A 72089-nucleotide genomic window follows, 5' to 3' on the forward strand; every position below is an offset into this window, starting at 1 on the left:
AACTCTTCGCATGAGGTGGCCAAAGTACTAGAGTTTCAGCTTTAGCATCAGTCCTTCCAAAGAAATCCCAGGGCTGATCTCCTTCAGAATGGACTGGTTGGATCTCCTTGCAGTCCAAGGGACTCTGAAGAGTCTTCTCCAACACCAAAGTTCAAAAGCATCAATTCTTCAGTGCTCAGCCTTCTTTACAGTCCAACTCTCACATCCATACATGACCACAGAAAAACCATAGCCTTGACTAGAAGGACCTTAGTCGGCAAAGTAATGTCTCTGCTTTTGAATATGCCATCTAGGTTGGTCATAACTTTTATTTCGAAGGAGCAAGCATCTTTTAATTTCATGGCTGCAGTCACCATCTGCAGTGATTTTGGAGCCCCAAAAAGTAAAGTCTGATACTGTTTCCACTGTTTCCCCATCTATTTCCCATGAAGTGATGGGACCAGATGCCATGATCTTGGTTTTCTGAATGTTGAGCTTTAAGCCAACTTTGTCACTCTCCACTTTCACTGTCATCAAGAGGCTTTTTAGCTCCTCTTCACTTTCTGCCATAAGGGTGGTGTCATCTGCATATCTGAGGTTATTGATATTTCTCCTGGCAATCTTGATTCCAGCTTGTGTTTCTTCCAGTCCAGCATTTCTCATGATGTACTCTGCATATAAGTTAAATAAGCAGGGTGACAATATACAGCCTTGACGTACTCCTTTTCCTATTTGGAACCAGTCTGTTGTTCCATGTCCAGTTCTAACTGTTGCTTTCTGACCTGCATACAGATTTCTTAAGAGGCAGGTCAGGTGGTCTGGTATTCCCATCTCTTTCAGAATTTTCCACAAATTTATTGTGATCCACACAGTCAAAGTCTTTGGCATAGTCAATAAAGCAGAAATAGATATTTTTCTGGGACTCTCTTGCTTTTTTGATGATCTAGTGGATGTTGGCAATTTGATCTCTGGTTCCTCTGCCTTTTCTAAAACCAGCCTGAACCTCAGGAAATTCACGGTTCACATATTGCTGAAGCCTGGCTTGGAGAATTTTGAGCATTATTTTACTAGCGTGTGAGATAAGTGCAATTGTGCGGTAGTTGAGCATTTTTTGGCATTGCCTTTCTTTGTGATTGGAATGAAAACTGACCGTTTCCATTGCTGTGGCCACTGCTGAGTTTTCCAAATTTGCTGGCATATTGAGTGGTTAGAAGTCAGTAAACAGGTTTAATTAGTTTGTTATTGCAAAGATATGACATAATTACATTTGGCATCAAAGAGAAAGAGAAAAAGAATGAGACAAACAATACTTAAAAAGATACCGGCCAAGAGTTATGCAATCCTGATGAAAGATATAATCCCACACATTCAAGAAGCTCTGTTGAAACCTAAACAACATTAACACAGTGAAACCATATGAGGAATATTATTGTAAGATTTATGAAAACCGAAGATTAAGAAAAAAATTGTAAACTAGATTGAAGTGAAAACATAAGATACATTATAAGATACTCTTAAAAGCAGCAACACAGGACTCACAACTTCTCAAAGGAATTGAAGAAAGTCAGAATATAAGAGAATAACAATTTAAAAATTATAAAGAAAAAAATAAAAATAAAAATTATAAAGGGAATGTACTATCAATTTTAAATTTTATATCTAGTAAAAAATAATGTTCAATGTGAATAAACTATAGTTGTTTTTGGACATATAAAACTTTTTCAATTCATATGTAGTAATAATGTAGTAATATATGTAATATATGTAGATAATTATATAGTAAAAGAAATATTTAAATGACTATTAAAAGCAGTGAAAGTGACTCTAGAGGAGGAAAATTTAGCAGTGAATCTCAGAAAATGATAAATTACAAATGAAATTCACTATATAATGACTAAGCAAAATTAGTAATGTACTTAAGATGGATACATAATTGAAATACATGGCAACATGAAACGTTGCCATGATACCTTTGCAAATAATAAGGTTGTAAAGATTGAATTAGGGTGATGAGGAGTAAATTAAGTTGATTATGAATTAATGACTCAGTTTAATTCAAATCAAAACCCCAGCAGACTTATTCTGTGTATGTGAAACAGACAAGCTGATTTTAAAATTCATGTGAAAATGAAGCCAAGAAAGAGCCAAGAAAATTTTGAGAAAGACTCAAAATAGGAGGACTTAATTTCAAATAGCATGTCATATTTTGATGCTCTAGTAAGATAGTGTCATATTAGCACCAAGAAACAAAAAGAGCTCAGTGGAATAGGATAATTTTTTAGACAGACATGTGTAAAGTTACTTTATTTATAAGGTGAAACTGCAATACAGAAAAAAGATGCCCATTTCAATAATCACTTTGGGTCAGTTGAATAACATATAGAAAAATAAGAATCTTAAGCAATGCTATTTGAATAGGTATATATGTAGTCACATATATATTTATTTATATAAATATATTTTTCTATATATGGTATATATATAGAATATATTCTTTATGATTATGGATTGAAACTTTCAAAGTAAAGCAACTCCTTTTTTTTTTTAGTAGAAAATAGGGTGCAAGTTTCACAACCATATTATATGCAAAGATTTCTACTTCAGGGTGTAAAAATTGACAATGAAGTGAAAAATATTGAAAATTGGGCTACACAAACATTAACAAATTTTCTTTAAAAGACATGTTTTAGTATCATGAGAATAAATAACTTGGGTATAGAACTTCCTGAACAGCAATAATTAAAACTAACATCATACTCATTCATGAAAACCAAAGTTTTTTCCCCCAAGATAAGGAATAAAGTATGGATGATTGTTTTTTAACCACTACCATATTGGAAGTCCTAGCTGGAGTGATTAGACAAGAAAAAGACATAAAACACATTTGGAAAGGAAGAAGGAAACTATCTCTTATTTGCAAATGATATGATTTGGTACAAGTTTAACATAAAATAAAAATAAGTTTTGATGTTACACAGTTGCAGTGAGAAGTCCAAAAAGAAAAGTAATAAAAATAAATGTAATTACAACACCATTCAAAAAATAAAATATTTTGGAATAAATTTAGCCATGGAAGTGAAAGACTTACAAATGGAAAACTACAAAACATTACTAAGAAAAAATTGCTTAAAAAGTACCAGGTGTCCTAGGATGATGAAAAAATTTTAAACTAGAGAGAAATAGTATTTACAAAACATTTTGAATGCTCTAAATTCCACTTACGTGTATATGTTAAAAGACTTAATTGCTAAATTGTATGTTATGTGAATTCCACCTCAATTATAAAAAAAGGAATAAAATCAGGATAGTATATAATAGGGAGTGGGGAGCCAGATGGCAGGACAATAAATAGTGGTACTTTTTGGATACCATTACTGTTTCCATTTCTTGATTTGTGCACTGATTTCAAACGTGCTTCACTATTTGAAAATCACTGGGCTATATGCTTTTTATTTCAAATATATACCTGTACACACATATATTTTACACTTGAAAACATTTAATAATGCAATTGAATTCTCAAACAACTGAAACAATTTCAAACGTGATTGCATCAAATATCATTCACAATTTCAATAAAAAGAAAAATAAGTTACTTAGGAATAAATAAAACATGCTCAAGACCAGGAGAAAGAAAATATCTGAAAAAATACATAAATGAATCCTAAGATGAGTAGAGTCATATGTCACATTTATAAGTGGGAGTGCTAAGCTACTGCAGTTGTGTCCAACTCTTTGTGACCCAGTGGAATGTAGCCTGCCTAGCTCCTTTGTCCATAATATTTTCCATGCAAGAATACTGGAGTGAATTGCCATTTCCTTCTTCAAGGGATCTTCCTGACCCAGGGATCAAACCTGCATCTCTTATGTCTCCTGCATTAGCAGGTGTGTTCTTTACCATCAACACCACCTTAAAGTGGGGGAATACCATAAATGGTTGATTTGTCCTGTACCGATGCATTAAGTGTAAATCCAGTGAAAATAATAATCTTTTATAAATTTTGTAATACAGTTCCAAAGTTTCTACAAAAAACATAGATGACAAATAGCCAAGGGACACTTTAATTAGAAAAGTGTGGTAGGCAGAATTCTAAAATGGTCCTTAAAGCCTCCTCCTGAGGATGTACATGTACTATATATATGTACATGTACTATATATATAATTTTTTCATCATCCTAGAACACCTGGTACTTTTTAAGCAATTTTTTCTCAGTAATGTTTTGTAGTTTTCCATTTATAAGTCTTTCACTTCCTTGGTTAAATTTATTACAAAATATTTTATTTTTTGAATGCTGTTGTAATTACATTTATTTTTATTACTTTTCTTTTTGGACTTTTCACTGCAACTGTATCACATCAAAAGTTATTTTTTTATGTTAAACTTGTACCAAATCCATGGAATTTGTGACCTGATTATCTAGTCATTTCTGTGTTTAGGCTGTTGTAATGTTATATGGCCCAGTTTCCTCAGAGAAAGGGCAATTATCTGAAGTGGACTGACATAATCAGAAGAAGAGATTTAAAGCATGAGAAGGATTCACTGCAAGGGAGATACATTGCTATTTTTGAAGGTGGAGAGAGTCATGTGACAGAAAAGCAGCTGTCCTCCAGGAGTTGAGAATGAATGGAATATGATGGCTAGCAAGGAATCAGGGGTCTGAGTCCTACAAATTCAAGGAATTGATTCCTGACATGGCATCATGAGTATGGAGGAGGAAACAAGCTCTGAATGGAAAGGCAGTCCAGCCTACATCTGGATTTTAGCTTGGAAGACCTTGAAAGGATAATGAAATGATGCAATGTCCAGACATCTAATCCATCAGACTGTAAGATAATAAATGGGTACTTAAGCTGTGAAAATTGTAGCTTTTTTAAATGCAGAAATAGGAAACCAACAAAAGCAAGATAGGGGAATTTGTTCTAATAGGTACCAAATTATAAACCTACCAAAGTTAAACAAAATGAAATTTGTGTCAGAAAAAAAAAAAAAAAAGGAGTCTACTGGGACAAAATAAAGATCCCTAAGGAAACCTTTGCATACCTGTAAACTTGATGTTTGACTGAAGTAGAAAGCAAGATCACTGGCGAAATAATGAATTATTCAGTAAATGGTTGTGAACTAATCAGTAATCTGAGTAAAAAAGAAAAAGTACTTCATTCCTCTCTCACATCAAACCTATAAATATTCTGGGTTAACAACTTAAATATAAAAAGCAAATCTTAAAATTTTAGTCGTATAGAAAGGATAGTTTTATGTCCTGAGGAATGAATAGATATCTAAAGATAGGAAAAACATAATCAATAAAGAACACAATTATAAAGTGGAAAAACCAGATATTTGAACCAATTATTTTCAAGGCAGCAGATTAAAAACTCCAATTAACATGAATTAGAGATCATTTTGTTGTGGTCTAGAAAAGTAGAAAATATGAGCATATATCATCCAGCAATCTACTCCTAGATATACCTTAAAGAGTACATCTCTGACAGGTACACTTGGATATGCATAAAAATTTATAGCAGCATTGTTTACTATAATAAAAAATTAAAAATAAACTGACCATGACTCAGCAAAAATAAAGGTCAGTTTGTGTATTAAAATACTAATAAACTCTGAAAGTAAGTGAATTTGAATTCTGTATATCAACAGGATGGGGCTCACAGTACAATGTCAAATAATATATCAAGTTATAGAAGAATTCATGTAATATACTTTGTTCTATTTAATAAAATTAAAGACAGGCAAGATAACATTTATGGGAAAATACATATGTGCTTAAAGTATAGAGAAATTCATAAAAACAATGAAAATCAATATAGGCCAGTAGTTATTTGTATAGGGGTGATGGGGGTTTTAGCCATGAAATTAAAAGACACTTACTCCTTGGAAGAAAAGTTATGACCAACCTAGATAGTATATTCAAAAGCAGAGACATTACTTTGCTGACTAAGATCCTTCTAGTCAAGGCTATGGTTTTTCCTGTGGTCATGTATGGATGGGAGAGTTGGACTGTGAAGAAGGCTGAGTGCCAAAGAATTGATGCTTTTGAACTGTGTTGTTGGAGAAAACTCTCGAGAGTCCCTTGGACTGCAAGGAGATCCAATCAGTCCATTCTGAAGGAAATCAGCCCTGGGATTTCTTTGGAAGGAATGATGTTAAAGCTGAAACTCCAGTACTTTGGCCACCTCATGCGAAGAGTTGACTCACTGGAAAAGACTGATGCTGGGAAGGATTGGGGGCAGGAGGAGAAGGGGACAACAGAGGGTGAGATGGCTGGATGACATCACGGACTCAATGGACGTGAGTCTGAGTGAAGTCCGGGAGTTGGTGATGGACAGGGAGGCCTGGTGTGCTGCAATTCATGGGGTCGCAAAGAGTCGGACACGACTGAGCGACTGAACTGAACTGAACTGACGGGGGTTTGTGAGTAATTGGGGTGGGGACAGGAAAGATACCCATGTGGCTAGTTCTCATTACAGTAAATATTGTTTTTAATTTCTGAAAGTGAATTATTGGCACATAGATACTTTACATTGTATAAGACGGTATGCCTTACATATTTCATATCTGCAAAATACCATTATTTTTAATAAAAATTTGCATTGTTTTTATCCTATATATCTTTTGAAAAACTGTACAATTCATTATCTTATTTAACCATCATAAACTTAGCATGATCCAGTCAGATTTTTTATACTTATTTTTAGATAGAGAAAACATACTTTAAAATGGCAGTAACCAGAAAAAATCTTGATATCAAAGTATACATAAAATTCAACATACTTAATTGCTTCTTTTAAAAGGAAGAAAAATGATTATTGAATGTCTTCAAAATGCCAGTATACTTAAATATTATGTCAGTAAATCATGGCAGCAATTCAGTGAACTATTAATAATTATCACTAATCCACTATAAAAGTAAAGAAACTAAGATTTGGAAAAGTTGAATCTCTTGCCCCAGAAGTCTTCCCTAGCAGCAAAGCTGTATTTGTTCTCTACATTTTTTGTATGACTACAAACTTTGCATTCATTTTACATATTACTAACTCTCTAAAGCATTTGGCTTCTTGGTTAGTAACTGAATTATTGTATTTCATATAATAGAAAGTCAATAATTTACTTTTCTGCAAAGAGATAATCTCTGAATCCATTTGTGATTTTTCAAAATTGTCTGTTCTCTATATGAAAACAAAATCATCTGAAATGACCAAATATACTTTTCTATCCTCAAAAATAACACACTTAGTGATTTTTTTTCCTTCCAATTTTGCTATTTCTTATAGTAACAGTACTTTAACTTTGAAAATTTCCACAGTGAAAGTCATTTCCTCACAGACCATAAATCCATAGGGCTAGAGAGTGATTCAATTTTCTGATTTATGCAACATCACACTCCATGCTGAGCGCTGGCTACTCTCTTGGTTCCATAACTGCATACAAGCCCTAAGCTTCAATTCCTTGAAAGTTACACCTTTCATGTCATATTTAGTAATTGACCGAACTATTATAAAAAGAATGTTTTAAATCATTTGCATTCTAGTTAAATTAAGGCCATCCAACACCTCAGTTTGCTGACCTTCATTCTCGCTCACTGAGTACCTCTCTTTGCTTTTGGAAGGAACGGAGCAGAGAAAAATCAGTCATTATTTCGACTTCAGCTATTCAACTCTGTGCCCTAATCCTTCTAAGCCTGCATTCACAGCTCCCTGGAAATTAAAAAAAAAAACAAAAACCAAGTCTTCTGAACTAAAGAATTCAAGTTCTAACATCATAGCCTCCTTGAAATACTGGAGAAACAAGACCTCCCTCAAATTATTGCCTACTGTTCCAGATATTCAAAGATTATAGTGATAAGAAAAATGCTTCTAAATTGTTACCAAGATTTTGAATTGGTGGTATTTTTCACATGATATACATTTTTCCTAGTTCATTATCTATGTTCCTTAATGCATTCTATCATTTTGTTCCTCTATATGGAACATTTATTCAAATTATAAGAGAACATTCTACTAACTTAGCTTTTTGCAATGTATTTTTACAAAGCAACAACAATGAATATGAAGCAACTGTGTGATACTGTAAATCATGATACATCCCCTATCATTTCTATATGTGTGTAAGGGGCAAAATGTGAATATAGTGTTTTCTCTAACCTCTGTGAAAAGTCAAAGGTTAATTTATTACTTGCAAACATTTAACACTATCCTGCAATTAGATACTAAGAATAAACTATATAATTTATAGTTCTGTTCCTCCACACAAAAATGCCCACTTCACACAACTGCTTAATATACACTATTATTGTTTTGTAAAAATACATGACAACCTCTCAGTTTACATTATCATAACCATAACTTTCAGTTCAGAATACACTGGATAAAGAGGGATGGGGCTCAGTATCACAAATAGGCAAATTCCATTCAGTTTTCCTGTTCCTAAAGATAAAAATCCCAACAATTTGAGATTGACCATAAAGTATCCCTCTCTTTTTTTCTTTCTTCTATGTCTTATTTTCTTCTGTTTTGCCTTTTCTTCCAATGGCTCCCTACAATCTCCCAAATTAGCAGCCAACAGTAAGTATAGGCTCATTAACTATATATTTTAAGACATTTGTTCATGTGAGAGTCTAGTAAGATAATGACAAAGAATTAAAAAAAAAAAAACTCTTCTTCTCTCTACTAACTGAGAAAGTTTAAACTGTATAAAATCTAGGGTAACATTAAAAACATCTTACTAAGGATTCAAACAAATTGACTTTTTTCAAAACAATGTGAGCTGTATTCTGAAAGGAAAAACAAACCACTTAAAGTCATTAGTATTATCAAAAATAACTAATGAAACAAGTTTATGGGACAATGGGAAAGCTAATATTCTAAATATTGATATTTTATAACTAAGCTATATATTGATTACTTTCTGCACATTTTTAAAATCATAACTATGACTACTAGGACAGTTCAATTGAAAACATAAGGACAAAGTTCTACCTGCTATGAAAAAAAGTTATGAATATCTATCAAATGCCTATTCAGATTAACCTGGCATTTATAAAGGTGAACTGCAGAGTTTTTACTATGTCTCTAAATGAGGGCCTTGGGCTTAAACTCTCTTTTCAGAATAATCTCCTATTCCTAAATTTGCTGCTGCTGCTGCTGCTAAGTCACTCCAGTTGTGTCCGACTGTGTGCGACCCCAGAGAAGGCAGCCCACCAGGCTCCCCCATCCCTGGGATTCTCCAGGCAAAAACACTGGGGTGGGTTGCCATTTCTTTCTCCGATGTATGAAAGTGAAGTCACTCAGTAGTGTCTGACTCTTAGTGACCCCATGGACTACAGCCCACCAGGCTCCTCCATCCATGGGAGTTTCCAGGCAAGAGTACTGGAGTGGGGGTGCCATTGCCTTCTCTGATTGCCTTCTTTAAGCCACCATGAATGATCCTGTTTCCTTCATGGAAAATAGTGAATGACTGGATTGCATAGACACATAGTGACTAAATAACATTTTGTATAACTCTGTTAATGTTACACAGAGGTGTAGGAAAGGGAGACATATACCATGGAAGGAAAGCCTATTCTTACAACCCATAATAGAAATTAATATGTCTTTATGATAAAAGCAATATTGCTTCTTGACCAGTTGAAAAATTAGAAGAGTAAATTTTCCTTAGTTTAATTATGAAATGAAATATTTGAAATATTTGAAATATTGTCCCTATGTCAAAATACTTTCTAAAATATAAAAGAACATAACTGAAAAAAGCAATCTTGAATTTGTGCATTATCATAGTTTAGTTAAATAACATCAGCCTTCCAACAATACTATTTAAATTTCAGTCACTCAGCTATGTTAATTGTAAGTAATTACACTAAGACAAACTTTTCCACTAGCTTTTTTGGCCACAGATAACTAGGAGTCTAACAGATGTGTGTCATATTCAGTGATCAGTTACAGCTGTTCTTTAGAAGTCTGTCAGTGACTCTTCACTGTTTAGTTATTTGAAGTCTTCTCAGCAAAATACTAAGAGGAAATTTGCTAGAATTTAGAAAGTAATGGTCAGATGATAATGAGGCTACTGAAATGGGTATTTTAATACTTCAATTGTAAGTAATGGCATATTCTAGAGCATGACAAGAGAAGAGGTAGGTGGAGTGGGTGGAAAATAAGTTATTAGACAAAAGTTTAGAGAAGTAAGGGACTTTACTGGGTCTAGATGAGTTATCTCAAGATATTGAATACACTCTGAACAATAACTAGAAATGTGGTGAAGGGAACTGCATTCAGTTGAATGCTAAAATAGAAAAATTAAAAGGCATGATCCAGTAAAGTTAAAAAAAGTATGTGTATTAAATTAATTAATAAGATGATCAGCTACATTGATAATCTAATTTCTACTGTTTTCTTCTTAAACTAATCTTTTTTATCTCCTTGTACAGTAAATTACTGGTTTTTCCAGTAATCATGTATGGATGCGAGAACTGGACCATAAAGAAGGCTGAGCAGCAAAAAATTGATGCCTTTGAACTGTGGTGCTAGAGAAGACTCTAGAGAATCCCTTGGGCAGCAAGGAGACCAAATCAGTCAGTCCTAAAGGAAATCAACTCTGAATTGATTGGAAGGACTGATGATGAAGCTCCAATACTTTGGACACCTGACTCTAAGAGCCAACCCATTGGAAAAGACCCTGATGCTGGTAACAATAGACTGGAGGAGGAGAAGGGGGTGAGAGAGGATGAGATGGTTGGATGGTATCACTGACTCAATGGGCAGGAGTTTGAGCAAACTCCAGGAGATAGCAAAGAATAGTGAAACCTGGTGTACTCGACTGAACAACAACAATAACAATAGTTAATTATCCAAAGTTGTGTCAGGAAGTTGTAGAGTGTTATCTTTGCAGGTATAACTGAGGTCAGTGGACCACCATTACATTTTTTGTTCAGTGTTCAAGTAAGACAAAAACCATGTTGGAAAAAAATGAGAGCTGTTTTACAAGAAAATACTACATGAAACAGAGGTCTATTTCAACTGAAATAAATCCTTCACATTTACTGTTTGGTTTTTAATAAAGCTTAAAAATTTCCCTATGAAATAGGATCATAATAATTTATAAAGAACAAATAACATTGCAATGAATTTTTAGGAGCAATCAGAAAATTCTAGGTTGAAACTATCATGAGTAAGAAGCATTAATTCAAAAGAAGAGAGAAAATGGAAAAAATGTCAAAAAATATAAAATGCAATCTTAATTCACGTAACCTAGTAAAAGGCATTTGAAGAATAAACACAATTTCTCTTGTTGTGAATAACTGATCTCCAGGAAATTCAAAGGAGTTTCATTGCATTTTCACAGTATTATTTTTTTAAACCATTTTCTAAGTAAGAGCAGGGTACCTAATAAACATATGCTTGAAGTCAAAGCTTATTTGAATATAATTTACTCTCTTATGTTCCAGATACATCTGAGGACTTGCATGCTCAGTTGCTCAGTCATGTCCAACTATTTGTGACCCCAATAGCTGTAGCCCACCAGGCTCCTCTGTCCATGGGATTTTCCAGGCAAGACTACTAGAGTCGGTTGCCATATCCTACCCCAGGGGATTTTCCTGACCCAGGGATCAAACCTGAGTCTCCTGAATCTCCTGCATCGACAGTCAGATTCTTCACTACTTGCCACCTGAGGACTTAGACATAACTAAAAACCTTTTTAAATGTATCATTTACCATTGTGTCAGGAATAGGAAGGGCTATGTGGGCTCTGCTCTATCTATTCCCTTTTGTATAGAACCTAGGTTGTAAGATTCTTATAGAAACCTTTATTGTAGGAAACTGGTCAAAGGACTGAGCAGTACCTGCCAGAATCAAATGTCTTATTTGTCCTTTTGATTTTTTTTTCTCTTTTTCAATCAGTTATTTTGTGTCATATACTAACCAATGGAAAATATCAATCTAGTGATTTTAAAGGCTATTTCTTTGTCATTTGTTATATGATGGATTTTATCTGCACACTAGTTAATAAGGTAGAAAGTGTAAAATCTAAATATTAAAATCCTTAGTTCTTAGTTATTAAAATGTACATATGTTTATTTGAACAAAATATCTCAAAGGATGAAACTGGAACAGAATGAAGTTGCAGTTCTGTGAGATTTTACAGAACACACAAGTCCCATTTTATTTTGGATATTTTATTTATATTTCAGTAACATATAGAGTTTAAGAGCTAAAACCCTGGGGATTAAAATACAAAAACCATTGCTTTGAATTTTATTTTGGGAGAAAATTGGTAGTAAGTAAAGTTCCTGAGTGTAGAATAGCAAATTAAACATTCATTCTCTTCATTAGAATAATATCAATAATAAAATAGCACAACTATAGCTTTTTATTATACTTCACATTTTAAAGGATTCCTTATGAAAGAAATTTTATGAAGAAAATATATTTGTTTTGGCATAAGACATAGCCATTGACTTAACTCAGTGGAGTACTTTGTCTAGCTGTTCTTTTAAAATTGTTTTTGTATCAAATCAAAGAATGCAACAACAATCCAATCCAGTACTCTTGCCTGGAAAATCCCATGGATGGAAGAGCCTGGTGGGCTGCAGTCCATGGGGTTGCTAACAGTCGGACACGACTGAATGACTTCCTTCCAATTTTCACTTCATGCATTGGAGAAGGAAATGGCAACCCTCTCCAGTGTTCTTGCCTGGAGAATCCCAGGGATGGGGGAGCCTGGTGGGCTGCTGTCTATGGGGTCGCACAGAATCAGACACGACTGAAGCTACTTAGCAGCAGCAGCATGTAGCAGATGTAACATTTAGTAATACTACAAAATGCATTTGTGTCACATATATGCAAATTTACTGAAATAACAATATTCACTGCCTTTATTGAATATTTATCTATTTTAAATTAGCGCCAAACTTTAAGACTCCAGCGTACTAAAAATACTTTTAATTAACGTGAAAACACCAACATATTAGATCAGGGTTCCCCCTTATCCAATATGACCTCACTCAACTAATTGCATTTACAATGACCCTATTTCCAGATAAGACCATGTTCCATATTCAGTGTTTCTGATATTCATTTCAATATTCTTTCTACTGATGACTATTTTTGCTTTTATCAAGGTAGCTGAGGGTTTCATAAGATGTATGCTATACATATATTAATATATAAGTAGATAAGTGGTTAGAATATATACAGATACATGTTGTGTGTATATATACATATATATATATATAGTCATGTTTATGTACACATAACACAAATGTGCATATGATTTGTTTAGGAATTTTAGGTAGAAGAGAATAAGACAAGCCTGCTCTATTGCCTTACTTTTCTGTCTTGTCGGTATTAGTGCCTCATATATCTTTCATTTTACTTATTTAACAAATAAAATACACTTGGTTGTTCATGTACTTAATAATAGTAACTATAAAACAGAGATTTAATGATCAAAAAATAAATATAAGATCAAAACAGACTTCTCCAAATAAGACATATAGATGAAAAAAAAAAACCAGGAAAAGACACTCAGCATCACTATTTATCAGAGAAATGCAAATCAAAATCAAAACTACAGTTAAGTAACACCTCACACTGGTAAGAATGGCCATCATCAAAATAAATCTACAAACAATAAATGTTTGAGAGACTGTGGAGAAAAAGTAACCCTCCTACACTGTTCATGGGAATGTAAATTGGTACAACCACTATGGAGAACAGTATGGGGTTTCCTTAAAAAACTGGAAACAGAACTAGTATATGATACAGCAATTCCACTCCTTGGCATATATCCAGAGAAAATCATAATTTGAAAAGATATATGTACCCCAAAATTCATTGCAGCACTATTTACAATAGCCAGGACATGGAACCTAAATGTCAATTGGCAGAGGAATGGATAAAGATGTGGTACATATATACAATGGAATATTACTCAGTCATGAAAATTTAGTAATGCCATGTGGCAACATGGATGGACTTAGAGATTATCATACCAAGTGAAATAAGTTGGACAAGACAATACAAATATCATATGGTATCACTCATGTGGAATCTAATTTTTTTAATGATATAAATGAACTTATTTACAAAATAGAAATAGATTGCCAGATTTTGAAAACAAACTTACGGTTACCAAAGGGGACACACGGTGGAGAAGGATAAATAAGGAGTTTGTGATTAGTATGCATACACTACTACATATAAAATAGAGAACCAACAAAGACCGACTGTATAGCACTGGAGACTGACTCTTCTCAATCTTCTATAATAACCTATATGGGTAAAGAATCTGAGAAATAATGAATAAACATATACATATATATATGATATATACATTTTTTTAAAAATGTAAATTTTTTTAAAAAAGAAATTTTAAAACTTTCAAATGATTAATAAATATCCAGCTGTATCAATGTCTACCAAAGTGGAAGACAAGTAGCAGACAATGCAGAGGATTTTTGAAACATATTTAATAACAAAATTAATCAGGTAATTTTGAATTAGTTCAACTATACTTTAATAAGTATTAGTTTGGTATCTACAGTAGAAATCTCAATTTCTTAAAGGGAATTTGATTCATAGCTCAATTCTTATAGTCTATTATAGTTCTACCCAATATATATGTATCAAATCTCAATATTAATGTAAAACAATTCAATAGATGTTAGTTGACCAATCAGTTAAAGCATTTGAAAAAATAATAGCTTATTCCAAATATACACTGAAATAATTACTCCTGTTTGAATTTTATAAGCTGTAATTTCCATGTTAGTTTTTGAATATTACAGAAAGTTTATTTTAATAAACACAAAAAACAAGACTCTTGTATAAGTAATCAATATTAGATTTAAAATACTTCAGCTTTTGCTTGGTTCATATATTTAAGGGTATTTAGAAAAAGGGTAAAGCATCAATTAACAGAGGGCTGCACAGCTCGTAAAATATTTTTTAAAAGCTACTGAGAGTTCCAACCTCCATAAAGAAAGCCAATTCAATGTTAATGAAGCCATTCCTAAGGCAGGCCTAGGGAATACAGCAGAGAAGAAAGCACAGAAAAAAGAATATGACTTGCCAAATTAGTAGCTTAATCACTGGAATAGGTAACTAATCTCTTACTGGACTAGAAATACCACTGGATGGGGACAAGCTCATGAAGAAATAGCTTTCTGCAATCTTTTTTTTTTTTCCTCCTTAAAAGAATAGACAACCAAAATAAAAGCCTAACTGGAATTCACCTAAGATACTTTATCATCCTTCATGCTGCATTTAATAGCAAGCACTGTCTGCAAAATCTCTAGGCTGCATCATCTGTGTATACATCTATGTCAGGCCTTGATGCCAAAGGAAACAGCTGAGGCAATTTTGGAGGCATTTTAGCAAGCATGCAGCTAACCTAGAATTATGCCATAGACTTGAGTCCAAAGAGATAATAACTTGTTACTTTAAAAGCCAGAAGTCATTTTGATCAGACTGTTTAAATCTTGTGTACGATTTTGGAAAGAGGGCAGTGCTAGTCTTCAGACAACAGAGGAAAGAAGTCAATTAAAATAGAAAATCTTGACAATAATTATCTCCATTATAGTTAAAGATTTGAAACACTGATGTAGGCTTGGGCTTTACATTTCTACTGTCATTCTTTAAAAAGATAACTTGCTAATTGTCTGCTTTCTCAGGGCAATGGTCTACTATCTCTGCTCCTTGAAGCACTGTTGGGTCACTTAAGGAAGAAGTAAGATGTGGATATAGTGCCAGGCCCCAAGCAAATCCACTCCCATTCAATAAGAATAACTTCAAGTTTATCACACATTGAGTTACTTCATCTGATAATAGAGTTTATAGGTATAAGGAAATTTGAGGGTTGGCTGCTGCTGCTAAGTCACTTCAGTTGTGTCCTACTCTGTGCAACCCCAGAGATGGCAGCCCGCCAGGATTCCCCGTCCCTGGGATTCTCCAGGCAAGAACACTGGAGTGGGTTACCATTTCCTTCTCCAATGCATAAAAGTGAAAAGTGAAAGTGAAGTCGCTCAGTCATGTCCAACTCTTCATGGACTGCAGCCTACCAGGCTCCCCCATCCATGGGATTTTCCAGGCCAGAGTACTGAAGTGGGGTGCCATTGCCTTCTCCAGGAGGTTGGCTAGTGTATGCTATTATTAATAGTACATACTATTAATAATATTAATTGATAATAGTGTATACTATTATTAATGACTAAGGTTTATATATATTTATAAATCTAGGAAATAGATTTAAGGGACTAGATCTGATAGAGTGCCTGATGGACTATGGACGGAGGTTTGTGACATTGTACGGGAAACAGGGTTCAAGACCATGCCCGTGGAAAAGAAATGCAAAAAAGCAAAATGGCTGTCTGAGGAAGCCTTACAAATAGCTGTGAAAAAAAGAGAAGTGAAAAGCAAAAGAGAAAAGGAAAGATATAAGCATCTGAATGCAGAGTTTCAAAGAATAGCAAGGAGAGATAAGAAAGCCTTCCTTAACAATCAATGCAAAGAAATAGAGGAAATCAATAAAATGGGAAAAACTAGAGATCTCTTCAAGAAAATTAGAGATACCAAGCGAATATTTCATGCAAAGATGGGCTTGATAAAGGACAGAAATGATATGGACCTAACAGAAGCAGATAATATTAAGAAGAGGTGGCAAGGATACACAGATTAACTATACAAAAAAGAGCTTCACGATCCAGATAATCACGATGGTGTGATCGCTCACCTAGAGCCAGGCATCCTGGAATGTGAAATCAAGTGAGCCTTAGAAAGCATCACTATGAACAAAGCTAGTAGAGGTGATGGAATTTCAGAGCTATCTGAAATCCTGAAAGATGATGCTGTGAAAGTGCTGCACTCAATATGCCAGCAGATTTGGAAAACTCAGCAGTGGCCACAACAATGGAAAAGGTCAGTTTTCATTCCAATCCCAAAGAAAGGCAATGCTAAAGAATGCTCAAACTACCGCACAATTGCACTCATCTCACACACTAGCAAAGTAATGCTCAAAATCCTCTAAGCCAGGCTTCAACAGTACGTGAACCGTGAACTTCCAGATGTTCAAGCTGGATTTTAAAAAGGCAGAGGAACCAGAGATCAAATTGCCAACATCTGTTTGATCATCAAAAAAGCAAGAGAGTCCCAGAAAAACATCTATTTCTGCTTTACTATGCCAAAGCCTTTGACAGTGTCATTCACAACAAACTGGAAAATTCTTCAAGAGATGTGAATACCAGAGCACCTGACCTGCCTCTTAAGAAACCTATATGCAAGTCAGGAAGCAACAGTTAGAACTGGACATGGAACAACATACTGGTTCCAAATAGGAAAAGGAGTACATCAAGGCTGTATATTGTCACCATGCTTATTTAACTTATATGCAGAGTACATCATGAGAAACGCTGGACTGGAAGAAACACAAGCTGGAATCAAGATTGCCAGGAGAAATATCAATAACCTTAGATATGCAGATGACACCACCCTTATGGCAGAAAATGAAGAGGAACTAAAAAGCCTCTTGATAAAAGTGAAAGAGGAGAGTGAAAAGTTGGCTTAAAGTTCAACATTCAGAAAACTTAGTTTGTGGTATTTGGTCCCATCACTTCATGGGAAATAAATGGGGAAACAGTGTCAGACTTTATTTTTTTGGGCTCCAAAATCACTGCAGATGGTGACTGCAGCCATGAAATTTAAAGACGCTTACTCCTTGGAAGGAAAGTTATGACCAACCTAGACAGCATATTCAAAAGCAGAGACATTACTTTGCCAACAAAGGTCTGTCTAGTCAAGGTTCTGGCTTTTCCAGTGGTCATGTATGGATGTGAGGGTTGGACTGTGAAGAAAGCTGAGCGCCAAAGAATTGATGCTTTTGAACTGTGGTGTTGGAGAAGACTCTTGAGAGTCCCTTGGATTGCAAGGAGATCCAACCAGTCCATTCTGAAGGAGATCAGCCCTGGCTGTTCACTGGAAGTACTGATGCTGAAGCTGAAACTCCAATACTTTGGCCACCTCATGAGAAGGGTTGACTCATTGGAAAAGATTGTGATGCTGGGAGGGATTGGGGGCAGGAGGAGAAGGGGACAACAGAGGATGAGATGGCTACATGGCATCACCGACTGAATGGACATTAGTTTGAGTGAACTCCAGTAGTTGGTGATAGACAGGAAGGCCCGGCTTGCTGGGATTCATGGGGTCCCAAGGAGTTGGACATGACTGAGCGACTGAACTGAACTGAAGATTTATATACCCATACTGTGTATTAGGTTAAGTGCTTTCTAAACACTGAATGTTTGAATCTTTCTTGCAAATCTTAATATTAATATGCCCAGTTAGCAAATCAGGACACTTTATATAGAAAGTTAAATAACTTGGCCAAAATCATAAAGCTACCAAGTTTAATAGCATGATTATATTTAGATATATATTACTTTAACAAGTTGTCTCATAAAAATGCAGACTTTATGTGAGGCTGCAATAACAAACCATTAGAGACTGAGTGACTTGTGAACAACAGAAATTCACCCTTCACATTTCTGGGAATCTGAGATGAGGTGTCAGTGTGGTTGTGTTCTGATGAGAACCTCTTCTGATTTGCAAGGCGCCAGCCTCTCCTGGTATCCTCACATGACAGAAAGAGGATTAGAGAGCTCTCTGGATTCTCTTTTATAAGGGTACTATAGGGGCTCTGCCTTCATGATCTAATTAATTCCAAAGGTCCCTGCTTCCTGAAACCATTACATGGGAGGTTAGGAAGTCAACATCAGAATTTGGGGAAGGAACTGCACATTCAGTCCAAAAAAATGTAAAATCAACTGTGATATTTGTTCTTCTAGTTTTGTTGTTGTTGTTTATGTATACTACACTTCAATGTCTTTCCCTTAGTAGTTACCTTTCTGTGTTGTAAACATAAAGTCCTGGGTCACTTTTATTTCTCCATTAATGCTCTACCAACCTTCAATGAGATTATTTAACACTTGCTGAGTATTTGGTTATTTCAGACATATCATTAATTACAATGAATAAATCTGTTATAACTCTAGGTCATGTGACATAATTATCCAATAAGCTACTAAATTCAGAACATCTTTCTTGGTAGTTTTCAATTTGAATTTTATATTTAAAGTCAGAGTTCATTTGTTTTTAATTTTTCTTTATGAACTCTTAGTACATTCAGAATCCCTTTTCATGCTTCTGGTAAGCCACAGGTCTTTTGCTACCTCCTTGAAATGTTTCTACATATATACATGGAGGCATGCCTACACACACAGCTCTAAAAATGAAACCTGAAGATAGCATATATGATTCATTATAAGTTAGGCTGTTCTAAACAGGTCATCCAAATTGGGGAAGAGCTACATTGCTTGCTGCTTCCTTGCTGGGTAATAAAAGGGACAATCAGACAAGCAGAGGAAATAATATGAAACTAAGATTAACTGCCTTCAAATGACATTATCAAACTGGTTGTCTGGGTTCAACATCGTTGATCACTTCAGCATTCTTGAAATCATTCTCCCTTGGATTCATGTGTTTTTTCGTCCCCTTCTCTGTCTGCCTTCAATCAGGGTCTTTGCCAATGAATCAGTTCTTTTCATCAGGTGGTCAAAGTATTGGAGCTTCAGTTTCAGCATCAATCACACCAATAAATATTCAGGATTGACTTCCTATGGGTTGACTGGTTGGATCTCTTTGCATCCCAAGGGACTCTGAAAGAGTCTTCTCTAACACCACAATTCAGCACCATCAGTCTTTTGAAGCTCTGCTGTCTTTATGGTCCAACTCTCACATCCATACATGACTACTGGAAAAAACATAGCTTTGGCTACATGGACCTTTGTCAGCAAAGTAAGGTCTCTGTTTTTTAATATGCTATCACGGTGGGTCATAGTTTTTCTCCCAAGGAGCAAGCGTCTTTTAATTTCATGGCTGCAATCACCATCCTCAGTGATTTTGGAGCCAAAGAAAATAAAACCTGTCATTGTTTCTTCCTTCCCCCATCTATTTGCCATGAAATGATGAGGCCAGATGCTAAAATCTACATTTTTGAATGTTGAGTTCTGAGCCAGCTTTTTCACTGTCCTCTTTTATATTCATCAAGAGGCTCTTTAGTTCCTCTTTGCTTTCTGCTGTTAGGGTGGTGTCATCTGGCTATCTGAGGTTATTGATATTTCTCCCAGAAATCTTGATTCCAGCTTGTGCTTCATTCAGCCTGGCATTTCACATGATGCACTCTGCATATAAGTTAAATAAGCAGGGTCACAACTGACAGCCTTTACATACTCCTTTCCCAATTTGGATCCAGTCTGTAGTTCCATGTCCAACTGTCACTGTTGCTTCTTGACCTACATACAGGTTTCTCAGGAGGTAAGTAAGGTGGTCTGGTATTCTCATCTCTTTAAGGATTTTCTACAGTTTGTTTTTATCCACAAAGTCAAAGGCTTTGGCATAGTCAAAGAAATAGAAGTAGATGTTTTTCTGGAATTCTCTTGCTGTGGCTATGATCCAGCGTATGTTGGCAATTTGATTTCTGGTTCCTCTGCCTTCTCAAAATTCAGCTTGTACATCTGGAATTTCTTGGTTAACATACTGCTGAAACCTAGCTCGGAGGATTTTATGCATTACCTTGCCAGCATGTGAAATAAATGCAATGGTGGGGTAGTTTGGACATTCTTTGACATTGCCCTTCTTTGGGATTGGAATGAAAACTAACATTTTCCACTTTTGTGGCCACTGCTGCATTTTCTAAATTTCCTGGCATATTGAGTGCAGCACTTTCACAGTATCATGTTTTAGAATTTGAAGTAGCTCAGTTGGAATTCCATCACTGCCACTAACTTTGTTCCTAGTAATTCTTCCTAAGGACCACTTGACTTCACATTCCAAGATGTCAGGCGCTAGGTGAGTGATCACCTCATCATGGTTTTCCAGGTCATTAAGATCTTTTTGTATAGTTCTGTGTGTTTTTGCCACCTCTTCTTAATCTGTTCTGCTTCTGTTAGGTCCATACCATTTCTGTATTTTATTGTGCCCATATTACCATGAATTGTTCCCTTGGTATCTCTAATTTTTTTCGAGATCTCTAGTCTTTTCTTTTTTACTGTTTGCCTCTATTTCTTTGCATTGTTCATTTAAGAAGGCTTTCTTATCTCTCCTTGTTATTCTTTGGAACTCTGCATTCAGATGGGTATATCTTTCCTTTTCTCCTTTGCCTTTAGCTTCTCTTCTTTTGGTAAGCTATTTTAAGGCCTCCTCAGACAACCTTTTTGCCTTTTTCCATTTCTTTTTCTTGGGGATGATTTTGACCACTGCCTCCTGTACTATCTCTGTCCATAGTTCTTCAGGCACTCTATCAGATCTAATCCCTTGAATCTGTTTGCCACTTCCACTGTATAATTTAAGGGATTTGATTTAGGTCATATCATGACCTAGTGTTTTTCCCTACTTTCTGCAATTTAAGTCTGAATTTTCCAATAAAAAGTTCATGATCTGAGCCCCAGTCAGCTGCAGGTCTTGTTTTGCTTGTTTTTGTTTTTGTTTTTTGCTGACTGTATAGAGTTTCTCCATCACTGACTGCAAAAAACATAATCAGTCTGATTTTGGTATTGACCATCTGGTGATGTCCATGTGTAGAATCTCTTGCATTGTTGGAAGAGGGTGTTTGATATGACCAGCATGTTCTCTTGCAAAACAGTTAGCCTTTGCCCTGCTTCATTTTTTATGCCAAGGCCAAACTTGCCTGTTACTCCAGGTATCTCTTGACTTCCTATTTTTGCATTCCAGCCCCCTTTGATGAAAAGGACATATGAAATGAACAGAGATCATTCTGTAATTTTTGAAATTGTACTCAAGTGCTTCATTTCAGACTCTTTTGACTATGCGGGCAATTCCTTTTCTTCCAAGGGATTGTTGCCTGCAGCAGTAGATATAATAGTCATCTGAATTAAATTCGCCTATTCCAGTCCACTTAAGTTCACTGATTTCTAAAATGTCAATATTCACTCTTGCTATTTCTTGTTTGTCCACTTTCAATTTACCTTGATTCATGGTCTTAACGTTTCAGGTTCCTATGCAGTATTGTTCTTTACAACATCAGACTTTACTTTCATCACCAGAGACATCCACAACTGGTCATTGTTTCTGCTTTGGTTCAGGCTCTTCATTCCTTCTGGAGTTGTTGCTCTGCTCTTCTCCGGTAACATATTGGAAACCTACCAACCTGGGGAGTTCATCTTTCAGTGTCATATCTTTTTGCCTTTTCATACTGTTCATGGGGTTCTTAAGGCAAGAATACTGAAGTGGTTTGCCATTCCCTTCTCCAGAGGCCCATGTTTTATCAGAACTCTCCATCATGACTTGACTGTCTTGGGTGGCCCTACATAGCATGGCTCATAGTTTCATTGAATTAGATAAGGCTGTGATCCATGTGATCAGTTTGGTTAGCTTCTACAGTACAGTAGTCCCTTGGTATCTGGGGTTGATTGCTTCCGGTACCTACTATTGATACCCAAATACCTGGATGCTCAAGTCCTATAGTCAGCTTAATATAGTCAAGATTCTACATCTGTGGATTCATACAGCTGTCATTCATATAGTACTGTATTTAGTGAAAAAATTTTCTGCATGCAAGTGGACCCAAGCAGTTCAAACTTGGGTTGTTCAAGGGCCAAATCAATAGCTTTTATAATTTTACTTTAAAATTTCCTTCTATAGATTAATTTTGCAATAAATACTGTAATATATGATCCATAGTTGTTTGAATCCACAGATGCAGAAACTTGGATACATAGGGTTAACTATGAGACTTGAGCATCCAGGGATTTGAGTATCCAAAGATGCTTACTCCTTGGAAGAAAAGCTATGACCAATCTAGTCAGCATTTTAAAAATCAGACATTACTTTGCCAACAAAAGTCTGTACAGTCAAAGATTTGTTTTTTCTACCGGTCATATATGGATGTGCGAGTTGGACCATAAAGAAGTCTGAGCACCGAAGAATTGATGCTTTTGAACTGTGGTGTCTTGAGAGTCTCCTTGGAATGCAAGGTGACCAAACCAGTCAGTTCTAAAGGAAATCAACCCTGAACAGGCTGAGGTTGAAGTTACAACCCTGAACAGACTGAGGCTGAAGTTACAACAATTGGCCACCTAATGTAAAGAGCTGACTCACTAGAAAAGACTCTGATTATGGGAAAGATTCAAGGCAAGAGGAGAAGGGATAACAGAGGACGAGCTGTTTGTATGGCATCACTGACTCAATGGACATGAGTTTGTGCAAGCTCTGGGAGATGAAGAAAGACAGGGAAGCCTCGTGTGCTGCAGTAGATGGGGTCGCAAAGATTCAGACACGACTGGGCAACTGAACAACTAGTGGGTCCTGGAATCAATCCGCCCCAGATACCAAGGGACTACTATAGTATACTTGATACTTTTAATATTCAGGACAAAAGTCACAAATTTTACAAGTGAAAAGTAATTTCCTTCAATATGATTAAAACTGAGTTCTCAACAACATACAAATTACTTCTAATAAAATAAAATATACTACATCCAAATACAGAAATATATATAGGTATAAATATAGATATCTATTTATAGCAGGTGTGTGGTCTTATTTTGAGGCACAGTTGTTTTTATATATTTGATATTTTTAAAATTCACAACATGGAATTTAAATTTCTTTCAAATTTAACAAGGTTAAATACCTATTTAAATGGATAATAAAATGAGTCTAAAAAGTTATTAATTAGCTGGAATCCTACCATCAAATGCTTCATTTCCTTCCTTTCTTCCCTGTTTCTCTTCATTTCATTTGGATTTTTGCATTACAGTTTTTTATATTAATTTTGGCACCACTCTTACTGAAGATCTTTGTAATTCCATAGTTTATTGGCCATGCACAACTTCTGAAGGATAATAGTAAAATATTTCAAAAGAAAAAAGCACAACACAATGGCATGCTCCTGAGCACATGATTCTGTTTTTAGATTGCAGCTCAAATATAAATTTATGCTTGACATTTCTTTCTACATAACCTGAAAAAGTAATTTCTCATTGCTAATCTTTATACATAGCCACGCATCAATGATTGCTTCTCTATCCCAGAGTAAAGGTAGATATTAACTTCTCTTATTATTTGTGGCAAGACATAATAATCATAGTTAATTCTTAAACTTAGGATCCCAGAATCATCTTTAATTCTGTTGTCTGAATATTATCTCCCTACTTATGTGTCAAAACCTCCTATTTATTCTAAAAGGAGCTTGGTCCATAAGTTATCTGGGTTACATAGTGGAAATAACACTATAGAGAAGCATATGTTTTAGTCCTGATAAACAATTTCATCACTTACCACATTTTGAGCTGTTCCACAAAAACTTTTTATGACTTGTTCTAAGTCTATTGTATGTGAATACACTAAACAACAATCAGAAACTGGAATGGTGTTCATAAGTTATCCTAAAATTTCACAAGGATGTGGAAAGCAAAGAAATTCACCTTTGTTGGTTTCTATATGTAGGTAAAAATTGGAGCAGCACCAGTTTATTTACCTTACAGTGAGAGTACAAAGTGATAGGATTTGGGTATACATGGTCTCATGGATAAGTTCATAGTTATTTCTTTGCAGCATCATTTGAACAGATCAAATTGAAGACCCTCCTTTATAAGAAATCTCACTTCTTCAAAGTCCTGAAATTCCATCCAGTAAGGATGGAATTCTTAGGATCACTCATTTGGGTTTAAGAATTATATCTCTTCAGTGTGTATGCCCAGCAGGAATTGAAAGAGACACGTGTACCCCAATGTTCATCGCAGCACTGTTTATAATAGCCAGGACATGGAAGCAACCTAGATGTCCATCAGCAGATGAATGGATAAGAAAGCTGTGGTACATATACACAATGGAGTATTACTCAGCCATAAAAAGAATACATTTGAATCAGTTCTAATGAGGTGGATGAAACTGGAGCCTATTATACAGAGTGAAGTAAACCAGAAAGAAAAACACCAATACAGTATACTAATGCATATATATGGAATTTAGAAAGATGGTAACAGTAACCCTCTATGCAAGACAGCAAAAGAGACACAGATGTATAGAACAGTCTTTTGGACTCTGTGGGAGAGGGAGAGGGTGGGATGATTTGGGAGAATGGCACTGAAAACATGTATAATATATGAAACAAATCGCCATTCCAGGTTTGATGCATGATACTGGATGCTTGGGGCTGGTGTACAGAGATGACCCAGAGGGATGGTATGGGGAGGGAGGAGGGAGGGGGGTTCAGGATGGGGAACACATGTATACCTATGGCAGATTCATATTGATGTATGGCAAAACCAATACAATATTGTAAAGTAATTAACCTCCAATTAAAATAAATTAATTTATATTAAAAAAAGAATTTTATCTCTCATTGTTTCCTGTTAAATTTTAATCAAATCCTTCAATGTGATTATTAGATCATACTTCAGGACTCTGAGGGATTAATATGGTAGGAGTTTCCAAATGAAGAGCTAGATCCAAACCAATCCATCCACTGAGAACGGGGTATCACAGAGGGGTCTGCCAGGCAGCCAGGAAACAGTATTGCTGTGCTGTGTGCAGGTAGCATGCAGTCTCTGTTCTTGATTGTGAGGACAAAACATGTGACAAAGAGTCAAAAGAATGTGTGTGATAATTACTCAGTCTTTGTGACCCCATGGACTGTAGCCTACCAGGTTCCTCTGTCCATAGGATTCTCCAGCCCAGAATACTGGAGTGGGTAGTCATTCCCTTCTTCAGGGATCTTCTCATCCTAGATTTCGGACCCAGGTTTTCTGCATTGCACGTGGATTCTTTACTGTCTAAACCACCAAGGAAGCCAGCCAAAAGAATATACATACTTAATAGTTCTACTTATCAGTGGGTTGGCAAGACCCATCCTCACAACTCAAGCAGTGTGGTGAACAGATTAGAAGCCAAAAAGAAAAATCTGCCTAGTGGGTTTTTTTTTTCATATTTTATTATTATTATATTTTTTACTTTACAATATTGTACTGGTTTTGCCATACGTCATTGGTTTTGCCACATGAATCTGCCACGGGTATACATGTGCTCCCAATCCTGAACCCCTCTCCCACCTCGCTCCTGATACCATCCCTCTGGGTTGTCTCAGTGCACCAGCCCCAAGCATCCAGTATCATGCATCGAACCTAGACTGGCAATTTGTTTCTTATATGATATTATATATGTTTCAATTCCATTCTCCCAAATCATCCCACCCTCTCCCTCTCCCTCTCCCTCAGAGTCCAAAAGACTGTTCTATACATTTTTGTCTCTTTTGCTGTCTTGCATACAGGGTTATCATTACCATCTTTCTAAAATTTATATATATGCGTTAGTATACTGTATTGGTGTTTTTCTTTCTGGCTTACTTCACTCTGTACAATAGGCTCCAGTTTCATCCACCTCATTAAAACTGATTCAAATGTATTCTTTTTAATGGCTGAGTAAAACTCCATTGTGTATATGTACCACAGCTTTCTGCTTAGTGTTTTAAAATGTACAAATCTTTCTAATAAATATCATCACATTTGAGGCAGTATAAAATGAAGCTATACAAACACTGAAGCCTATGTTAAAATTCTAGTATCAACATTATTATATATCTAACCTTTGCTAAATAACTATATTTCTTTTATATGTTATTTCCTAGATTGTAAAAATGAGAATAATCACAATAACACGTGCATACCAAATAAAAACAAATTTGGACTAAGGGAAGGAGAGCTTTTTGAAAAAAAATTATAATAGGGAGAAAGTTGTGACCATAAGTCCTGGAAGCATCTCAAAAATTAAACAGAAAAAAAATCTTATTTATGTGTTAATTATTGGGAGAGGTAAGTAGGACTAGCAGAAACTTTGTGAGGGAAGTAGTAACTAGGGGAGGTGAACAGAAAATAGGACTGGGTATACTAGTTGAAGACAGTGTCTCTTTGGTCAGCTAGTTCTTGGGATGAGTTGTTAAGGGCCATGCTAAATAACTTAGTGCTTATTGAAGCTTAGGGGCAAGCTAAAGGGAGATAAGAAAGCCTGATTTAAGTTTGCTCAAAACAAGATAGTAAGTAATGGACAATTATAACCATATGGTCAGGTAGCTGGAAAGATTAAATGAGATATTTTGCTGTATTAGCTCAGTTGGCTACTGTTACCTGAATCTAATGGATACCATGGGAGTATAAAGATGTCTTTGATCCAATATAAAAAGTAAAAACTTTAAACATAGGATTAAAATAGGTAACTAATAAGAACCTACAGTATACCACAGGGAACTCTACTCAATACTCTGTAATGACCTATATGGGAACAGAATCTTAAAAAGAGTATTATATGTATATGGATAACTGATTCACTTTGCTGTACAACAGAAACTAACAACATTGTAAATCAACTATACTCCAATAAAGTGAATATTTTTATAAAAGAGGCTATTACTATATCATTTTTGTTTGTTCTAGTATGCACAATATCAAAGTTTCTCATTTTTCTATGGCACAAAGACAATAATTCAGTTGAGTGTAAACCAAAACAAAATGTTATCAAAATACTTTTAAATACTGTGTTTAACTGCAGCATAGACCCCACTTAAGAGACACAGATGTGTAGAACGGACTTTTGGACTCTGTGGGAGAGGGAGAGGGTGGGATGATTTGGGAGAATGGCATTGAAACATGCATCCTATCATGTAAGAAATGAATCGCCAGTCTATGTTCGATACAGGATACAGGATGCTTGGGGCTGGTGCACGGGGATGATCCAGAGAGATGATATGGGGTAGGAGGTGGGAGGGGGGTTCAGGATTGGGAACTCATGTACACCCGTGGCTGATTCATGTCAATGTATGGCAAAACCAATACAGTATTGTAAAGTAAAATAAAGTAAAAATAAAAATCAAAAAAAAGAATAAATTTTACAAGTCTTTTGAAAGCTGAGGTTTTATTAAATCCATAAACTATTTTTATGGCAACACATAAGATATTTTAAACACCTTCATTTCCAAACATGTTTTCCTCAACTTTTAAGTATAAAATATCTTTATGTTGAAAATGAAGCTATCACAACTTTCTTATTTGGAGGAATGTTTCACATTTTCTTTCCTCTATAAATGTTATCCTTCTATATGTCCATGGTATGTTAAAGAGAAAGCAAGTTTTATCTTCTAAATAAAACATCTGCTGATTATTTTGTTTATGTAATTATAGCCCTCTAAATGAAACACTACAGATACAGGAAGACATTATTCATTTAAAAATTTCAAGGACAATATTGAAAGTAGAAACTAAATACATATAGAAAATATAGTAAAGGAAAAACAGTAATAGAAAAAAAAGCTGTGAAAAAGTTTATAGTGGGAATATACTTGGTTCTTAGGCAAAATATCAGTTCTGAAACAATCATAAGCATTATATAACAAATTCAATATTTTGAAAAAGAGTGGTCTTTGAGTATCATCATTTCAGCACTAATACTGTTCAAAATATATTTGGTATAAATTTACGAGATTTCCACTTAAAATAAGCTTATGAACTCACTGGTATCAAAACAGTTCCCTTCTATGTGAAGAAGAATTATACAATTTATTGAATTGAGATGAGGCTGTATGGTATTAAACTCAAACTACTAAGGCAAAGGAGCTCATTTAACTTGTTTCTTAGAAAGGTTTTTGGTTTCCACGATTCAATCAGACATAAGGCAAATTTTTAGCAAAAGCCATTCTCTAAAATCAGTGAGGGGGGAAAAAAAATAGCTCTTTCATCATCAAATCACCAGGAAACATTCAGAGGAGGGAGAATTCAAAAGACATACCACAAGGTTTTACTAAAAAGAAAAGAAGCCATTACTAGTTGATAATTGGTGGAAAATATTTTGCTTTGAATTGGGGAAAGACAAATATCCCCCTGGAGATATTTTGATGAAAACGTATTACTTAAAATCTAATTTTTAAGCCTATAGATTGATACTGAAAATATCTTCTTTTAGAAGTAATTTATTCCTTTAAATTTTAAAATAAAGCTCTGATTAATTTAGTCCAGGCATAAAAGAATAAAGTCACAAATAGAGTGAAAAGTATCAACAGACATTCAAAAGAATTATATAAGTTATAGAATCATAATAGATCACAAACAAATTTTTCTATGCTTGAAGTTTTACATTAAAGGTAACTTTAAAGTGCCAAGATGTTTAATTGTGTACTACTAAATAATTCCAAAACATTTCAATGACTTTAATATCCAACCTAGTGAGCTGGTTAAGTAAAATTTCTCTAGCATGTAATGTATAATTTTTATATATAATCTCACCAACTTTGAATTTGTAAAAATGCTAAATAATAGGTGAAAACTACAGGATACAATATTAGTAATTTTCTTAACTATTTATTAGGATTTACGTATGAAATATATACAAATAATACTTTCATCTGTTGATATCAGTAGTCATTAGTAATTTGCTTTCTTTCTTCTAGATTTTTTCCTATATATTTAACAATTTTAAGTTACTATATGAGAGTGAGAGACAGAGTGAGTGAAAGTCACTCAGTCGTGTCTGACTCTTTGTGACCCCATAGACTGTATAATCCATGGAATTCTCTAGGCCAGAATACTGGAGTAGGTAGCCTATTCTTTCTCCTGCGGATCTTCCCAACCCAGGGATCAAACCTAGGTCTCCAGCATTGCAGGCTGATTCTTTATCAGCTGAGCCACAAAGGAAGCCCAAGAATACTGGAGTGGGTAGCTTATCCCTTCTCCAGCAGATCTTTCCGACCCAGGAACTGAACTGGGGTCTCCAGCATTGCAGGCAGTTTCTTTACAAACTGAGCTATCAGGGAAGCCTGAAGTTACTATATAGTTTTGTTAAATATGTTTATTAGAACTGAAAAGAGAAGCAATGACTGAGTGCTTCTGGTCATGGTTTTTAAAGTCAGAGACCTGTGCTTTTTAGAAGTGCTGTTACATTACTACTGGTCACCAGTACCTGGTTGTCATATCTTCCATACCTGCAAATGACTATACTTTCTAGTGCTCTTTAGGTAAAGCTATTTGATTAACCCAAGCCAAAAGGTTGTGATGAAAATGGCAGATGACACTTATGGAACAAAATATAAAACCGCAAATATAAGCTATCCATGCTCCCTCTTTTCCTTCAGGGGTGAATCATGTGTTAGGAATAAAATGTTCTTTTAAAGCATTTATATTTGGGGGGCTGTATGTTACCTCAGTACAAGCTTAATCTCTACTACCTTATATAAAAAAATTATACTGGAAGTACGATCCTTTTGTTAATAAAATCAAAAATAGGTAGCATTGATGTAGCATCCTTGTTAAATGAGTAACATTTTCATGAAGCCTATGTTTTCTTATACACAAAATGATGCTAAAATTATTATTTAAATCATAGTATTTTGAGTGCCTAAATATGCCATGCAAAGTATTTAGCACGGTTACTGACATTATAAGCATTCTATTAAATTTAACTATATTTGATATATATTAAGTGCAACTACTTCATATATTTTAGTTTTGCTAAAGTTCAGTGCCTGGGAAATTAGATGATGGAGTTTTAATAAAGGAACAATAAAATGAGTATTGTAGAGTATAAGACAAAGACTAAAAAGTACCTACAAACTACTATAAATAGAACCCGGGATATAGATATATTTGGAAACCTATTCATTGTGAGTTTTGTTATCTGAATTTGCTTCTTACATTGAGTGGAAGAGGGCCAAGTCAAGAATATGTCCTATAAATCAGGGCCATAGATTATCTAATTTGGTCAACATGGAGACAAGTAAAAATGTTTAAATAGTAGGAGGCAGAGGGATTAGTTGACACAAAGTCTTTCTTGGGATCTCTGGATCAAGATAAATAAAATACAAACACAATTCCCAAAAGACAAGAGTACCAACACAAATGAAAGACAGATACAAGATTCAGGAAATAGCTAGAATCCAGGGCTGAATGAAAAGGTATCCACGGAAAATCAAAGAGGACCCATGTTTAATGCTCCCTAGCAAGGAAAACTGAGATGAATAGAAAATTTATAATAACTATCTCTGAAAATAATTTACAATGAGATGAATTTATATTAGCTTACAACAATAGCAAAATAGCTAAGTTTTACAAGAAAATAGGGAAAAAGCCAACATTCTTCAAATTAAAAGAGGGAAGAGAACAAGCAAGGAATGGAAAGAGACTGATTAATGATAAGTGTTACAAAAGACCAGATTATTAACATTTCCAAAAGATGGAGAAGGATAAGACAGAATAGAGCTTGTTACAAATTTGAAATTGTTATGAAATTTAAAAAATAAATGCAGTCTAAGATTTGGTAGTGTGTCTTGAAGTGCATGAGAAATTAGGAAACAGATTAATTAAATGATCTATCACACCTAGATGAGGGCTTCCTAGGTTGTGCTAGTGATAAAGAACCTGCCTGCCAATGCAGGAGACATGAGACATGGGTTTGATCCCTGGGTCGGAAGATCCCCTTGAGGAGGGCATGGCAACCCACTCCAGTATTCTTGCCTGGAGAATCCGATGGAGAGAGGAGCCTGGCAGGCACAGAGTCGGACACATCTGAAGTGAATTAGCACACATTCACATCACACTTAGATGAAACAACAAGCTGAAGTCACCAAAACAGACTATCACATAGGATGTAAAATATGTTCTAGATTTGACATAGCCTCTTAATATCTGCTGAAATTTCATTTGTACAACCCATCTCTATCTTACCTGATATAATAAAACCAGTCATTCACTTGGCCTGTTTCCTCATATTCTGCCCTGCTCCAAACTACCTTCCACATGTTGACTATAGATTCCTTTATTAAAGTTAACTTCTGATTCAAGTTCAAGATAATGGACTGGGCACACATATATTTATAGTTAAATCCTAGTAACACTGTGTTAAATATTAGCAAAATATTTTCAATTCCATATTAAAAAAGAATAAAGACATTCAGGACACATAATATTTTTAAAAAATTAAGAACTGAAAACACAGTATACTGGTCAGCTCGTTAGAGAAAAATAACCAATAAAATATGTGTGTGTGTATACACATATACACACACACACACATATATATACATATATATATGTATGTGTATGTATATAAATACATACAGCGAGATTTACTATAAGGAACTGGCTCATGTGATTAGGATTTGGAGTGTGGGCTGGTAAGTTTTAGGCACAAGAAAGCTAAAGATGCAGCTCCGTCTGAAGAATGACAAGCTGGAGACCTAGGAAAGCTGATGGTTCAGATGGAATCCGAAAGCAGTCAGCCACAGAATTCCCTCTTGCTTGCAGAAGCTTGACATTTTCCTCTAACCAGGACTTCACCTGATTTGATAAGGCCTGTCCACAATATTGGAGAAGGAAATGGCAACCCACTCCAGTATTCTTGCCTGGAGAATGCCATGGACAGAGGAGCCTGATGAGCCACAATCCATAGGGTCACAAAGAGTCAGACACGACTGAAGTGACGTCAACAATATGGAGAGCAAACTGCTTAATCAGGGTTCATGAATTTAAATGCTTTTCCCATCCAAAAAATTTTCAGGTTGACACATAAAATTAACTATCACCCTTTGGCCACTTCATGCGAAGTGTTGACTCATTGGAAAAGACTCTGATGCTGGGAGGGATTGGGGGCAGGAGGAAAAGGGGACTACAGAGGATGAGATGGCTGGATGGCATCACCAACTCGATGCATGTGAGTCTTAGTGAACTCCAGGAGTTGGTGATGGACAGGGAGGTCTGGTGTGCTACAACTCATGGGGTCACAAAGAGTCGGACACTACTGAGCAACTGAACTGAACTGATAATAATTACAATAAATATAAGTAAGTACATTGTTAGATGAATCAAAGAAGAGAATCCCACAATCCATTCATCATGGTAAGCTTTACAATTTCTGAAGAAACTCAAAATATGTACCTAAAAGAATGATTAATAGGTGAACATCAGAAAAACCTGTATGTACAAAGTGTATGAGGGAATGGTCATGTTGCTATTATGTATACCAGTTCAGTTCAGTCGCTCAGTCGTGTCCGACTCTTTGAGACCTCATGGACTGCAGCTTGCCAGACTTCCCTGTCCAGCACCAACTCCCGAAGTTTACCCTAACTCATGTTCATTGAGTCAGCAATGCCATGCAACCATCTCATACTCTGTGGTCCTCTTCTTCTCCCACCTTCAATATTTCGCAGCATCAGGGACTTTTCAAATGAGTCAGTTCTTCAAATCAGGTGGCCAAAGTATTGGAGTTTCAGCTTCAGCGTCAGTCCTTCCAATGAACACTCAAGACTGATCTTTAGGATGGACTGGTTGGATCTCCTTGCAGTCCAAGGGACTCTCAAGAGTCTTCTCCAACACCACAGTTCAAAAGCATTAATTCTTTGGCATTCATCTTTCTTTATAGTCCAAATCTCACATCCATACATGACTACTAGAAAAACCATAGCCTCGACTAGATGGACCTTTGTTGACAATGTAAAGTCTCTGCTTTTTAATATGCTGTCTAGGTTGGTCATAACTCTCCCACCAAGGAGTAAGCATCTTTTAATTTCATGGCTGCAGTCACCATCTGAAGTGATTTTGGAGCACAAAAAAAATAAATTCTGACACTGTTTCCCCATCTATTTGCCATGAAGTGGTGGAACCGAATGCCACGATCTTTGTTTTCTGAATGTTGAGCTCTAAGGCAACTTTTTCACTCTCCTCTTTTACTTTCATCAAGATGCTCTTTAGTTCCTCTTCACTTTCTGCCATAAGGGTGGTGTCGTCTGCATATCCGAGGTTATTGATATTTCTCCTGGCAATCTTGATTCAAGCTTGTGCTTCATCCAGCCCAGCATTTCTCATGATGTACTTGGTGTATAAGTTAAATAAGCAGGGTGACAATATACAGCCTTGACATACTCCTTTTCCTATTTGGGACCAGTCTGTTGTCGATGTCCAGTTCTAACTATTGCTTCCTGACCTGCATATAGGTTTTTCAAGAGGCAAGTTAAGTGGTCTGGTATTCCCATCTCTTTCAGAATTTTCCACAGTTTATTGTGATCCACACAGTCAAAAGCTTTGGCATAGTCAATAAAACAGAAATAGATGTTTTTCTGGAACTCTCTTGCTTTTTTGATGATCTAGTGGATGTTGGCAATTTCACCTCTTGATTCCTCTGCCTTTTCTAAATCCAGCTTGAACATCTGGAAGTTCACTGTTCACATATTGTTGAAGCCTGGCTTGGAGAATTTTGAGCATTACTTTACTAGTGTGTGAAATGAGTGCAATTGGGCAGTAGTTTGAGTGTTCTTTGGCATTGCCTTTCTTTGGGATTGGAATGAAAACTGAACTTTTCCAGTTCTGTGGCCACTGCTGAGTTTTCCAAATCTGCTGGCATATAGAGTGCAGCACTTTCACAGCATCATCTTTCAGGCTTTGAAATAGCTCAACTGGCATTCCATCACCTACACTAGTTTTGTTTGTCATGGTGCTTCCTATGGCCCAGTTGACTTTGCATTACAGGATGTCTTGCTCTAGGTGAATGATCACACCATCATGATTATCTGGGTCATGAGGATCTTTTTTGGACAGTTCTTCTGTGTATCCTTGCCACCGCTTCTTAATTATCTTCTGCTTTCGTTAGGTTCATATCATTTCTGTCCTTTATTGAGCTGATCTTTGCAAGAAATGTTCCCTTGGTATCTCTAATTTTCTTGAATATATCTCTAGTCTTTCCCATTCTATTGTTTTCCTCTATTTCTTTGCATTGATGACTGAGGAAGGCTTTTCTATCTCTCCTTGCTATTCTTTGGAACTCTGTATTCAAATGGGTGTATCTTTCCTTTTCTCCTTTGCTTTCACTTCTCATCTTTTCACAGCTATTTGTAAGGCCTCCTCAGACAGCCATTTTGCATTTCTTTTTCTTGGGGATGGTCTTGATCCCTGTCTCCTGTATGATGTTACAAACCTCTGTCCATAGTTCATCAGGTGCTCTGTCTATCATATCTAGTCCCTTAAAGCTATTTCTCATGTCTACTGTATAGTTGTTAGGGATTTGATTTAGGTATTACCTGAATGGTCTAGTGGTTTTCCCTGTTTTCTTGAATTTCATCCTGAATTTGGCAATAAGGAATTCATGATCTGAGCCATAGTCAGCTGCCAGTCTTGTTATTGCTGACTGTATAAAACTTCTCCATCTTTGGTTTCAAAGAATATAATCAATCTGATTTTGCTGTTGTGTATATTATGCTATTATCTCTGCTATTATGTGTATAGCAGAGACTAAATCACCATGAGTTCTTGATCATAAAATCAGTATTTATCTCAGGTTCATCTATGACCTAGGCAACATCAAATACAAAGCTTCAATACAAAGTCTGAATAAAAAATAGAGAGGAAAATAGAAATATTTAATATTTTTTATGAAAAAACAACTTTGATTAGGGTCTCTTGTATTCAATTACACCAAAACTTAGAAGTCTAATGAAATATTATGCAAGGTCTATAGTGTTCAAAACTGAATTAACTTATATTTTCAGAGAGATTCTTTTTGGTAATATATTTCTTCTTGTGATTCTACAGAATAAGTTATATAGTCAAAGACTAATAACATTTTCTAACCTCAAACCCAGGGATATTCAGTGAATGCCATTACTTGGGTTATTTAGACTCAGTAAGTTGCATTTTAGTGCTTAAAATAATGCTGATCTCACTACTACAATGTGCTTCCCATTCCCATAAGTTCTTACCCTGATAGAATTATACCACAGGGAGACTCATAATTGTCTCTTTAATGTAATTACCATAAGAACTGCCTTCCTTGGAACACTGAGAGGATAGTTTCAGAACATGTTGGCCTCAATGTAAAAGGTCTGTGTAGTTCATTACTTTGATACGCTTCACTATATATTTTGACTCAGGACTAAAACTATACTGAGGTCAGTAGAAGATGGCTAAAATTTACTGGACAAGCATCAGCAAAAAAATATCCAATTTAAGATATTAGCATCAATTAAATTTGTATGCAAGACAATGCATTAAATGAGACCAAAAAAAGTTAAAATGATGAATAATACAACCCACATTGAGAATTGAAATGCCACTGATTCCTAAAAACTAAATTACTATTATAAAATATAGGAAATATTAGGACAAATTCTGCAGGAACATAATGGAAATTAAGAAAACAAAACAAAACTAACTTGCCTCTATTAGTTTGTTAGACAACATATATTAAAGAAAGGATATTCTATTTAAATAATAATGTAGGTTCAAAAATATTGAATTTTATGTCGTGTAAATTAAATTTCCCTATCAAATCCTCATGAAACATTTTAAGATTTTGGATACATATTACTTGGCAAGGGAAATCTCAGTTTCAAAAAATAAAATAATACAGGTCATGTACTTTGAACATTATAAACAATAATGCAGTAAAATATGAAAGGAGAAAAATAATATAAAACAAAAATACTAACCAAGCTATTAAAAATCAAAAATAATGTTGGTACCAAAAATGAAAATTACTACCAAAATTTCTAAGTATATAAAATATGTTTTAATATAAAGATTATGTAGCTAAACTTACCAACATTTAAATTTTTTCCTAAGAGAAAAAGTCAGTTTTAGTTTATTTCGAGGCTACATGAGAGAATAAAATTGAATTAATCATCTACTTTAAGATTTAGACATAATATTTGAAGGAAAAAACTGGTTTGAGAGGTAGAGAATGAGTATAATAATAAAATTACAAAATATAATCCTATATAAAAAGAATATATCCTAAGAAAAATAAATGATGTGGAGAAGCCACACAAAACACTGAAATAATAAAAATCAAAACATATGCAGAGTAAATTAAAACAGCCAATTAATGCTTTGTAAAACTTGTGCAAATAATTTGAAACATTAGATAAAATATAAAGTATAATTTTTAAATATCATTATGTGAAAATCTAAACAGTTAAATACTTTGGGAGAAACTGGTGAAAAAAAAAAAAAAAGCCAGAGTAGTATCTTTCAGTTCAGTTCGTTCAGTTCAGTTGCTCAGTAGTGTCCGACTCTTTGTGACCCCATGAATCATGCATGCCAGGCCTCCCTGTCCATCACCGTCTCCTGGAGTTCACTCAGACCCACGACCATCGAGTTGGTGATGCCATCCAGCCATCTCATCCTCTGCCATCCCCTTTTCCTCCCGCCCCCCAAAATTCCCAGCATCAGAGTCTTTTCCAATGAGTCAACTCTTCGTATGAGGTGGCCAAAGTACTGGAGTTTCAGCTTCAGCATCAGTCCTTCCAGTGAACACCCAGGACTGATCTCCTTTAGGATGAACTGGTTGGGTCTCCTTGCAGTCCAAGGGACTCTCAAGAGTCTTCTCCAACACCACAGTTCAAAAGCAATTCTTCGGCGCTCAGCTTTCTTCACAGTCCAACTCTCACATCCATACATGACCACAGGAAAAACCATAGCCTTGACTAGATGGACCTTTGTTGGCAAAGTAATGTCTCTGCTTTTGAATATGCTATCTAGGTTGGTCATAACTTTTCTTCCAAGGAGTAAGTGTCTTTTCATTTCATGGCTGCAGTCACTATCTGCAGTGATTTTGGAGCAATATCAAACATTTCAAACTCTGATTAAAGAGATTTCAGGGCTTGTCACATTTGTTTCTAAGAGTGTTTCTATGAGACGCTGCAAGAATTTTTCAAGTTGTACTGAAGAAAATAATAAACAGTGTAACTTTTTAAGATTATAAAAAAATTGACATTTAATTTGTAAATTAGTTAATTGAGGATTAGCACCAAATTTGTGAAAGATGGAAGAGTGAAAATTGCCAATTAATTTAACTGGAAATTGTCCATGCAAAAACTGAAAGTACTAGCTTATTAAATTCATAAGTGTGTACAAATCTGTATGTTGCATGTAAATGAGGTTTCTCTCTGGGTTACAGTCTCATCTCAAGACTTGACTGGGGTAAGATCTTTTTGATGATCACATGGTATTGGCAGAATTTATTTCTTTGGACTGTTTTTTTTTTTTTTTTTTTTCCTCTTTGGTATCAGTTTTCCCTTGGCTATCAGCTAGAGGTCACATCCAGTTCCTTGCTATGTAAGTCTCTAAAATGAATACTGCACATAACAATTGATTTTATCAAAGCAGGGAAGGGAAAGGGTCTTCTAATGTGGTAGAAATTACAATTATGAGGCATAACCTTGAAAATGTCATTCCACTATCTGAAATATTCTGTCCATTAAGACCAAGCTGCAGCTCCCACCCACACTAAAGGAGAGAGAATTACAAAAGAATGTAAATGTCAGAAAATGGAAGGGGCATTTTATCACTTCCCAAGAGCTATAAAACAATATCTAAACAATGTTTATGGGCTAAAATACTAAATATTTAAAAGTATGAATTCTCCCCAAAATATCAATATTTTAGACTTAATGACAAAATTTACTAAAGTTATCTGAAAAATAAGCATGTAAAAAGAATCAGAACATGGTGAAGAAAAGAGCAAATAACACAGTAATAAAGGATCTGCCAGTTACTAAAATATTATTTTTAAAAATGTCTCTGTGGGTGGGAGGGGGGTTCATGTTTGGGAACGCATGTAAGAATTAAAGATTTTAAAATTAAAAAAATTAAAAAATTAAAAAATTAAAAAATAAATAAATAAAATAAAAATGTTTGTCACTAGAGAAAAATGAAGACTATAAACAGTCCCATATATGCACTGGGTTTTTGATTAAGAGGACATTTTAATACCAACATAAATTCCAAGTGGCTAAAAAATCTATACTGAAAATATGAGGGAAAAAATATGAGGGAAATATAAGCTATTAGAAAATCTGGTTAAATAATTTTATACATTTGTATTATAGAAGGTCTTTCTATGCTTGACCTACAATCAGAAAATCATAAGGTAAAGCTTCACAAATTAGATTATATAAAATTTTTATAAACTTATTCTATAAAAAATTTTATAAAAAATACCAGTATCAAAGACAAATCTAATAAACATAGGAAAAGTTTGCAAAACATGTAGTAAATGATGGACTCATTTCCTCGAATAACAATGACTTTATTTAAAAATATCAAAAACAAGGAACAAATGGCTTGAGAGAAAAGATTGCTTAAATGTTTGAAAAGATTCTAAAATTCAAACATAAAGACATGCAAACTAACCAAGCACAAAAAGAAACCCAGCTAAATTTGAATACACCATTAAAATAAGCTGACACCCACTATATGTAAAGAAATCCAAAAGGAAAAATCTTACCTTATTCAAACTATACAATTTGCTATTCCTAACTTATAATTAGATATGTCCACTGTGTCACATTTATCACCTTGGAGGGTCCTGAAAGTGCCCAGGGAGCTATCGGTTCAGTTAAGTTACTCAGTTGTGTCTGACTCTTTGTGATCCCATGGACTGCAGCACGGCAGACCTCCCTGCTCAGCACCAACTCCCAGAGTTTACTCAAACTCATGTCCTTTGAGTTGGTGATGCCATCGAATCATCTCATCCACTGTCGTCCCCTTTTCCTCCTGTCCCCAATCCCTCCCAGCATGAGGGTCTTTTCAAATGAGTCAGTTCTTCCCATCAGGTGGCCAAAGTATTGGAGTTTCAGCTTCAGCATCAGTCCCTCCAATTATCAACCAGGACTGATCTCCTTTAGGACGGGCTGGTTGGATCTCCTTGCAGTCCAAGGGACTCTCAAGAGTCTTCTCTAACACTATCCTTCAAAACCATCAATTCTGTGGCACTCAGCTTTCTTTATAGTCCAACTTTCACATCCATACATGACTATTGGAAAAACCATAGCCTTGATTAGACAGACCTTTGTTGGCAATGTAATGTCTCTGCTTTTTAATATGCTGCCTAGGTTGGTTATAACCTTTCTTCCAAGGAATAAGCGTCTTTTAATTTCATGGCTGCAGTCACCATCTGCAGTGATTTTGGAGCACAAAAAAATAAAGTCTGACACTGTTTCCACTGTTTCCCCATCTATTTCCCATGAAGTGATGGGACTGGATGCCACGATCTTTGTTTTCTGAATGTTGAGCTTTAAGGTAACTTTTTCACTCTCCCCTTTCACTTTCATCAAGATGCTCTTTAGTTCTTCTTCACTTTCTGCCATAAGGGTGCTGTCACCTGGATACCTGAGGTTATTGATATTTCTCCCAGCAATCTTGATTCCAGCTTGTGCTTCATCCAGCCCAGCATTTCTCATGATGTACTCTGCATATAATTTAAATAAGCAGGGTGACAATATACAGCCTTGACATACTCTTTTTCCTATTTGGAACCAGTCTGTTGTTCCATGTCCAGTTCTAACTGTTGTTTCCTGACCTGCATACAGATTTTTCACAAGAAACAGGTCAGGCAGTCTGGTATTCCCATCTCTTTTGGAATTTTCCAGGGTATTGTGATCCACACAGTCAAAGGCTTTGTAGTCAATAAAGCAAAAATAGATGTTTTTCTGGAACTCGCTCGCTTTTTTGATGATCTAGTGAATGTTGGCAATTTGATTTCTGGTTCCTCTGCCTTTTCTAAAACAGATGTAAAAGCTTATAATTGGCAGTTAGATCAAATCAATAAAAGGCAAGTTCACCAAATCCTTACATTTGGAATACTCTCAAAGGCAGAAGTAAACGAGTTCTTAAAGGAAAAGCTTGCTTCAGTTTGGTTCAGTCACATTGTCGTGTCCGACTCTTTGCGACCCAGTGGGTTGCAGCATGCCAAGCTTTCCTGTCCATTACCAACTCCCAGAGTTTGGTCAAACTCATGTTCATCAAGTCAGTGACGCCATCCAAACATCTCATCCTCTGCTGGTCCTTCTCCTATTGCCTTCAATTTTTCCCAGCATCTGGGTCTTTTCCAATGAGTCAGTTCTTTGCATTGTTGGCCAAAGTATTGGAGTTTCAGCTTCAGCATCAGGACTGATTTCCTTTAGGACTGACTGGTTTGACTGCCTTGCAGTCCAAGGGACTCTCAAGAATCTTTTCCAACACCACAGTTCAAAAGCATCAATTCTTTGGTGCTCAGCTTTCGTTATAGTCCAACTCTCGCATCCATACATGACAACTGAAAAAAACCATAGCTTTTACTAGACAGACCTTTGTCAGGAAAGTAATGTCTTTGCTTTTTAATATGTTTTCTAGATTAGTCATAGCTATTCTCCCAAGGAGCAAGCATCTTTTAATTTCATGGCTGCAGTCACCATCTGCAATGATTTGGGAGCACAAAAAAATATAAAATAAAATCTGTCACTGTTTTCACTTTTTTCCCGTCTATTTCCCATGAAGTGATGGGACCAAATGCCATGGTCTTAGTTTGCTGAATGTTGAATTTTAAGCCAACTTTTTCACTCTTCTTTTTCACTTTCATGAAGAGGCTTTTTATTTCTTCTTCACTTTCTACCATAAAGGCGGTGTCATCTGCATATCTTAGGTTATTGATCTTTCTGCTGGTAGTCTTGATTCCGTCTTGTGCTTCATCCAGCCTGGCATTTCGTGTTATGTACTTGCATATAAGTTAAATAAGTAGGGTAACAATATACAGCCTTGACATACTTCTTTCCCGATTTGGATCCAGTCTGCTGTTCCATGTCCGGGTTCTTCTTGAACTGCATTCAGATTTCCCAGGAGACAGGTAAGTTGGTCTGGTATTCCCTTCTCTTTAATAATTTTACAGTTTGCTGTGATCCACACTATCAGAGGTTTTGGCATAGTGAATTAAGAGCTTGCCTGCTGCTGCTGCTCCTGCTGCTAAGTCACTTCAGTTGTGTCAGACTCTGCGACCCCATAAGATGGCAGCTCACCAGGCTCTCTGTCCCTGGGGTTCTCCAGGCAAGAACACTGGAGTGGGTTGCCATTTACTGCTCCAATGTATGAAAATGAAAAGTGAAAGTGAAGTCACTCAGTTGTGTCCTACTCTTAGCGACCCCATGGACTGCAGCCCACCAGACTCCTCCATCCATGGGATTTTCCAGGCAAGAGTACTGGAGTGGGGCGCCATTGCCTTCTCCAAAGAGCTTGCCTAACACCACTCAAGTAATTGAATTGATATATAATAATTAAAACAATGTATTTTAATAATTAATTAAATTTGGTAGATTTTAAGCAGTGGATTAAAATAGTTAATGAAATTTGGTAGATTTTAAGCAGTTGCAAAAGGGCATGTTAAGCATATGTTTGTTCGTTTATTTTTTTCCTATAATTTTCATGCTCTGACATTTAGGGCCTTGCTGACCCTGGAGGAACTGCCTCTTTGAAGGTGAGCTACATATAAGGTCTACAGAATTGCTTATATTTCAATGCTACTGTCTCAGTTTCATCCCACTTTCTCCTTCCCTCATTCTGTCCAAAAATCTGTTGTTCTATACATGAGGATATCTATTTCTGCCCTGCAAATAGGTTCATCAATACTATTTTTCTTAGAATACATATATATGTGCTAATATACTACATTTGGTTTTCTCTTTCACAGTCAGTCAGTCAGTTCAGTCACTCAGTCCTGTCTGACTCTGTGACCCCAAAGACTGCAGCACGCCAGGCCTCCCTGTCCATCACCAACTCCCAGAGCCTACTCAAACTCATTTCCATCAAGTCAGTGATGCCATCCAACCATCTCATCCTCTGTTGTCCCCTTCTCTTCCTGCCTTCAATCTTTCCCAGCATCAGAGTCTTTTCAAATGAGACAGCTCTTCGCATCAGGTGGCCAAAGTATTGGAGTTTCAGCTTCAACATCAGTCCTTCCAATGAACACCCAGGACTGATGTCCTTTAGGATGGACTGGTTGGATCTCCTTGCAATCCAAGGGACACTTTCACAGTACCTTGCATAAAATATGCAGCTATTGGGAAGTTGCTATACAACACTGGTGCTCAGCCTGGTGCTCTGTGACAACCTAGAGGAATGGGAAGGAGGGAGGGAGTCAGAGGGAGGCTCAAGAGGGAGAGGATATATGTATACTTATGGCTGATTCATGCTGTTGTAAGGCAGAAACTGGCACAACTTTGTAAAGCAATTGTACTCCAATTAAAAACAACAACAACCTGCTTGTGACTGACCTTCATCTGCTAACCAACCATTACAGAACCTTCACCCTAAGGACTAAGTCTACAGGACTCACACTCAGGGCCACTATTATTCTGCTCTGTTCACCCCAGGACAGGAACCAGACAACTAAGAATAGCACTATGTACCAGGGCTCTATTCAAACTAGTCAATCCTAAATCTGTTTACTCTTTCCTGCTCCTTCATTTCAGTGGAAACCACAACAAAGACTGCTGCCCAACTTTTTCCCCTGACCTCTCTGTCTCCTGACTGACCTTGATGCTTCTCCATGCGGACTCCCAGGATGTGGGGTTCCCATTTTCCTTGGAATCTATAAGTTTAGCAACACTCTTCTCAATGGTAGTTATCATGTGATATACTGGGCTTGCTATACCCAAATATATAAAACCTGTATTTCAAAGCAAAGTGCTTCAGCCAGAGTAGAAAGCAGATCTCTGGGATTGGAATAAGATTTACATAGATAAAACTTCTACCTGAAGTCAAGGATTAAACTAAGAAAGGTGTGAAAGTGTGAATAAGAGAGCTCTTCAGGGCTAAGTGTCATATTTCCCTTTTAAAAATGTTTGAAAACAAATAAAATGGAATAAGGATATTTCATAAACTCAGGATAATGTTGAAAGTCCATAAATAGAATTGTTAAAGAAATGACAATTGCTATAGTTTGAAATTAATGTAATAAAGATTCACATGACAAAATATTTAATAAGTGCACCAGTGCAGATTCTAATAAGATTATACCAGTGAAGTGACTGTGAAGCAGTACTTTTAATTCTTATTAATGTAATCTCTCAATATATATTGAGTGCCATCTCTTCCTTTATACCATTCTGAAAAGTAAGGATTTAAAACCTAAAAACTATAATTCCTATTGTAAGGTCCCAGAATCTAGTGACAGTAACAAATAAAGAATGTAAACATAAAAATGTATGATAAAAGACCACAGAAGCATAGAAAATATATATATATATATATATATATATATATGAATACTCCTCAGCCATAATAAAGAACAAAATTTTGCAATTTACAACATATGGGTGCTAAGTGAAGTAAGTCAGACAGAGAAAAATGCACACTATATGACAGCACATATATATGGAATCTAAAAAGTACAACAAACTATATGTAAGAAAATAAAGCAGACTCACAGATATACAGAACAAACTGGTGGTTACCAGTGGCAGGGTTGGAGGGACACAGGGGTGGGAATTGGGAGGTACAGACTATTGGATATAAAGTAGGCTCAAGGGTGTATTGTACAATATGGGGAATATAATCAATATTTTGTAATAACTGCAAGGAAAAAGTAACCTTTTAAATTGTATAATCTTTTTTTAATTTAAAAAAGAAAAAATAAATCAGAGCTACCTATAAAAATGTGATATTTTAAAATTTGTAGATGAAATATTGTTAGTGACCAGAGCTCACTGCTATACACAAAAATTCTGATCCATGTTTTATGGCAAGGGGTCCAAACCAGGGACTGTAAATATATAATATCTGCTTGAGTTTCAGAAATTTGTGATACAAGCTTATTTAGACTGACACTAAAATGCAAGTTAATACCAAAATTCCCTCTGAGACTAACAAATTATTATTTTCAAAAGGACAATCCCTGATTCAGAGAAACTATGATGTAATGCAAACAATGACAACTGACCAATCCCAAGGCAGAGATATTTTAGATTTAAATACATCATCATAAGACCATATTGGAATAAAAATACAAGATTAATGGTGGATGTATATATGAAATTTAAAGTATTATGGTGTGTGGGAGGGGTTAGTCAACAAAAAAAAATCTAAATGGGAAAAAAAAATTCACTACAAGAATACAGAGAATATAAGATAGTTCACAGAAGAAAAGGATATAAATAATGGAAACAAATAGGACTGCTGCTGCTGCTCAGTCGCTTCAGTCGTGCCCGACTCTGTGCGACCCCATAGATGGCAGCCCACCAGGCTCCCCCGTCCCTGGGATTCTCCAGGCAAGAACACTGGAGTGGGTTGCCATTTCCTTCTCCATAGGACACCAGGGTATTATCTCCAGAGTGAATCAGCTTCTGTTAGTCATATTTAAATTCTAGGAGGAGAAAACTGCATTGGCCCAACTTGGGTCAAGGGCTTCTACAGTGGCTTCCATAAAGAATTGCCAATGAAGCAGATGCAGGCTCAATCTCTGGGTTGGGAAGATCCCCTGGAGAAAGAGATGGCAACCCACCCTGGCCTGGGAGATCCCATGAACAGAGGAGACTGGTGGGCTACAGTCTATCGGGTCACAGAAGAGTTGAACATGACTTAGCAACTGAATAACAACAAACTAGGACCAAATGCTCACTCTTCACTCAAATGAAGGTGAATATGGTAGTCTGTGTTCAAAACTTAAAAACCTGAAGGAGCATTAAAAAATGGAATTTGGTCAACTTAATTCTCTCTTTGATCTTTTAAATGATGGCTGCACTGCATTTTTGCTTGTCCAGAGCCTCCTGATGAAGGTGAAAGAGGAGATTGAAAAAGCTGGCTTAAAACTCAACACTCAAACACTAAAATCATGACATCTGGTCCCATCACTTCATGGCAAATAGATGGAGAAACAATGGTAACAGTGACAGACTCTTTTCTTGGGCTCCAAAATCACTGTGACTGGTGATCCAGCCACGAAATTAAAAGACACTTTCTCCTTGGAAGAAAAGCTATGACAAAACTAGACAGCATATTAAAGAGCAGAGACATTACTTTGCTGGCAAAGATCTGTCTAGTCAAAGCTTGGGTTTTTCCACTAGTCATGTATGGATGTGAGAGTTGGACAATACAACAGGCTGAGTGCCTAACGCCTGATACCTTCCAATTTTGGTGCTGGACAAGACTTTTGAGAGTCCCTTGGATGACAAGGAGATCAAACCAGTCAATCCTAAAGGAAATTCACCTTGAATATTCATTGGAAGGACTGATGCTGAAGCTGGAGCTTCAATACTTTGGCCACCTGATGCTGGGAAAGATTGAAGGCAGGAAGAGAAGGGGACAACAGAGGATGAGAGATTGGATAACATCATCAACTCAATATACATGAGTTTGAGCAATGGTGAAGGATGAGGAAGCCTGGCATGATGCAGTCCATGGGGTTGTGAAGAGTCAGACACAACTGAGCAACTGAACAACTAGTCTTTGAGACTGGGACTATATATAAGATCTTTTTCAGAGGGACATCATGTCTGACAGAAAACACAATTTTCTACAGGGAGTAGATAATTCCCCCAAAGGAAAATGAAACTATTGTTACTTAAAGAGGGTACTGATGGAAAAACCTGGAAAAGTGATGGAAATTCAGTAAGCATCCCTACCTTGACAAGAGATAATCAGGGTACTTATTTCAATTAAAACGTTATTTGCAGCCTGCTTCTTCCACATGAGAGAAGATGCTAACCCATACAAGCTTAACATTCACAAACTGACTTATTCCCCATAAGTGCCCTCTCACCTGTTTAGGAAGATTTTCTGTGTTCAACCACCTAGCAAACTTGTATCTGGATTAAAGCAATGTACAAAATCTCTCCTGGGTGTCTTCTTCCTAATAATGATCAAACTTTGGATACTGAAATCTCATCACTTCTGGCTGTCAACTGAGCCGATGTCAAAATATATGGATGACAATACATAAAGTTTCAAAGAGAAAATACAAATTTATGGATTATGTAAATCATAATCTGAGTGTCCAAAGATTTCCTCCCTCAGTACATAGTCCAGCCAGTTTGGTAGTACTCTACCCTGACTGGCCCTTTAGTCAAGTTGAACACATTTTTTTTTTTTCCAGACTTTAAAATGTAACTGTTACTTTACTTTTTAGGAGGCATTCCCTGAAAATGTGCATTACTCAAAATTTTAAACAGAATTATGATGCCTTAGAAAGCATCACTACAAACAAAGCTAGTGGAGGTGATGGAATTCCAGTGGAGCTATTTCAAATCCTGAAAGATGATGCTGTGATAGTATTGCATTCAATACACCAACAAATTTGGAAAACTCAGCAGTGGCCACAGGACTGGAAAAGGTCAGTTTTCATTCCAATCCCAAAGAAAGGCAATGCCAAAGAATGCTGAAGTGAAAAGTGATAGGGAAGTGAAGTTTCTCAGTAGTGTCCAATTCTTTGCAACCCCATGGACTGTAGGCTACCAGGCTCCTCCATCCATGGGACTCTCCAGGCAAGAATACTGGAGTGGGTTACCATTTCCTTCCCTAGAAGAATGCCCAAACTACTGCACAATTGCACTCATCTCACACACTAATAAAGTAATGCTCAAAATTCTCCAAGCCAGGCTTCAGCAATACATAAACCGTGAACTTCCAGAGGTTCAAGCTGGTTTTAGAAAAGGCAGAGGAACCAGAGATCAAATTGCCAAAATCTGCTGGATCATCGAAAAAGCAAGAGAGTTCCAGAAAAAACATCTATGTCTGCTTTATTGACTGTGCCAAAGACTTTGACTGTGTGGATCACAATAAACTGTGGAAAATTCTGAAAAAGATGGGAATAACAGACCACCTGACCTGCCTCTTGAGAAACCTGTATGCAGGTCAGGAAGCAACAGTTAGAACTGGACATGGAACAGACTGGTTGCAATTAGGAAAAGGAGTATGTCAAGGCTGTATATTGTTACCCTGCTTATTTAAATTATACGCAGAGTACATCATGAGAAACGCTGAGCTGGAAGAAGCACAAGCTGGAACCAAGATTGCTGAGAGATATATCAATAACCTCAGATAAGCAGATGACACCACCCTTATGGCAGAAAGTGAAGAGGAACTAAAATGCCTCTTGATGAAAGTGAAAGAAAGTGAAAAAGTTGATTTAAATCTCAACATTCAGAAAACTAAGATCATAGCATCTGGTCCCATCACTTCATGGCAAATATATGGGGAAAGAGTGGAAACAGTGTTAAACTTTATTTTGGCGGGCTCCAAAATCACTGCAGATGGTGATTGCAGCCGTGGAATTAAAAGATGGTTACTACTTGGAAGGAAAGTTATGACCAACCTAGATAGCATATTAAAAAGCAGAGACATTACTTTGCCAACAAAGATCTATTTAGTCAAGACTACGGTTTTTCCAGTGGTCATGTATGGATGTGAGAGTTGGACTGTAAAGAAATCTGAGCCCTGAAGAATTGATTCTTTTGAACTGTGGTGTTGGAGAAGACTCTTGAGAGTCCCTTGGACTGCAAGGAGATCCAACCAGTCCATTCTGAAGGAGATCAGTCCTGGGTGTTCATTGGAAGGACTGATGCTGAAGCTGAAACTCCAATACTTTGGCCACCTCATGCGAAGAGTTGACTCATTGGAAGAGACCCTGATGCTGGGAGGGATTGGGGGCAGGAGGAAAAGGGGACAACAGAAAAGGAGATGGCTGGATGGCATTACCTACTCGATGGACATGAATTTTAGTGAACTCTGGGAGTTGGTGACGGAGAGGGAGGCCTCATGTGCTGCAGTTCATGGGGTTGCAAAGAGTTGGACACGACTGAGTGATTGAACTGAACTGAACTGATGATGCTACTTAAATGCCTTCTAATATAAATATGTTAGCCTTACTGGGTATTTTAGAGGAGTTGGACATGACTTAGCAACTAAACAACCACCACCAACTGGGTTTCCTACTATATTTTAACCTTAGAATTGTTTACAGGAAATAATCCAAATAATTTAGCCCCTTATTTGCATTTCAGAAATCATCAAAAAAGGTAAACTTTTTGACAAAGTAGGACGTGATGTTATCTTTCAAATTCCACAGGTTTATTTACCGATAGGGGAGATAATAGGGATGGATCATAAGAAAATGACATGTTGCTGCTGCTGCCGCTAAGTCGCTTCAGTCGTGTCCAACTCTGTGCAGCCCCATAGACAGCAGCCCATCAAGCTCCACCTTCCCTGGGATTCTCCAGGCAAGAACACTGGAGTGGGTTGCCATTTCCTTCTCCAATGCATGAAAGTGAAAAGTGAAAGTGAAGTCGCTCAGTCATGTCGACTCTTAGCGACCCCATGGACTGCAGACTACCAGGCTCTTCCGTCCATGGGATTTTCCATGGAAGAGTATTGGAGTGTTGTGCCGTTGCCTTCTCCGAGAAAATGATATATATGGTGCCAATTACTTAAAGATGCTTTTATACCATAAATTGCGATAAAATGAGGAGATGCATTTAATGGGCCAGTAATTTAACCTCCATGGTTTTCTCAAGTCCAATTTCCCTAATAGTTGTATCTCATGTTCAAGCAGATGTTAGGGAAATATTTTTCTTTTAGTTAATGAAGACTTCCTCAAAACTGTGTCAGACAACATGAGTTGTGATCACTACTTTGGACTTTTGCTAGATCATAAAAATTCTAGTCCAGAAAACAATATTCTTATGAGAAAACAATATTTTAATCATCTGTATGCTGGTCAACCTAAGGCTATGAATAAAAGGTCCAGCTGGCAGCACTGTAAGTAAAATTCTGTGGTGTTTTTTTTTTTTTTTCATTTTTTGTAAGAATTAAGAAGAAAAAACGTACACTTCACCAACAACTGTTTCCTTTGAGTCTTGGAAAAACAATTTTAAGGACTATGAATGCTAATCTAATTGCTTATCCAATTTCTTAAAAATTTATGCACTCATGAAATGTTGAAAAGCACAGGGGAACCAATCAGTCAGGTGTGGACTTAAATCTTCCACCCTTTACTAGCTGTGTGATAATACATTTTCAGTATTTCATTTTATATAAAAGTGACCAAATAAACTATCAAAAAGATTCAATGAAATACATAAGCAAAGCACTATTCACAACTCTTGATGCACAGTAAGTCTTTGAAAGTATAGCTATTAACACCAAAATATTAATTGTGGATACTATAGCAAGAACAAAAGAATCCACATGAATTAAATTATATTTCTAATAATTCCAAACTAAAGCAAAACCAATTTTTGAGGATTTTACTTTTTTTCTCACTTTTAAAAATGCTATAGCTTAAGACTGAAAACACTAGCATAGACTTGGAGGTAAGTATTAAAGTTCATATAAAGGTGAGACTTCAAATCACACATATCCTGTTTGGGGGATGGTAAAGAAAAAAGTCATAATTCACCAGTAATTAATCCTGTTACCACAACTATACAATATAGAACAAACAGTTTCTGTGAGTCCAGCAGTCTCTGTGCTTTCATCTTGTAAATGAATCTGTGAATAAGCTTTTCCCTTCTGCCTGTTCTAATGGCACTGTTGTCAGATTTTCCTTAACTGCTTTTGATTATGAAGCTTGCAGATTTTATGTAAATTGCATTAGAAAATCCTGTGTGATTTATATCTTATGGCATTTAGTACATTATAATAATTTTCCATGGTGGAGGATGGGGAATTTCACTGTCTAGATTTCCAAGTAATACCAAAACTTGAAAAATTTAGGTTTACTTACAGTTTCCAAGACTCCCAGTGAGATGACCAAGAGAACAAAAATAATGGGTGAATTTGGGATTGATCTCTAAAATAGTTTAAAATTCAAATTCTGTGTGACTACCTAGAAATTCTGCTATCTATAGTACACACATGAATAGAGTGAAAGGAAGTTGAACTTGGTTTACATCTCTCTTTAGTATACATACAAAGTTAACACAGTAAGCTAATATGTTAATAACACTTAACATTCTCTAACTCAGAGGAAGAGAGAATGAAGATAGAGTTGAGGACATCAAGAGGGCACAAGTTTTCAGAGGCTGTTTCTTGACATTCTGAAAGCCACACCCTATCAAAATGTGCCCTTTCTATTTTATTTCTTTTTGTAATTAAAATAGTTTTTATCTTTTCATCATTCTATCATCGTTATTACATATCAGCCATTTGGAAATTATTCTATTCGTGCACATTTTAGTTGAGACAGAATACCTTTCTTTACTTTCTTATTTCTGGAGACCAAGAACTATAAACATTCAATTGACATTTGATGACATTTGATGTCCCTCATCCCCACCTTGGCAGAAAGAGGAAATCCTTGAAAGGTTAAAACACTCATATTTAACTTAAACTTGGAATTACAAAACCACATGACAACTTCATGTATCACTTTGGAGAGTCTCAAACCTATTTCACCAACTTTACACTGACTCATTTTATTTTAAATGCCAGAAAAGTGTAGATAACTGCATTTTAAATGTCTAGAGTGACTCTTCTACCAGCTTTAAATCATTGGCTATTGCTAACCCACAGAGTTCACAACACACACACAGTCCACTTGGTGGGCAGACTAATAAGTATGTCCCCAGGGTTTACATTATCAACAGCTCCTATTGAGTTCACCTCTGTGGGATTCTCAAAGTAATGTGCTATTTAAATGGATTTGTCTCTGTGTATTTCCATCCAGGATCTTTCTTAGAAGTAACTTCACTTTAAGTTTTAAGTTAAAATGACAATTATAATCTTCTCAATTAGCTAATCAAAATGGGAATGAAGCACATGCAAAATCAATTACTTAAAGGATGGCATTATAGATGCTATAATGCAAGACTCAGGAAATACATTAATAAAATTTAGCCTAATGATTCTAAACATAGAATTTTAATTTATTAAAAACATTTATTTTACTGATGAATCCTCAAATGATGATTTTTTAAGCCAATGATTAATTTCTGGGTACCACAGCAATATATTGATTTCATTAACTGCTATAAACTAATAGATCAGTACTAACAGCAGTATCACTATAAAACTATGTATAAAATTCAGCATGTAACTATGAGCTTAATCTTCTATATGTTTTAATAGGCACTGGTGGCATTTAAGCAGCAATCTACCAAACAAGTAAAAATGTGGCATTGGAAAATGCACCAAATCAAAATGAAAATGAGAATATCCAGTAATTCATAAGAAAGCATGATTTTAAACATGGCTTGAAGAATGAAAGTGCTAATTTTGGAAATCGGGAGGAAATTCTTCACTATATGCACCAGTAACTATTTGTTCGGTATTGATAGTGTTTTTAAAACATATATGTTATCTTATTAAAGATTTTTAATGTCATCAAAAGAAGCAGAAAGGATATTATAAAACCACAGAGATAATTTGAAACAACCAATTTTAAAAACAAGCTTAAAACAGGAAAGAAATATAAAAATATTCTAAATGATTTTTCTCTGCTCTCCAATTCTAAGATCTATATTTAAAAAGAGTCTACTAAGGCCACCATCACCCTACTACTAAAACCTGACAAAGATATCACAAAAAAAGAAAACTACAGGCCAATATCACTGATGAACATAGATGCAAAAATCCTTAACAAAATTCTAGCAATCAGAATCCAACAACACATTAAAAAGATCATACACCATGACCAAGTGGGCTTTATCCCAGGAATGCAAGGATTCTTCAATATCCGCAAATCAATCAATGTAATACACCACATTAACAAATTGAAAAATAAAAACCATATGATTATCTCAATAGACGCAGAGAAAGCTTTTGACAAAATATAACATCCATTTATGATAAAAAAAAACCCTCCAGAAAGCAGGAATAGAAGGAACATACCTCAACATAATAAAGGCTATATAAGACAAACCCACAGCAAACATTATCCTCAATGGTGAAAAATTGAAAGCATTTCCCCTAAAGTCAGGAACAAGACAAGGGTGCCCACTTTCACCATTACTATTCAACATAGTTTTGGAAGTTTTGGGCACAGCAATCAGAGCAGAAAAAGAAATAAAAGGGATCCAAATCGGAAAAGAAGAAGTAAAACTCTCACTGTTTGCAGATGACATGATCCTCTACATGGAAAACCCTAAAGACTCCACCAGAAAATTACTAGAGCTAATCAATGAATATAATAAAGTTGCAGGATATAAAATCAATGCACAGAAATCCCTTGCATTCCTATACACTAATAATGAGAAAGTAGAAAAAGAAATTAAGGAAACAATGCCATTCACCATTGCAATGAAAATAATAAAATACTTAGGAATATATCTACCTAAAGAAACTAAAGACCTATATATAGAAAACTATAAAACACTGGTGAAAGAAATCAAAGAGGACACTAATAGATGGAGAAATATACCATGTTCATGGATCAGAAGAATCAATATAGTGAAAATGAGTATACTACCCAAAGCAATTTATAGATGCAATGCAATCCCTATCAAGCTACCAACGGTATTTTTCACAGAGCTAGAACAAATAATTTCACAATTTGTATGAAAATACAAAAAACCTCGAATAGCCAAAGCAATCTTGAGAAAGAAGAATGGAACTGGAGGAATCAACCTGCCTGACTTCAGGCTATATTACAAAGCCACAGTCATCAAGACCAGCATCGTACTGGCACAAAGACAGAAATATAGATCAATGGAACAAAATAGAAAGCCCAGAGACAAATCCACACACCTATGTACACCTTATCTTTGACAAATGAGGCAAGAATATACAATGGATTAAAGACAATCTCTTTAACAAATGGTGCTGGGAAAATTGGTCAACCACTTGTAAAAAAATGAAACTAGAACACTTTCTAACACCATACACAAAAATAAACTCAAAATGGATTAAAGATCTAAACATAAGACCAGAAACTATAAAACTCCTAGAGGAGAATATAGGTAAAACACTCTCCAACATACATCACAGCAGGATCCTCTATGACCCACCTCCCAGAATATTGGAAATAAAAGCAAAAATAAACAAATGGGACCTAATTAAAATTAAAAGCTTCTGCACAACAAAGGAAACTATAAGCAAGGTGAAAAGACAGCCTTCTGAATGGGAGAAAATAATATCAAATGAAGCAACTGACAAACAACTAATCTCAAAAATACACAAGCAACTCCTATAGCTCAACTCCAGGAAAATAAATGACCCAATCAAAAAAATGGGCCAAAGAACTAAATAGATATTTCCCCAAAGAAGGCATACAGATGGCTAACAAACACATGAAAAGATGCTCAACATCTCTCATTATCAGAGAAATGCAAGTCAAAACCACAATGAAGTACTATTCCATGCCAGTCAGAATGGCTGTGATCCAAATGTCTACAAGCAATAAATGCTGGAGAGGGTGTGGAGAAAAGGGAACCCTCTTACACTGTGGGTGGGAATGCAAACTAGTATAGCCACTATGGAGAACAGTGTGGAGATTCCTTAAAAAAAACTGGAAATAGAACTGCCTTATGACCCAGCAATTCCACTGCTGGGCATACACACTGAGGAGACCAGAATAGAAAGAGACACATGTACCCCAATGTCCCAATGTTCATCATAGCATTGTTTATAATAGCCAGGGCATGGAAGCAACCTCTATGTCCATAAGTGGATGAATGGATAAGAAAGCTGTGGTAAATATACACAATGGAGTATTACTCAGCCATGAAAAAGAATACATTTGAATAAGTTCTAATGAGGTGGATGAAACTGGAACCTATTATACAGAGTGAAGTAAGCCAGAAAGAAAACCACCAATACAATATACTAACGCATATATATGGAATTTAGAAAGATGGTAACGATAACCCTGTATGCAAGACAGCAAAAGAGACACAGATATATAGAAGTCTTTTGGACTCTGTGGGAGAGGGAGAGGGTGGGATTATTTTGGAGAATAGCATTGAAACATGTATAATATCATATATGAAACGAGTTGCCAGTCTAGGTTCAATGCATGATACAGGATGCTTGGGGCTGGTGCACTGAGACGACCCAGAGGGATGGTATGGGGAGGGAGGAGGGAGGAGGTTTCAGGGTGGGGAACACATGTATACCTGTGGTGGATACATGTAGATGTATGGCAAAACCAATACAATATTGTAAAGTAATTAACCTCCAATTACAATAAGTAAATTTATATTTAAAATAAATAAACAAACAAACAAACAAATAAATATTGAATAACCACAAAATTAAATGGAGGATTTTATGGGTTATTTTTAGAGGAGTCAAGAATACAGGGCATATGAACTTTCTTTAAAAAAAACAAAAAAGAGCCCCATATTTTATAATGCCTAACAATAGACTTGAGGTACAATGCATTAGCAAATCAATTGCACTGTCAGCAAAAATATCCCTAGAAAATTTGGAAGAACATAGAGTATTGGAAAGATTATTGAACTTGGAATCAAATGACTAGATCCCACTCCAAATTTTGACATGAAAGGTATTATATATTTAAAGCTACCCACAATTTTGATAAATATTAATAAAGTAATTGAATCACAAGAAAATTAGAGATATTTTTAAAGCTTTAGAGAATAGTTAAAAATTTCTACAGAGTTTTCATATATCCCTCCTCTAGATTTCTCTATTTCCATTTTATATAACAAAGTGTAACTGTTAGAACCAGAAGATGAACACTGGTATAATACTATGAACTAAACTAAAGACATTATTCACGTTTCATCAGTTTTTCTACTAACATTTTCTTTTCGCTCCAAGATCAGATCCAGGATCCCACATTGCACTTAGTTACTTCTCCTTAGTTTTAGTCTGTATACTACTTAGAGTTTGTATTTCATTACCTAGACACTTTCAAAGAATATTGATAACACTGTGTCTAATGTAAGTGAATTTGGTTGAGTATGAGACTTCTTCACTACTATGTATTTTCTTGTCAAAAATATCACAGGGCTAATGTTGAGTTCTTAACATGCCACTTCACAAGGCTCAAATTTCTGTTATGTTACTACTGGTGATGTTGATCCTCCTATTTCTTCCACTCTACACATATTGTTTTTCTTTTTTGGTTAATATATATATTTTAAAAGTGGTACCTATATATTAATGAATTCACAATTATTTCAGCTTTCTGGGTAAAAATCAAGGTCTACTGTATTTATTTTGCTGTTGAAATTGTTAATAGCTACTTCGGTTTGGCACCTTTTTCAATAAGCCTGCATCTTTTTATTGAGAATGTATTTTCTGACACTGATGGAAGGATAAACCAGAAACTAAAGTGTTTGGTTTCCTATTGGAGGTGGATAGGAACAAAATGGAAAAGAGCAAATATTGGTAATATGATAGCAGAGATGAGGAGGAAGTGATATTTCTCTTTATCTTTTGTGTAGTTCAAACTTTAGAGCCATAGCCATATTTCATATACAATTAACATACTCCCCAAATAAATTAACAATTAAAATCAATTAGGATGTGGGGAAATTAAAAATGAAATACCAATACTAACAAATGAACAACTATTATTTATATGCTGTTCAGTACAAAGGAAAAATATATTTTAACTAACTTCAGAAAACAATATCTTGCCTGAATACTGTTGAATAAATATGTTTCAAGCAGGAATGTGGGAATATAGGTAGCAATTCTTAGATTGTTTTGCATATATACTGCAGTTATTCAAATATCTTGTAGCATATAAGAACCAGGTTTCTCACTGCTAAAGAAGTAATTCACAAGTAAAGAATGTAGGCAGCTACATTTAACTCAGTGATATTGGATATGAATTCAACTTTAATACAAATTTATACATATATATGAATATATGATGATAAATTTTGGAGCAGGAAATGGCAATCCACTACAGTGTTCTTGCCTGGAGAATCCCAGGGATGGAGGAGCCTGGTGGGCCATCTATGGGGTTGCACAGAGTTGGACATGACTGAAGTCACTTAGCATCAGCATAAGCATGATGAATTTATATCACTCATAACATGCATTGTATGTATACAGTTGACCCTTTAACAACATGAGCTTGAAATGCATAGGTCCACTTAACTTCAGATTTCTCTCAATAAATACTATGTTACTACAGGATCTATCATTGATTGAATACATGGATGGGGAGCTGTGAATTCAGAAGGCCAACCATAATTTATTCTAGGATTTTTGACTGCATGAGGGTTAGCACCCCAATCCCTGTGTTCAAAGGTTAATTGTGGAGATATATATTTATATCCACACAAAATAATTAGATATATAAATTTGGACTTGTTTATTTGTGTGATAGCACCCATGTAATAACAAGCACACCCAGAGTCCAGCTCCTGGATTCTAAATGCCATTCTCCTTTTAGATACGTTTAGAATTTACCAAATACTCCTTGCGGATTCTAGAGTTGTAGCAGGAGAAATACGTTAAGGTATTTTAGTAATGTAGGTTAAAAATACTCCATTATCATCAGGATAAGAGCATTTGTACATTAAACAAATGTTTTGCTACAATATAGGAAGATATCTCCTCAATATCAGTGAGTTAGACAAGAGGTTTTTCTAATCACACTAAAGGAAGGAAAACACTTGATCATATCAAGTCAAGCCAACTAAGGAGCCCTCAACACTGTAAGCCAAAGATTCCAAAACTGATATGTAATGTGTTTAAGTTATGCTTATATTTGCTCTTTTAATAATTTACATATTTTTCTATTTTACCCCTCTAATAAAGCAATAATAGGGTTTTATTTTTGATTAGGACTTCAAAATACATTTTTCCTATATATTTAATTCTTGCAAAAATATTCATGAAATATGCATAATAACCAATATCTAGATTCTAAAAATGAAGAATAGTGAGATACAAACCACTCTTCACGGGTACAGTCCAGAAGTGGATATATGAAAAATACACAGATGGTTATAATACAGGGTATAATCTATTAGTGTTGCAAAATAATATAAAAGCTGTGTTCTGGAAAATTGATATAAGTTGATAAATAATTGCTGCTTTCAGAAAAAGTGGCATTTGAAGAGGATCATGAAAGATAAGCTTTAAACAGTGTGTGATAATACTAGGCTAAGGAAATCTAGTATGTCAAAATAATGTTTAAAAATGTGAATTTTTCAGTGCGTTCTGAACTCAGTACAATCAATTAGCTATGCCATATAAACGTTGCAACATTTTTAAAACTCACTGTGTTAAAACCACTGTTATTTATTCAGAGTAGGTCTAGACTAGGAAAACATAGGAGCAATTATTTCTGCCTCCAGAGTTTGTATCTTTCTCCTGCACCCAAGAGCCAGTCTGGGCATGATATTCCTATAGTTGTGAAAGAGATATAAGAGAAATTCTCAGCTTCTGTCATATCTGCCGAAGTCCAATTAGCCAAAGCAAGTTACATAGCCAAATCCAAAATCAAAGAATAGTGATTACTACTTAGTCTATGTCAGTAGTAGGCAGAGTAAATATTAAAAAGAAAATATATATATATATATATATATATATATATATATATATATATATGTACACACATAGTACAAAAATCACATCATACTGGTTTTCTTTCAGTAAATATCCTCCCTGAAATTCTACTGAAATTTTATGGCTTTTTCTTTTTTGAATATGCTTCTAAATTAAGAAACACATAATAAATTATATTTTTGTACCAGTTACCAGTTATCACAGTCCACTACCTTGATTTCATATTTTTAAGAGTTTATTTGAGCAAAAAGTCTACTACCTTGACTTTTCATATATTACCTGCTCATTAGAGTTTATCTTATTTGCAGTAACTCAAGGTAGTATATCAAGTGCTCACTTCCACCACATAGACTAAAATTAGAATACAAATTAGCATGGTCTCTGAACAAGGATAACATGCAAATTCATGGAGCATTTTGTTTTTCTGAAACAGTAAGTAAAGTATAGATATCTCAGGCACAGTGTAATAAATATACACAGTAGTACATACTATAGTCAAACAGTCTGATAAATATTGCTTCAGTGGAAATCATGGAGAAGGAAATGGCAACCTACTCCAGCATTCTTGCCTGGAGAATCCCATGGACAGAGGAGCCTGGTAAGCTGCCGTTTATGGGGTGGCGCAGAGTCGGACACGACTGGAGCGACTTAGCAGCAGCAATGGAAATCATATTACAATATATAAATAAGTCTAAGTAGTATGTTATATACCTTACATTTTACAAAATGTATCATGTCAAATATAACAATTTTTTTAAAGACAGGGTAGTGGTTTTACATTCCATTGCACTTTTTATTTTGAAATGTCTCCTGTAGAACTGAAACTGAACAATGACTAGTAGGAGAAACTGATTTAAATGATTCCTTTTAGTTAGAAAATATCTCGATAGCTGAATATGGTTCTAAATAACATTTTTACTCTCAGTTTTTAGAGAGTACTGTAACTTCAATTAAAAATATATCAGAAAAAGACTGCTTTTTGATATAATGGTAACCAGTTAGGCAGAAAAATGTAGTTCAATCTTAGCATATCTAACACTTTGAAACGTTTGACAAGGTGCATCTTCTAAGAACTTCTATATCCCAAAGCCAGTGTTTATGTGAAGGATTACAAATTTATGTCTAGTTATTGATATTAAGAGAATCTTCATGTTCAATTGATAGTGACTTTTAGCTTTTCTAATTTAAACATAATACCCTGTATACTATCAGGTACTTTCCAGGGAAAATACTAGTAGGTTTATAAATGTGGTATACTAAAATACATTACACAGATGTGCAGGTTCATTTTTCCACTGTTGCTATCACTTTTTCCACGGAGAGCTCAAATGCTCATGTAAGGTACTTAAACTTTTAAGATCTATAAGGCTGAGGTTTCTCATACAAATCATAAGAAAATTAAGTTATCTGTCTGCCAATATATATAAATGATAGAAATCAATCTCTCTATACAAATTTATTATGTCTTCAAATAAGTCCAGAATGTATTTTTTTAAGTTGACTTTATTTGCCACACTTTTTTATATGTATGGCCAATAAAACAAACTGTAACTTACTATATTAAAGCAAGCAAGATATATCTGTCTCTCTGTATGTATATATATATATATATACATATATATATATATACACATATTGCAACAACAGCTAGTAAGAATCTGAGAACTTTGAAAGTACTCAGATCAGTTTATATTTGTATGTATATTCTTTGGAATTAGTAAATATTAAGTCTGTAGTAGATATATGTCAGTAATAGGTATTGTGAATGTGAGTATTTATCTCCTGTCTACATTTCAGGGGTGCTGGAAGTTTTTCTAATTTGATGTGAGATTGTACTATATTCATTTCAAAAGATCATATGAATTTTTTTTGGCAAAACTATAGAAAAATCACCTTAAAATAAGACTCTCCTTCACTATATATCTTTGCTCAGAATAAATGAAATGCACCAACAAAAATGAACAAGTCACAAATTAGCTTTCAATTTACATGCAAATTTCATCAACTTTCCTATGACAATCATGCCTCATTCCTCATTCCATAAAGTCAGTAGCCCAGAATAGAATATCTATGACAATGTATCTGTGTACTTCTATGAATTCACAAAGGGTTTTTTAAATGATTTAGACCACTGGGTGTTATGACCATACTTTAGAATATAATGAATAAAATATAGTACATAACACACTGTTTCTTGTTGAAAATGAAATATTTTTTACTCCTTAAATTTAACCATTAAAAAGTCATACATGGAAAAATTTTTTTACATTGTTTTCAGAAAAATATCTTAATTTTCATCTTTGGGATTGTTCTGAGTATCTCTCCTTTTCCACTGGCTTTGCGTACTTCATTAATAATTTTGAGGGCATATATTTGTCTTCTTAACCTATAATTGGAAGAAAAGCTATAACCAGCCAAGACAGCATATTAAAAAGCAGAGACATTACTCTGCCAACAAAGGTCCATCTAGTTAAAGCTATGGTTTTTCCAGTAGTCATGTATGGATGTGAGAGTTGGACTATAAACAAAGCTGAGCGCTGAAGAATTGATGCTTTTGAACTGTGGTGTTGGAGAAGACTCTTGAGAGTCCCTTGGACTGCAAGGAGATCCAACCAGTCCATTCTAAAGGAAATCACTCCTGAATGAGCATTGGAAGGACTGATGTTGAAGCTGAAACTGCAATACTTTGGCCACCTAATGAAAATAACTGACTCAGTGGAAAAGACCCTGATGCTGGGAAAGACTGAAGGCTGGAGGAGAAGGGGACAACAGAGGATGAGATGCTTGGATGGCATCTCTGACTCAGTAGACATAAGTTTACATAAGCTCTGGGAGCTGGTGATGGACAGGGAGCCCTAGTGTGCTGCAGTCCATGGGGTCAGAAAGAGTAGGACACGACTGAGTGACTGAACTGAACTGAAATGTTAATTTATCTCTGAAGTGTTTTTAGTCCATCAGTATAAATTTCAATCAGAATACAGCAGTTATCTTTCCTTTCTTTCCCTTTTTAAAGGAGAAAAAAGCTGAAAAACCTTACCATGGAGTTCCTGTTCTATAAATAAAAAAAAGGCCAAGCTATGTGCTCAAGTTAAGGATATATATGCTAATGAACAAACGTCTGTCAATAGATTTCCCAAAGCCCTGAAAGTTTATCATTTGTTTCTACTTTTGACTTAGTCTCTCACTTTAATAAAAATAAACCTGTTATTTCAAGCTAAATATTTAAAACATGTTTTGAAATACAACAGCGTATTTAAAAAAAAAATAAAAAGAAAGAAAGAAATTCACACAGAGTAAATGGCCAGCATATAAGGTAAAAACATTAGATTTTTTGAGCCATAAAAGTAATTTTATCTAAAAACAGCTCTTATGGAAATGTCCAGTACCCAGGCTAAGCAAAATACATGTATTCTTGTTACCTAAACTTTATTTTCCTTGTTACCAAACTTTTTCCTCAGTATGTATTCAAATTAGCTCTAACATCATTGCTATGATTCCTTACTATAAAGAAAATTAAGTGCTGTGTAGCCAGATTTGAGAAAATCTTTTCTTGCCAATTCTTCAACAATAGTAACTAATATATTAACTCTTATGAGTATGGAATTTGTTGTATTTCACCAAAAGCGTAGTCTGTCTCATGAATATGTCTTTTTTCCTCTTTTGTGTTATTCTAACTTTTAGAAGAACATCTGGGTTTTCTCCTCAACCCTAATCTCAAATTCTCTTAAAAGCTTTAAGGATGGGTGAATGCTGTCATGGTTACTTACATCCTGAAGTGGTGACAGTGGAGGGAGAGCCGACCTGACTTCCTCTTCATTGCAATCACCACATAACAAACACTGCTGAATTTCCCATAGCGTGCAAGGGAAATCAAAGTGAAATATTTCTTCTTAATTCATTTATGTCCCACAGAGTTGGAAATCTAATGTCACTTCAGTTTACGAAATGCCTTTGTTGTGTGTGAGTGAATAGTTCCATAGTTAATAGCACTCACATTCAGTAGGCTCTGGCTTCTCGTGTGTGTCCCTGGTAAGGATCTTTGAGAACAAAGAACCAAAGAATTTTCTCTCTTTACAGAATTTAGGCCTAATTTATACCAGCACTGCACCTGAACTTTGAGGTTTCTATTGTAGGAGGATGAAGCAATCTCTTTTTGCATGTGATTAAAGGAAAAATCATCTCCACATATCTCTCAACTCTCCTTTCCCATTGTGCCTTTCAGATACTTTTTGTTGTTAATGTTGTTAAGGCAAAATAAAAATATTACATATTAAGCCATGTTAATCATGGAATGCACAAAAAGTCATTTTTTCAATTAATATCACAAGTTATTCAATTCACATCTACCTTGAACTGATAAACTTAAGCACTTAATCTAACTTATGGAATTATTTCAGTAAGCAAGACAAACCTAGTCTTTGTTCTCATGAGGTTAGGTCCACTAAAAGAGATAAAGAAAAAGCAACTCAATTAACAAACAAAATACAGTTATAAATATATAATTGAATATATAGAGAAATCAACAAGGTGAATGAGAAGGATATGGTCAATGAGAAAGGCAAAGGGATAAGCATCACAGAGATAAGAACCAATGTATCAAAATTTCTTGATGTGTGACAGAGCTTGGAAAATTTTGGGACTAGAAAGGGGGCTATTTGGTGGAAGGTGGAATTATTCTCAAATTGGAGAGAGTCTCTAATGCATGTACAGGTTAACCTATATGAGTAAGTATTCATATCTAAAGCAGACCTTTTGTGAACAAGATATACCATCATCCCTCTGATTCTGTGGGGGAGATTGGTTCCAAGACTCCCCAAGGATATGAATAGCCACTTAGGCTCAAGTCCCTTATATAAAGTGGACTATACAGTTGGCCGTCTATATCCATGGATCAATCTGTGGTTTAGTAAATCTGTGGTGGCAGAGATCCATGGAAACAGAGGGCCAACAGTAATTGGTTCTTCTTTTTAAAGTCAGTTTGCCAAAATGTACCTTTTAATTATATTTGCACCATTCATATTTAAAGTGATTATTAATATATTGATATCTACTATGTTTGCCACTATTTCTGCCTTCTTTTGGTATAAAGTGAGCATTTTAAATGATTCCTTCATATGTCCTTTTGGAATACCAATTTATTATCAATTTTTTAATACATGCCCTAGAGTTCACTATGTAACTACTCTAAATCAAGCTACAAATAACACTGTCACTTCACCTGAATTGAAGGAACTTAATAATAAATAAATTCTTCTTGCCCATGTATTGACATTGCTGTCATTCAATTCACTTGAACAAATGCTATTACAATCCAATGCATTTTTACAATGATTTCTTTAGCTAAGCAGTTATCTTTTAAATCAATTAAGAAAATAAAGGATCTTATTTTACCTGGATTTATTTCTTCTCTGGCCTTCTTTCTTTATACAGATACAAGTATCTAATCTACAACATGTTTTTTTTTGCATAAAATATATAAGCTCTTGACTTCACAGAACTGAAATCTTTCTCATGTATTTATAATTAATGAGATTATGAAAAACATATATGATATCACAGAATTATTGACTAGCCTAATTCTACACATTATGCATATTTGATTTGTGAGCACAAGTATATCAAATCAATATCACTTCATATGCATATTCGATAAATATTTTTAATTTTATTTAAATGGTGTAGTTGTTATACAGGGCTTCCCTGTTGGCTCAGATGGTAAAGAATCTGCCTGCAATGCAGGAGACTTAAGAGATGGGGGTTCAATCCCTGGGTCAGGAAGATCCCCTGGAGAAGGAAACAGCAACCCACTCCAGTATTTTTGCCTGGAGAATTCTATGGACAAGGGAGCATTTTCTGAGCTTTTCAGTTCGGCAACAAATCCACATCTGCTGCAGTCTCTTGCGTTTAGTACCTATGTGCTATTCCCTTACCTGTAACTTCCTTTCATCATCATATTCACCACTTGCAAGAAAATTAATATAACTCAAGTGAAAGTGCCAAACTGGCAGAGGAATGTCCATCAAAGCTATTCATCTGCTTTTTAAATTAATTTTCACATCAATTTAATAGGTCCTTAAGCTTCTGCCGTCTGCAACATGTACTTTCTCTAGTTTTAGATGATGAGGTGTATATTTTTATTTTATTACATTTTGACCTGCAGGCCTACTTCCAGCACAGAAAGACCAAATAACCTCTGAGATAGGTCTGGTACTTTATGACTTTGGCAAAATCAGAAACCACTTGGAACAGTGGATGGACAGATTCACAACTAAGTACTCAAGTGCCATTCATGGAAAATAAAAATAGGCCTTGTTGCATTATGCTTACAAAATTTTTGGCCTTCAGAAGGATTGTTTCCTTTCCAATGTTATTTGAAAATAAACAGAGAGATTCAGAAAATAAATGTTAGCAAAACAGTGAAAAAAAGTCGCTTTACAGGAAATAGCTTGTCCTAAAAGAAAGAACCACATCAAACTCAGCAAAAGACCAAACCCCACCTTCCCATTTGCTCCTGTGATTCCATCTGCACAAGGCAGACATGTGGGGATTTTGAGGTGATGGTGAGGAAAACAGATTTATGAGGCCAAGTCTTTTCAACAACTTGATCAAATGCTGTATTCAGAGATGAAAAATTATATTAAATTCTTACTAGAAAAATCACAGTATACTTAATAAAGAGAGAATTAAAACAATCAAGTAGGATTCTAGATATATTTTATCAGGGTAACATAATCCATAATTATTAACTGGGAGACATTATGGATGAAATAAAAAAGTACAGCCAAAAGTGATTGTAGGCATGAATGGCCCAGCTGCCTGGGTTTAAAAGTCACAAATTCCCCATGACTCCAGCACATTCATTTTACATGAAAATAAACTTTTATGAACCTTTTATATATCTTCCAGAATTACAAGAAAATTTTTATTTTAATTACACTTTAAAAATTTACACTTTCATTTTAAAAATACCACTTTACATTTTTATGTTCCTCGTCATCCCTTAGTTTCATGAAATTCTAACCATTTGTCTTAATCTCATAAATTATACTTCATAGGACTGAAAAACAGGAAATTGAAGGGTAATTGAAATCAGTCTCTTTTAGTTTCTAAGGGTTTATTTCCTAAATGTAAAATATTTAATTGGTCACAAGGCTAGAGGGTTTTAATTCAGAATTTATAAAGAAAAAGGAAAGAAAAATAGATATTACTTAGGAATGAATAATTAGATTTCTGGGTGAAACCTACCGGGAATAAAGGTTCCAAATTCCTGAATTCAAACTTGAAGACACCAAGAACTAAAAAAGGGGAAATAATTTGTTTTGTTGTCACAATCAATAACTTATGACTTATAACAAATTCCCATGTGCTAATTTCCAATTCAGTGTTCCTATTGTTATAAAACTGTAGTGCATTTTTTACCCTCTTTGGCTTTTCTTCTTTCTGCCTTTAATTACCTACTCGTCAACTGAAGTACAAGTCATTGAACACAATGTATTGACCACTATTTCCCCTGATAATTTTGAGTGCATGTATCTAAAATCACTCACCTGAAAATTATGAACTGTAACATTTTGTCCACATCATGAAATGGAACTTGTTAAAGTTTTCCAATTTTTTCCCTAAAATCCTACTCTCCCCCATATAAGAATATGATTTAGCTCACCGAACCAGCAACTTTTCATAAGTTACACTTCTACTGTCTGTATTCTGTTAAGATTTCTCAGAGTTCCCTAAATTTGTGTACTGGAACATTCAACACAGGCTAGAGCATACTTATGATGGACAGCTGGGATGGAGATCTTGGGAGGCACTGAATTGTTCTGAAATTAAATTAGGCAATCTCTTGGAAATTGAGTCCATGATATATTGAAGAAAAATGGTTTTGAAATGTCACTGCCCTCCAAGTACTCACTATGCCAAAATCTAGCTTGGTGATGATTTTAGCATGCAAGTAATAAACTTCTTGAAAATAAAGTTTGCATTTTAAAATGCTGACATTTTCATTATCTAAAAAAAAATTCTCAAGCATCTAAAAAGAGACAAGATGTGTGTGTGTATTTTCTTTTGTTTTTCCAAAAGTAGGAAACTTTAATGATTATTTTCATATGATACAGTAATTTGACACTCTTTGAAAGATGCTATTAGATACAAAAAAGGAAATCAAGGTATTAAGAGCACACTTATATGCATTAAATTTCAACAATGATAATTGCTGTAACTGTATCTTTTTACTTAGCCTTTGAGCTACCTGTCACCCCCACACACAAACTCCAGATGTCTTTTCACTCTTTTCTTCTTATCATGCCTTTTACAAAGAAATGAACCTAGCTAGATTTGTGTGTACCATTCGAAAGTCTTCCTATATCTAATTGGTTTCCCCAGACAAAGTGGCAAGAGTTTTAAATGACAGAATTGCTGCATAGATACCAGCACAAAGCAATTAATTATTTTTAGATCCCTTCCTCTATTCTCTATTATATCATAGTCTATCCATAATAGTAAAGTCTCACAAAGTGAGATGTCCATTATTGCAAATTTCAAATTGCATGCTACCGGAGCTTCTGTTTCCTAAAATACTATGTAATCTAGCCTAGGCAATCGTTTATGTTTTCCCAGACTATTTTGCTTTTCAATCTGGCTTGTTACCAAGTAAGAGAGCAAAGCACAATTGAAGCATGACTACCTATTTTACTGATCAAACTGTTCCTTGAATTTTCCTGCAGCAGCCAGCTTAAATCAGTGGCTTAAAAAATCTGGCATGTAAACAACAGATCACAGTCCAATGGAAGAGAGACTGTTACTGCAGAGGAGGAAAGAGGCTGAAAGGTTTTGAGAAAACATTTGATTCAGCAAAGGAACTGAACCTGAAAATAGTTAAGGGATCCTAGGCTTCTGCATATTTGAATACCATAGCAAGTATACTGGAAGAGCACCAACAGTGGATAAGAAAGATAATCTTCATTTCTTCTTTATCATCCATTGGTAGAAATTCTGTTTGGCTGATAGGGTCAAAAAATAGATGCAGGAAGTCACTTATTAGTGAGATATAAAATCAAAAACATAGTGAGTTGTAATAAGTAGCTAAAATATGGGCATTTTGCTGTAATATTAACTCTGATGCATATAATTTTTTTATAATTTGGGAGAATCTGCTTTATATTCATACAAGACACAGTACTTCAGATGATTATTGGGTAACAGTATAATTACTATAAGAAACCACAATGCAATATTGCTTAATGAGTTCAGAAGAGTATACAGCAAATAAAGACTAGAGAATGCAAACTAGATTTCATTGTTACCCATTTTTATTTTCAGTGATTCTTACAAAACCGTGTTTTCTTCTTTATTTTTGTGAGAATTCAGGACTTTGCTTGCGTATGAGTGTCATTTCCATGTGTGTGCTTGCTGATGCTTTGCCAGTGTGCACAAGGATGAAACAGGATTGGCTGAGAGGTACAGTAAAGAAATAAAAGCAAAGAGAAAAGAGATAAGATATTGGGAGAGTATGGGATACTTTATAACTGGTGAAATTTGAGCAGGGAAGAAAGAGTTCATGGAATACAGTCTTTACACAAACACTTGACATTGAAGCCCTGACTTAAGAATCTGTAGTTGAGAGTCCAAACATGTTGAATGTTTTTCAGTACACTTAACAATCTCATTCAATAAAACAGTGTTTAACCAATAATTGCTGCTTTCAATCTTGAGAAATTGATAGTTTTGCAGAAAGTGTGGCTCCTACTGCAACCCAAGAATTTTGCAAATAATCTTCATTCCTTAACACTCAAGTAAATGTTCCAATCCAGACTAAATGTTCTAGTCACAATTATTGTTTCTAGGTTCTGGCACAACTTGCCTATAATCTCAAGTAGCAGGTGCCCCACTCCACACCCACCTTCAGAACATGTCAGCCCCTAAGAAGGACAATCTTCAGGGAATCCTGTCTTGGCAAAGGAATATATAGGCTCCATTCTTTTGTTTCCAATAAATGCTAGAACATAAGACATTTATGCTCTTTAATTTAGTTTGAGTATAAACTTTCAATTACTTTCCTCACCACCTAATTTCCTGAAGAATCTCTGGGTTACAGTCTCTAACAACCTGGCATTATATCACATATATATACTTGGCTTCTACAGGAAATATCTAGTTTTGAAACGGATGTCCCACAATGTTGCAAGACTAAATTCAGCACTTTTCAAACATGTTCTAATACTGAAGGTGTATCCATGTCAGGTAAATCTCTATTCTCATTATATTATTAATATTATGCAAATATCATTGAGGATATTTTTGGTAGTATATTTATTCTTAAATTAGGCTGATCATCAAAATCACCAGAACATTACATTTAAAATAATGGATCTTGATGAATAAGTGATCTGGAAGATAGAATAGTGGAAATCAACCAAGCAGACAGAAAAGCAAATTAAAAACAAATGAAAGCAATATACAAGACATTGTGGATATTATAACACATCTCAAATGACACATAATAGTGATCTCAGAGGGAGAAGAAAGACAAAAGGGGATAAAAATGATATTGGAAGAACTCATGGATGAAAATTACCAAATCTAAAAATTCTCCTTTGACTGCGTGGATCAAAATAAACCGTGGAAAATCCTGAAAGAAATGAGAATACCAGACCACATGACCTGCCTCTTGAGAAACCTGTATGCAGGTCAGGAAGCAACAGTTAGAACTGGACATGGAACAACAGACTGGTTCCAAATAGGAAAAGGAGTATGTCAAGGCTGTATATTGTTACCCTGCTTATTTAACTTATATGCAGAGTACATCATGAGAAATGCTGGGCTGGAAGAAGCACAAACTGGAATCAAGATTGCCAGGAGAAATAGCAATAACCTCAGATATGCAGATGACACCACCCTTATGGCAGAAAGTGAAGAGGAACCAAAAAGCCTCTTGATTAAAGTGAAAGAGGAGAGTCAAAAAGTTGGCTTAAAGCTCAACATTCAGAAAAAGAAGATCATGGCATCTGATCCCATAACATCATGGGAAATAGATGGGGAAACAGTGGAAGCAGTGTCAGACTTTATTTTGAGGGGCTCCAAAATCACTGCAGATGGTGATTGCAGCCACGAAACTACAAGATGCTTACTACTTGGAAGGAAAGCTATGACCAACCTAGATAGCATATTGAAAAGCAGAGACATTACTTTGCCAACAAAGGTCTGTCTAGTCAAGGCTATGGTTTTTCCAGTGGTCATGTATGGATGTGAGAGTTGGACTGTGAAGAAAGCTGAGTGCCGATGAATTGATGCTTTCGAACTGTGGTGTTGGAGAAGACTCTTGAGAGTCCCTTGGGCTGCAAGGAGATCCAACCAGTCCATCCTAAAGGAGATCAGTCCAGGGTGTTCATTGGAAAGACTGATGCTAAAGCTGAAACCCCAATACTTTGGCCACCTCATGCGAAGAGTTGACTCATTGGAAAAGACCCTGATGCTGGGAGGGATGGGGAGCAGGAAGAGAAGGGAATGACAGAGGATGAGATGGCTGGATGGCATCACCGACTCGATGCACATGAGTTTAGGTAAACTTTGGGAGTTGTTGATGGACAGGGAGGACTGGCGTGCTGTGATTCATGGGGTTGCAAAGAGTTGGACACGACTGAGTGAATGAACTGAACTGAACTGAAAAACTGGAAACAGATATCAAGGTACAGGAATCACAGAGGGCCCCAAACAAAATGAACTTAAACAGACCTATACATAGATATATTATAATTAAAATGGCAAAAATTGAAGAGAAGTTTCTAGAGGCAGCAACAGAAAAACATAATTAATTACAAGAGAGCTTCTATAAGTCTATAAGCTGATTTCAATATAAAAATAGAGATTTCAGGCCAGCAGAGAGTAGCAAGATATATTCAAAGTCCTGAATCTGCAACTTATATACTCTATCCAGCAAGATGATCATTTAGAACAGAAAGAGAAATAAAAAATTTCTCAAACAAAAAGTAAAGAACACAGTAATACTGAATTTACCTTAAAAAAAATTGAAGTGTCTTCTCTAAACAGAAAAGAAGCGAGAATCTATAGAAAAATCACAACTGAAAAGTAAGAGAGTTAAGTACACCAGTATACGGATTTAAAAAGATATTTTTGTGAAAATGATAACCATAATGAACAGCAAAAGGATAAAATTAAAGATGCAAAATTATTTAAAAAATTACACAGTGTGAGGGAGCAGAGTAAGAATATCATATATTAACAGATATAAATAGAATCTAGAAAATGGTACTGATGATAAACAGCAGGGGAAGGAGAAGGTAGGATAAATATAAAAAGTAGCACTGAAACATACACATTACAATATGTAAAAGAAATAGCTAAAGGAGAGTTGCTGTATAACACAGGGAGCTCATTATGGCACTCTGTGACAATATAGAAGGGTGGAATGGGGTTGGTGTGGGGTGGGAGGTTCAAGAGGGAGCAAACATATGTATACTTATGGCTGATTTACATTGTTGTATGGCAGAACACAACTGTAAAGCAATTAAGCTCCAATTAAAAATACATTTAAAAAAAAAGTTAAAAAAATGTTTTGAGATTGTACGACTCTCCAGTCTAAAGCAAGTAGATATGTTAATGGGATAATATACTTAAAAAACAAGAAAATGACAAATCAAAAGCACACCAAAGATTCATAAAAAAAAATGTATCATACAAAATAAAATCAAACTATAAAAGGAAAAAGAACAAAGAAAAAACACAAAATCAACTGGAAAACACAGTTTAATATGGTGATAAACTTATTGGTATCAAATTATCTTAAGGGACAAAGGAATAAAGGCTCCAATCAAGACACAGACTGGTAGATTGGTTAAATAAAACAAGAACTTACAATAAGTTGCCTAGAAGAGATTCACTTTAGGGTGAGGGACAAAGGAAAGTCTGTTCAGTTTAGTACAGCGTTTGCAGACCCATGGACTTTAGCACCCCAGGCCTCCCTGTCCATCACCAACTCCTGGAGGTGAAGGGATAGAAAAAGATATTTCACACAAATGAATATGACAAGTGGGAGTAGCAATACTTAAATCAGATAAAATGGGGTTTAAAACAAAGGCCATTAAGAAAGACAGTTCAGTTCAATTCAGTCACTCAGTCCTGTCCGACTCTTTGCGACACCATGAATCACAGCACGCCAGGCCTCCCTGTCCATCACCAACTCCCGGAGTTCACTCAGATTCACGTCCATCGAGTCAGTGATGCCATCCAGCCATCTCATCCTCTGTCATCCCCTTCTCCTCCTGCCCCCAATCCCTCCCAGCATCAAAGTCTTTTCCAATGAGTCAACTCTTCGCATGAGGTGGCCAAAGTACTGGAGTTTCAGCTTTAGCATCATTCCTTCCAAAGAAATCCCAGGGCTGATCTCCTTCAGAATGGACTGGTTGGATCTCCTTGCAGTCCAAGGGACTCTCAAGAGTCTTCTCCAACACCACAGTTCAAGAGCATTAATTCTTCGGCACTCAGCCTTCTTCACAGTCCCACTCTCACATCCATACATACATGACCACGGGAAAAACCATAGCCTTGCCTAGACGGACCTTAGTCAGCAAAGACAAGATACACTATATAATGATAAAAGAGTCAATTCAAAAAGAGGATATTATACTCATTAACACCTATGCATGTAATATATTAATAGGGGCACCTATATATTGAGTTGGTTCCATAACGTCTTATGGAAGAATCCAAATGAGCTTTTTGGCTAACCCAATATATAAAAGAAACACTAACAGACATAAAGAGAGAAATTGACACGAGAGTAGGGGACTTCAACACCCCAGTCACATCAAGGGACA

Source organism: Ovis canadensis, chromosome 9 (assembly GCF_042477335.2).
Source record: "Ovis canadensis isolate MfBH-ARS-UI-01 breed Bighorn chromosome 9, ARS-UI_OviCan_v2, whole genome shotgun sequence".
In the NCBI taxonomy this organism is placed as follows: Eukaryota; Metazoa; Chordata; class Mammalia; order Artiodactyla; family Bovidae; genus Ovis; species Ovis canadensis.